At 38.8% G+C, this 58750-nt stretch overlaps 7 protein-coding genes across 7 annotated transcripts in view; all 7 read right to left on the bottom strand.

Moving 5' to 3' along the window:
* LOC107703445 (olfactory receptor 14J1-like) overlaps positions 1 to 1123 on the bottom strand; it is a 3658-nt gene extending 2535 nt beyond the window's left edge. The window contains 1 exon segment of the mRNA XM_016506069.1: positions 441 to 1123. Within this exon segment, the coding sequence (XP_016361555.1) occupies positions 441 to 1123 (683 nt within the window).
* Positions 1124 to 3897: 2774 nt separating this feature from the next.
* Positions 3898 to 7310, bottom strand: or61a1 (odorant receptor, family 61, subfamily A, member 1). The gene is made up of 6 exons (XM_016506070.1): positions 6451 to 7310; positions 6049 to 6101; positions 5196 to 5250; positions 4244 to 4305; positions 4059 to 4166; positions 3898 to 3950 (listed from the first exon to the last, which is right to left on the bottom strand). The coding sequence occupies exons 1-6, from the start codon at positions 7308 to 7310 to the stop codon at positions 3898 to 3900; spliced, it is 1191 nt and encodes a 396-aa protein (XP_016361556.1).
* A 4228-nt stretch (positions 7311 to 11538) lies between these two features.
* LOC107703447 (olfactory receptor 52D1-like) lies at positions 11539 to 12504 on the bottom strand. Its single transcript, XM_016506071.1, has one exon. It carries the CDS (start codon positions 12502 to 12504, stop codon positions 11539 to 11541), a length of 966 nt encoding a protein of 321 aa, XP_016361557.1.
* A 15243-nt stretch (positions 12505 to 27747) lies between these two features.
* Positions 27748 to 28695, bottom strand: LOC107703448 (olfactory receptor 6N2-like). The gene has a single exon (XM_016506072.1). It carries the CDS (start codon positions 28693 to 28695, stop codon positions 27748 to 27750), a length of 948 nt encoding a protein of 315 aa, XP_016361558.1.
* Positions 28696 to 36465: 7770 nt separating this feature from the next.
* On the bottom strand, positions 36466 to 37395 carry LOC107703496 (olfactory receptor 5M3-like). The gene has a single exon (XM_016506120.1). The coding sequence runs from the start codon at positions 37393 to 37395 to the stop codon at positions 36466 to 36468; it is 930 nt and encodes a 309-aa protein (XP_016361606.1).
* An 11547-nt stretch (positions 37396 to 48942) lies between these two features.
* On the bottom strand, positions 48943 to 49869 carry or62b3 (odorant receptor, family 62, subfamily B, member 3). Its single transcript, XM_016506121.1, has one exon. It carries the CDS (start codon positions 49867 to 49869, stop codon positions 48943 to 48945), a length of 927 nt encoding a protein of 308 aa, XP_016361607.1.
* A 6143-nt stretch (positions 49870 to 56012) lies between these two features.
* LOC107703451 (olfactory receptor 52K1-like) lies at positions 56013 to 56948 on the bottom strand. Its single transcript, XM_016506073.1, has one exon. The coding sequence runs from the start codon at positions 56946 to 56948 to the stop codon at positions 56013 to 56015; it is 936 nt and encodes a 311-aa protein (XP_016361559.1).
* Between the last annotated feature and the right edge of the window lie 1802 nt (positions 56949 to 58750).

Consider the following 58750-nt stretch of genomic DNA (forward strand, 5'->3'; position numbering starts at 1 on the left):
AAAAGAATTACATCTGCTTAATATCAATGAAAAATAAAGTGCTTGCGGGATTTCTAAAGAAAACAAAACAATTTTACAACAATAAAACAAAAACAGATGTTAAACATTCTCAGAACCTTTCCACTTGGATTTCACAGGTTTTTCAGTTTGTATTTATGTTCTGCGTGGAATCACAGAGACCGCAGCGCGAGCACCACCCCAACTGCACAAAACGCTGTGCCCCGCGTGAAGGCTCTTCACACGGGACACGGCAAGCGGCAGAACCAAGGCGGCGCCCGCGCCACAGTCCGGCGGTGGACGTTAAAACCCAAATGATGCCACACTTCAGCTTTTTACACCGAAACAGGAACTGTAACAATTCTGTCATCCTCCATTACTAGCAGCGAACTATATTAACGCTAACATTAGTGGCGTGCCCTAATGCTAGTATTTCCTGTCACTGTTTAAGTTGTATGTAACAAGCTAGAATTATTTTTAAACAGGAAATCAGAACAAAAACAAAAAAGACAGCCAGGCTGATATAGATAAATCCATTAAAAATCCCTTGAAAAATATCTTGTTTGCATGCAAGATTCAACAAGGAAAGATGTTCACAAAAAAGTTTGTTTATATCATGTCTGCAAAGAGGGTGTTTCAGAGCCAATGAAACTGCCATTACACATGTGAAAAAAGGAAATATCCAAATAAAAGTCACCAGGCTCAGCAGAGTGAAAGGTGACATAATACTGTGATAATGTAAAGGTTGACAGATCGCTATGTACCTATCAACAGCCATCACACTTAAATTTGTGAATTCACCAACTGCATAGACCACAATGACAAGACCTTGTACAACACATTCCTCAAGTGAAATCCTGTTAGTTTCTGTGAGTAAATATACCAAAGCCCTGGGATAAAACCCTGTAGTTCCACACAGATCATTAACACACAGATTACACAAGAAAATGTACATGGGCTCATGCAGGGCTTTCTCAAAAGCAATAATCATAATCAAGGTGGCATTCAGAACAATAGTCAGAAGGTAACCTGGAAGGGCAAAAGAAAAAAATATGATCCTGCTGGTCCAGCCCCACTCATTCAGAGCCGTGACAGTGAGAAAGTGGGGAGAGGAGATATTATCCATTTCTTCTCTAAATCTAACTTCAGATCAAACAGTCAGGTATTTCTCTTGTGTTCAGTTTTCTGTAGCTTCTTGTACTGTTGGAAGACTTCAAATCATTAAAATAGAGTTACAAGCAGTATGCTGTATTAAAATGGCTTGAAGGGCTGTGAGGTTTGGAGAAGGCCTCTGTCTGAACGCCTCTTTTAGAAATCCATCCTTCATCCTGCTCACAGCTGCATGAGAGAACTTTATATACAGTCAGATATGCAACGTCATAATGATCTAACAGTCCTTTGATAATTCAGAAATAATTATAGAATGCAAATGTGACCTTGAAGTGTTTTAGATGATTTTATCCTTCTGTAATTCTGATAACAAAGGTTCATCAGGAACTCTAACTAAATACACAATTTATTCTGGATGAACTGTTAACTGGACAGAATGTTAATTAGGACCCTTTCCACATGGGCTCTTCTAAATAAGATAATAATAGAGAATAGATAATAATCTCTAACAATAGAGATTTACAAAAAAACACAACCTTTATTATAATTCACCCAAAAATGAAAATGTACTCACCCTCATGTCTTTTCAAACCTGTAATACTTACTTTCTTCTGTCAAAAAAAAATGTTTATGGTATAATGTACCACTACTACTATTAATTTAAATGCCAAGCTCTGTCATTAAACTCTAGATGGCACAGGCTGATGGCTCCTTAATGCAAACTGATGATATTTTAAACTACTTGGCACAAGCTGATTGGTTCATGTTGCATATGCAGCCAATAAGCTTTCTGCTTTACATTTAAATGGCTGCTTCATGTTTACTAGAGCAGTTTGCAGCATGCTTTCAGAGGTCCTCTGAAACCCTCCACCGTCCCCAGCTCCACCAGTATAAATCTGTGATATATGTTATTTGTGCAGCAGCAGTATGTCATAAAGGGGTCATGACACGAGAAACCAAATTTCCCTTGAACGTTTGACATAGAAGATGTCTTTGTATGCTTAATACATCCTGCAAGTTTCATAACTTAAAATGTCCTCATCATCAATAAAAAAAGCATTTATGTAATAACCCTCAGAAAACGGCTAGTTTTGGATCAGAGGGAAAAGGTGACGTCACCTGGGCACAGACCTTTGCATATGACCGCCTCCAGTGCAAGATAACTATGCCTACTTTTGCATCATCGCATCGCAAATTTGATTGTTTGGGCCCTCTATTAGTTATTGTGAACCTTTATGCAGAAATTCCATTAGCCAAATGTTTGCTGAAGCAAACTATCTTTACTGAAACACTTCAGAAATATTCTTAAATTGTCTTGTATTCTTTGCATGCAAGCTACACATTAACTTTGAGGTATATTTTATATCTTCTTGCAGTATAACATTTTCAGATTTGGTTTCATAATTGATAGTGAGACATTAGCAAATAAGAATAATGGATCAACTAGAGCAATATTTAAAACTCTGGATATGCTATATGTATAGTCTGATACATTTTGTTTACTTATGGCTTGCATTAACATATTAATAACAATAAATAAACAATTGGCTGGTTGTGTTTTGGTTGGAGGCAGTGAAATAGAACTAAGGGACATCGGATACCCATTTTCCACAAGTTGGTATGATTCTTTAGGGTCTTCATGAAATGGTTGCAACATACTTTGGTTAAAATTCCTCAATGATCGTGTAAAACAACACCCTTTTACCTTGTCAAAAACAGCTCAGTTCACTCTTTTTGGTGCATGTTTCTTTAAATGATGATGAGCTACTGCTCACCCTACCCCTCTCTTCCATTTTTTGTTTATTCAGTGGCGCGTTACCATCAAAAACAAAACTAATCCACTGCGTCCTCAGTGGCCCTGATGTCAGGAGAAAATGAAGACACTTATGATAACTTTTACATCCAACTACAAAACACCTGCATCAAGGGTGCCAACTTTTGAGTTCAACTTGGACTGAGAATTCCCACAGCGGGTTGGGTGGGGGTAGGGGTGATTATTTGTGGTTGTCTTGTATTAATTATATTGTAGTGGACAGATCATTCCAGCAACCAGTTTATGGCGGGGCCCCTCACAATAGTGGACAAAGGTTTGCTACATTTTGATTGGATCTTTGTGGACTAACATAAGCAAACTGTCCAACGCCATCAGATAAAGATGCTAGGACAACAGCCAGACACCTCTTAGTGGGCAAGAAGAAGACCTCTGGTATCAAGCCCGGGAAGGACAGGACTTCTCATTGGTCAAAATGCAGTTTTTGCACTTCATCCACCCAGAGACTGATTCCTAAGGTTCTGATCTGTGACCGCCATAAAAATTCCTTAGGACCTCCAGATGCAACAGCAGTGGGTGAAACAAAGAGAGATCCATCCAAATCCATTCATAACTATGTTTTCAAACCTTAAACTGATGCAAACTACAACACACACATCTTCTACTTATTCAGAGAAATAAGTATTCTCAGTGACAGTTATGTGTAGTGCAACATCTTACACAAACTCAGCTGTTAATGGACAAATGAATGCATGCAAGCCAGTTCAATCTTTTCCCATCATGTTTGGACTTAATGCATTCGTAACATTGCCAAATGTATTCTGGTTGTGGTTTGGTAAGTGAATAATGCATCGGTAGAACTTTAGTGACACTTTTCTAAATGTGAGATTGGACTATGCAAATTTCCACACCAGGAAAGAAGTCGGAAAGAGATCAACGAACCCTTCCAAAAGACACTCCTTGTTCTGAATCTGAGTCCCGCAAAGGTGAGACAATAGCAGATCAACCTCTGAGTCCTGTTACAGGGAAGGCAGCAACAGGTATTTAATTTTGAGTCTTTCATCCAGAGACACTGTAACAGATACAATCGTTCCGAGTCTGAGTCCTGTTAACGGGAAGGCAGCAACAGATACACTCGTTCTGAGTCTGAGTCCTGAAAGGGTGATACCCTAACAGATACAGACACCATTCTGAGTCTCAGTCCTGTCAAGGAAGGGACTGTAACAGATACGAGTCTCCGGCACGTCCAGTGAGACACTAGCAGATACACTCGTTCTGACTCTCTGTCCTTTAAGGAGAGAGACAGAAACAGATCACCAACATTCTGAGCCTCTGGCCTGTGAGGGAAAAGGCAATAACGGATACCAAGTCCTGAGTCTCCAGCTTTTGAGGAAGCAACAGGTACAACCACGTTCTGAGCCTCCAGCCTGTGAGTAAAGAGATACTCTACGTTCAGACTAGAGGGTGACACAGGAGTGGATTTTCAAACCTCTCCCGTCACACTCCCACAAAAAAAAAAAAATCCTGTCCCGTCCCAATCCCATGAAAAAACTGGGGGAAAATCCCATCCCATCTCAATCCCGGAAGAATGACTCCCATTCCCTCCCACTCCCGTGTTGTGTTTTTTTGGCCGGAATCTGTCAATTACAGACAAAAAAATACAGTACAGGTCACAGGATGCCCACTTTAGTTGAATAAAAATCCAAAATGTAGTTTTTTATGGCTCCATATAACGGCATGTAATTTCGGTCTCTACGTTATGGTCGCGCTCTCTGCATCACGCACAGCGGAGTTCTGCCCGATGCGCACGCGCGCACACACACACACACACACATGAGCCCACTCCCACTCGTATTTGTAACTATTAAGCCGCAAAACGATTCATATTTAAATATGAGTTCTGCGTGTCTCTGTGTTAATGAATGGTGCAGACGCGCGGTTTTGTGTAGTACTCGTACTGAAATGCTTGTGACGCTTCCGGTGATATTAACGTCTGCTGTCTCACTAATGAGGACATAAATACATGAACAACATCTCCAGAACTGATCTGAGAGTCACTTTATGAGCATTCATTTGAGTAAAACTATCCTCATATCATATACACAGAAATGTAAAGGTATTCACGGCAACCCGTCAAAATAAAAACCCGGACTCCGACCTGAAACCTACCTGTCTCTGTGCCATCCTCTTCAGCCCGATCCTAGACGGAACCCGTCATCACGTGAGCTAGATCCCTTCCATTCAATAGACTGTTGCTTTAACCCGTTTTCTCTCCATCTCTTCTCTCAGCCCCTGTTCAATAAAGAACCCTGTTTACTTTACCTCTTCGTCCTTGGTCTCCTTCTGTACTGTGACACCGGCTGCTACTTCTACTATTAAGTTAAAATTAAAACCTTATTTTTAAGGAATAAGCATACAATATTTCTTAAATGTTTTAATTGTATTATTAAATGACCTTTATTGTCCAAAAAATAAAATTGGTTTAATTTTCATTACTTAAAAGATAGATTAAATGAATATTTTATGCCTTAAAAAAAATGTAAATACACAACACAGAATTTCTGAGCAAAAAATCATAAGGCTATTGTAAGAATAAATGAAACTTGTTTTATGCTTTCAAATAATTAGACATGCTAAAACAGAATTTGGTTACAATAAAACAAAAGGTTGGAAAAATAAAACATTTCATAGGGCCCTAAACATGTAATATTTGTCAAACTTTTAATAAATTGATGTTAAATTGTTTAAGTTTCATGATTTTAATTAATTAGACATGCTGATTAATAAAATGTAATTTAACCATTAAAAAGGAGTCCATGCTTTGCTTTCAAATAATTAGACATGCTAAAACAGAATTTGGTTACAATAAAACATAAGATTGGAAAAATAAAACATTTCATAGGGCCCTAAACATGTAATATTTGTTAAACTTACAAAGCTGTAAACCTAGGGGAAACACTGCATTGCAATATTTTTATTGATATTTATTGTATTCATAATATCAATACAATTTGACCACAAACTGATGGCTTTTATTTTGATATTCATCATAACCGTTATAAATCACCAGGGAGCATATAGCCCACACTTGCTATTTCATGGGAGCCATGTTATTTTTCCAGATCTGTTGTGAATATGCAATGCTCAATCAGTATGATTTGATCTTAAGCTTTGGAATACATTTTTTACTTTAGTCCTAATAGGAGTTAGTATAATTCCATATTTATTGCGGAATAATGGGGAAGTCGTGGCCTAATGGTTAGAGAGTCGGACTCGTAATCCAAAGGTTGTGGGTTCGAGTCTCGTACCGGCAGGGATTGTAGGTGGGGGGAGTGAATGTACAGCGCTCTCTCCCACCTTCAATACTAGACTGAGGTGCCCTTGAGCAAGGCACCGAACCCCCAACTGCTCCCCGGGCGCCGCAGCATAAATGGCTGCCCACTGCTCCGGGTGTGTGTTCACGGTGTGTGTGTGTGTTCACTGCTGTGTGTGTGCACTTTGGATGGGTAAATGCAGAGCACTAATTCCGAGTATGGGTCACCATACTTGGCCACATGTCATGTCACTTATATATTATAGGATTAACCAGAGGTGGAATGATCAAAAAAGAAACTGACAAGAAATGTTTAAAACCCTGAGGTAGACTGCCAGTTCCAAACAGCTCATATAGAGTATTAAAAAGAGACCAGACCACATAATTCAAAAAGGCTACCAAATGTGGCAGACATGTGGCTATAAACTTCTTGTTGCTTTGAACAGAGCGCTTACAAGCGATCAGTATTTTTATATAAGACAAAAACACAAACCACACCAGAGCATTAATAGCACATGTTAATATTCCATTAACCACAAACTGAGCAGTGTCCACCCCGCAGGCAAGTCTCTCCAAGACCCAGTTTTCACAGTACAGTTTGTTTATCTGATTCATGCAAATGGAAAACCGGAGCGTCATCAGTATTATCAGTATTGCAGTGCAGCAGGGAAACATCCAAATGAAAGTCAGCAGCCTCCAAACAGTGATGGTTGTCATGACAGTATGGTAGTACAGAGGTCTGCAGATTGCTAAGTATCTATCGAACGCCATTATGCACAGATTAGTAAACTCACCTATTGCATAGGTGAAAATGGCAAAGCTTTGGATGGTACATTCTTTCAGAGAGATTACATTGGTTTCATTTAGTAAATAATACAGCAGGGGTGGATAAAATCCTGTGGCTCCATATGATCCATTTATACATAAATTGCACAAAAAAATATACATAGGCTGGTGGAGAACTTTCTCCAGAACAATTATGCAAATCAAGGCTGCGTTCACAAAAATGGTCACTAAATAGCCTGGGAGGGCAAAAGAGAATGCAGTGATCCTACTGGACCTGCTGGTGTCATTCAGAGCTATGAGAGAGAAAGAGGAGAAGGAGGAGATGTTGTCCATTCCACTTGACAAACTAATGCAGATCAGACACAAATGCAAAAACAAAAGCATCTTAGGAAAAGTACAATCATAATCAATTCTTATATCACACTTTCTCAAATGCATTTTCTTTTTGTATACACACATTGTGGTGAGCGTATTTACAGTCAAACACGCAGCATAGAAAATCCTTTGATGAAAAACTAAAAAAAAAGTTCTCCAAAAGAATTGTGTTTGTAACTGAAAAACTAAAAGAGAATGTTAAAAATGTTGAGGTGTTCCGGAAAGTCCTTCCGTTCTGTGCTCTGAGGGAGATTTCCTAATGCTCAGTTCATCATTAGTAATCATCATCACTAATCATCAGTTTATATAAAATAAGGTCTGAGGATGGGGGTAGGTTTATTAACCCCTTTGATAATTAGGTTTGACAACTAAGGTGATGTCACTTCATTATTATGGTCTTAGCTTTTTGTTTTATTGCTGATGTGCTTTAGCAGAAAAGCACCTGCTAAGTAAATAAATGCAGAATGAATATTTTTAGATATAAATTAAATATCTTTAAAGGTCACATATTTTACACCTTTCTGGAGTTTTATTTTAGGTTTTGATGTCCTTAAGAATATATATTTGTGGTATAAGTACCAAAAAACATCTCAATATATTTTTACAGCTCCTCTCTCAGGAGCTCTGCTGAGAATAGGTCGATTTTGGCCTGTCTAATTAATAATCATGAGCCTCTCTTCTGATTGGCCTGTTGTTTTCTGAGTGACGCACGGCCAGGCCAACCACAGGTAACTAGGGTCAGCCGACATCACAGCGCTAGCTGGAGGCAGCAAAACAAAGGGGAAGCTGGAGGCGGCCCATTCAAACCAGTGCAGATTCAGCTACATAAGGAGCTTAAAATATCATCTTGTTGTGATGTTGGGTGCCAGAATCGACGTAATACAGCCTCAAATTAGAAATTTGATCGCATATCTGCTGCCACTGCCAGACAAAAAAAAACCTTGCATCTCACGAGTCACGACTATGTCCTGCATGAAATAATGTCTTTGTGCATGTGTGTAAAACAACAAACTGACAATTTATATATAATCATTTGTAATTGTATACATTGTTGTGATTAATTGTGATTGGAACAATAATGTAGCTGTAAAAATAGTTGCCTGCTGAAATTGAAATGTATATACATCTTCATCATGACTAGATGGACACGGTGAGTTTGTCTTTACTATACACATTAGATGTGATCCTAGATGAGGTCATAGTAACAATGCTGTCAGATCGTCCATCCTTTGAGTGAGAGTGTAAAGTTACAGGTCGGCCGATCTGGTTTCGTGGTTAAAGTTAACCTTTTCGACATGTTTCCGCGATGTTGTTCTGGGGGTTTGGCAAAAGGAGAGTGGGACGGTGGGCGGTGCTCGGGATGGTGACTGAAGGCAGTGACTGTGTAGTTCTGACGTCAACTTTTTACGGAAGTCACAACGGTTCGTGAAAAATAGCTAGAACTTTAAGCAGGCTGTGTGAATTTTACTGTGGACTGACTGTTTTGAAACTTATATGGTAGTTAAATAGCCCCTAGACCTCAGTTATCCTGAAAAAAGCCAGGAAATTTCAGTTTTGACAAAATGGGACCTTTAATACAGTGTGATGATTTTTTAACACTTACCATATTTCAGTATTTTATTTTATTAGTAGTAGTTTTTATTTTTATTATATTATAGTTTCTGTTGATTATTATAATCTGTTGATTATCTTTATTTTATATAAATGGAAGTCTATGGCAGCCCTATGAGCCATACATAGGAAAATGATCAAATTTGGCACATTTATTGAGGTGGTCTCCAGTAGTAATCTGACCAATTTTGGGGTCTCTAGGACCAACTATATCCACAGTAGTTCCCTTTCATGGGAACTTCGAACTGCGTCCTCTAGGGGTCGCTATGGGGAACGCCTCGTCGTGACCCGGCCAACGAGTTGGTGTTTTTTCAATGTATGCTTCAGACACGGGTCACGACGAGGCGTTCCCCATAGCGACCCCTAGAGGACGCAGTGTCTCGTTCCCTACTCAGGGAACCATGGTTACATAAGTAACCTGAGACGTTTTATTGTAACAGTGGGCACAGGCATTTGTAACTTGAATTTGCGAGGTTTCTGTCATTCACTTATAGTTATTTTTAGCTATATGAAACAGCTTGCTATGCTTCTTAATACTGAAAACTGTTATTTGTTATCATATTATTTTAATGTATTGTAGTAATTTTAAATATTAATTTGTAGTGCAAATAGTTTTACTGTTTACTGCACTTTGTAATTTTTTAAGTTTATTACCTGTAAGCGGCTAGTGAATCAAAAGTCTCACATATTTAGAGGAAATACCTTACTTCTGTATCGTAAAATAAAGTGAATAGTGCCCCCATTATTACTACTACTCCTTCGATTTTTGATATTCATCATTGTTCAAAAGTTATGATATCCATATTGGATGAGAGGCTGTATCTTGGCCATGCACAGTCGTGCTCAAAAAAAAATAAAAAATCAAAGGCCAAGCTCAGGTGTTTTCGTTAAATACATTTATTTCAGTTTGTTTTTCAACAAACCCTATTGTATACCCCCGAATATCTGTATTATATGACAGGTGTTGGATCATTCTGTGATATTTTTGCACATAGATCTTCAACCCTGCTTCTGGGGACCCACTGTGCTGCAGAATTTATCTAATCAAACACACCTGAACCAGCCAATCAGGGTCTTCAGGATCACATGAAAAATCACAAGCCTGGTGTACTGAAGCAGGTCACCAGCAGCAGGGTGAGGACCTAGGTCTTTGTGCCTTTTTTTAAGGATTAATGCTGGTCACTATTCACTGCAAATATATGGACATGCACAAATGGGACTTTATAACAACACCAAGGTTTTTATTATTTTTTTATTTTTATTATTATTATTTTAAGTAATTAAAGAGATACTCCACTCAAAAATGAAAATTCTGTAAGAAAAATGATAAACTATAAACCACTGCTTCTGGCTAACTGTCATATATGTGTTCGCTTGATATAAACAACAGGTCACTGTGACGGTCCTCTGTGCTTCCGCGTTACTACTTGTGCAGACGGTTGGCCGGAAGCAATAGTTTATAGTTTGAAAAGTTTAAAATATTCATATTTTTTCCAAAACACCTATCATATTTTAATTAATCAACGGTTTTTGAGACAAGAGTCCTACAGTGAAATTCATAAGCGCTTTACTTTTGGGTTGCTTGAAGGCAGAGTCTACCCAAAAATAAAAATTCTGTCATCATTTCCACCCCCTCAAGTCATTGCAATTTTATTTTTTATTTATTTTCTTTTCAGTGGTACATAAAAGATGATATTTTGAAGAATGTTGGTAACCAAACAGTTTCGGTTCACATTAACCTTACTGCATGGACAAAAAATACAGTGGACGTCAATAGGAACTGAAGCTATTTGGTTACCAACATTCTTCAAAATATCTTCTTTTGTGTTCTGCAGGGAAAAAACCTCATGTTTGTAATGAAATGAGGTGAGTAAACGATGACAGAATTTTCCCTTTAACAACATTCTCTAAGTCTCTAAACAAGTCTCTTTAAGTCTTTAAACAATTTCAGGGTCTTTCAAGGTCAGTATGAGAACACAAAACCTAATACTTTCAACATTTTTTTCATATGTTTCAGAAACATTGAGTTACAATGACGTCAGAATGCTAAATGTAATTTGAAATGTAATTTGAATTTGAAGTGACTGTCTTTGTTTCAATTCTGTTTTTCCAAGATGATGTTGATGATGACAATAATAAATTTACTGGTTAAAAGATTCATTCATTCAATTACTACAGAATTCTGTGAAGAAATACTATCTGTAGAGACCTCATGTAAAGATGTAGGCTGATACAAAGGCTGTTAGAGTTTTTAGTAAAGAGTTTATTTCTAGTAAAAATACATTTTTATATAAGATAGTAATTCTAAAATACTCTATTAAATGTTATAGTAATTTAGATGTACAGTGTTCCAATATGGCAATCATACAACTTGAAGTACTGGATGAAATACAACATGCTTAGGCTGGGTGTTCACTAGATTCACAACAGATATACTATATATATATATATATATATATATATATATATAAATGTATTTATTTATTTCACAGTTCGTGCATAAATCACACCACACCAGAAATGCTTGTTAAGAACACACTCTTTCTGAATTATTATTTTTTTGCATGTATGAGGCTTAGTACAGAATTAAGTTGTGGATTTTTTGTGAAAAAAATTCTCTTGATGCACATGATACACATAAAGTAAAAACTCTTGTGCGCACTACTGTAATATTTAACCCATAGATTAGAGGATTGAACACAGGCGGAACTATCACCAGTTCTAGAGCCAAAAAATTGCGCAAACTCTCTGGAATGTCATTTGCACCATATCTGCTGTACATGATATCAAAAAGCAAAGCAATAGTGAAATTTATCAGTGATAATATGTGTGGGAGACATGTTTGGCAGAATTTCTTTCTGTTTTCTAAAGATGCTTTACATGCAGAGATCAGTTTAAAGTAGGAAACTATGATAAGAACTATAAAGCTAAAAAATATAACAGAAATTGCATATCCAAAGACATTATTAACAAAAGATGATACACAGGCCAGCTTTACAATTGACCAGTTGTCACAATATAATTTGTCAATGTGATATTTACAAATAGGTCTTAAGTTTGATAACAGGACTGCTGTAATGCAAATGCAGTTGGGAACAATCCATGAGAACAGAATTAATTTCACACAGGTGTTTTTAGTTAATTTGGAATGATAGTCTAAAGGTTTGCATATGGCTACGTATCTATCATAAGCCATCACTGTTAATATTGTGATCTCAGAAAGTAAAGAGCTATAGATAACATAGGTTTGCAGGGAACACATATGAAAGGAAATCACATATGAATCCAATATTAAATCAGACAAAATTTTAGGGTAGAATCCTGAGGCTCCATAAACCCCATTTATACACATATGACACAAGAATATGTACATCGGTTCATGAAGAGCTTTCTCCATGATAATGACCATAACAAGACGAATATTAATTGATAAGATAAGCACATATAATGCAAGAAAACAAATAAAATATACATGCCTATATGATTTAGTTTCTTTTGGCACCATAAGTGTCAGTATCACAGGGTAAGACATGTTATCCATCACGGTATATAGATGATCCCTCAAATCACATGAAACAAATGACAACGCAATGAAAATTGCAAACAATATTAATAAACATTTAAAATAGTTTACAACTCATTAGGCTTCAATATCCATCCACTGCTTGCTGCAGGAATGACAGTGAGAGTATCTTACAAATAAACAGATTCAGAGCTGTTTGTGATATCAACTGAATTTTATGAGGTCTGGTTGGTTTTTATACGTTTTTTATCATTAGGGATGTCTGTAAGAGATGTTCTGAAATCTCTTGGGTTTAATTATTCGCTGATGGAAAAAAAAAATGAAAACACCTTATTCATACTCACACTTTGCTCATTTTTAAAAATGTTTGTGTATGACATTTTCTAGCATGATACTGCATCTTTATGTTAATATGGTACTAAATAGATTAATAAACTACATATTCAAAGTATTTGTGCATCCTCTTAACCCTCTGGGCCTTTTCGTTTGGGAGTCACACTTGGCTCCTTCGCGGTCAAAAGTGACTGATGCCTCAAAAAGTAACTTTTTTCTCAGGAAAATCAATCTAATACATTTTTGTTCAATAAAGTTTGTGCATCCTCTTAACCCTCTGGGCCTTTTCGTTTGGGAGTCACACTTGGCTCCTTCGTGGTCAAAAGTGACTGAAGCCTCAAAAAGTAACTTTTTTTTCAGGAAAATCAATCTAATACATTTTTGTTCAATAATATTTTTAAATTCTTATTTAGAATTTTGAGGGAACTTTATGATACTATGCAATATTTATAAAATTTTAATGAGCTCTTTTTTCCATTAGAATTAATATATATATTTATGTATTTCTTTGTTTCTGTATTATTTTTTAATAAATACAATATTTCACATTAAAATAGAGTGAAGGCATTTAAAATCCATTTTTTGAAGTGAGAATTGGGCCATCTGGAGTGTGTTAAAAAATAAAAACTTGTGTAATGTTGCGTAACCTCCTGTATAGCTACCTATATCGATATATACAGAGGCTCCCGTTGTTTTTCAGACATAATTTCTTCATTTAATCAGGTTTTGCATTTAGATATATATTTAGACATTATAAAAGACTATGTTTTGTCAAGGTTTAGATATTTTTGGTTAGATAAGTATCAGGTTCTGTGTGTATGTGTATATGTGTGTGTGTGTGTGTGTGTGTGTGCGTGTGCGTGTGGGTGTCTATTTTGCACTCTTGATATTTTAGAGTTTCACCCCTTGATTGCTGCACACTTTTTTTCTGCACAGTGGCTGATTTGTAGTTTGTACCACCAAAAGATTAGTTGAGTTTTTTTCCCATTCATTTCCTATGTCGGTAATTTTTGACCGCGAAGGAGCCAAGTGTGACTTTTTTTTTGACCCTTTGACATATCCGAATCATGTCCATGATTTTTGTGTGTGTTCACATAGCTAATGCAACAAAAGTCATCAAGTGTCACCTCATTCCGATGAAGCTATGATTTTTAAAATTTCAAAACATAAAATATTTCAGTCAAAAATTACCGAAGAGGCCCAGAGGGTTAAGCACATTTTTATACTTTATAAGAACATTTTCCTCTTTTATAATTTATTTTATATTTTGAGGGCATTTGTGGTTAAAAAGTATATAAATGTAGTTTTTTTTTAGAAAATGACCAATCGTTGTACTAGATCCCCTGTTCCTCGGCTGGGATTGTGTGGAGCCCTTTGAAGCTGCACTGAAACAGCAATTTGGACCTTCAACCCGTTGGCAACCATTTAAGTCCATTATATGGAGAAAAATACTGGAATGTTTTCCTCAAAAACCTTAATTTCTTTGTGACTGAAATCAGAAAGACATGAACATCTTGGATGACATGGGGGTGAGTAAATTATCAGGAAATTTTTATTATGGAAGTGAACTAATCCTTTAAGTAAATGAGTAAACTTCATTTAATAAATGCAGTTGATAACATAATGCCATTGATATGACAACTGAGTACAATAAAATAAAATTGTAATGCCACAATTTCAACATTCATAGGGATTAATTTGTAAGTCTGTAAAGTTGTTCAATTGTAAATAGTTTACGTTTTAGGTGTCATCAATACGTCAGTATTGTACATTTAGATGCCGTAAATTTATCAGTATTGTACGTTTTAGTGTCTGTACAAACATTAGTAAATGTATGTTTTGTTGAACGTCCCTAGGTTACGTATGTAACCATAGTTCCCTGAGGGAAAGAGACGCTGCGGCGAATGCTTTGGGAAAGCTTCTGCATGACCACGCTCTGAAGCATGTGTGCAATCAGTCGAATGGAATAGTGAGACATCACAGGCGGGATGATGTAGAGACTGGGTAAGTGTAAAAGCATGTGCAGTGGATACAGCGGCAGCTTCTGATTCAAACAGGAAGCGCTCGCAAGGATCCAGGAAGTATGGCAACGAGACACAGCATCTCGTTCCCTCAGGGAAATATGGTTACATACGTAACCTAGGGACATTCCCCTTCGGTAACTCAGGCTGCATCGAACGCTATGGGAATGACAATACCCACTCCGCCATGCTTACAAATCCCTGCCTAGTGTGGAAGAGCACAGCTAGGACGAGAGTACAGAGGAGCCAGGGGTTACTCCCAAGTCAAGATTGTAAAATCTGACAAACGTAAGCAGGGTGGACCAGCCCGCAGCGCTACAGATGCCATGAATCGACACTCCAGAGAGAAAGTGCAATCTAGTCGAGTGTGCTCAGACCCTCAAAGGTGAGGGGAGGTCAGAGGACTCGCTCAGACCCTCAAAGGTGAGGGGAGGTCAGAGGACTCGTAGGACAAAGAAACTGCATCCACAATCCACTGGCTTAAGGTCTGCTGACCATAGCAGACAAAAGTGGTCTGAGTGGACCATAGCAGACAAACAACTGATCGGACCTTCTCCACAGGGCAGCTCTGTGGACATAGGTGTCCAGCAATCTGACCGGACAGATCAGGTTACACTTCTCATGTTCCGAGTCTCGAAAGTGAGGAGGACAAAAAGCCTGCACCACAATGGGCCGTGGAACTACGGTAGGCACCTTAGGCAAATACCCTGGCTTAGGATATAAGAATGCCTTAGCCACACCAGGTGCAAACTCCAGAAAGGAGGGGGCCACAGAGAGGGCCTGAAAGTCACCAACTCTCTTCAAGGAAGAGATGGCCAAAAGAAACACAGTCTTAACTGTGAAGAATCTCTCTGGAACTTCTACCAATGGTTCAAAGGGAGGCCTACTGAGAGCTTCTAGAACTATGGCCAAATCCCAGGACGGGACCTTAGTGCGTGCCGGAGGCCTCAGCCTCAGGGTGCCACGGAGGAAATGCATAACAAGCAGGTCTCTTCCCAACGACTGACCACCCAGAGGGTGTGGAAAGGGATAACCCTGTGGAAAACCATTCCTGCAGAAACTCCAGCACTGAACCAACCAGGCAGTTAACTGGGTCCAGCTGACGGTTGCCGCACCAAGAAGTGAAAAAATCCCACTTCGAGGTGTACGATTTCCACATGAAGGGAGCTCTGGATTGGAGTATGGTCTCAACAACCTCAGTTGAGAGACTGGACACTATGAGCTGTGCCCCTTCAGGGACCACACCCACAGTTTGCACAACTCCAGGCGGGGGTGAAAGATTGAGCCATCGCCTGAGAGAGGAGGTCCCTCCTGACGGGAATCTCCCAGGGAGAGCCAACGAGAAGGGCCACTAGGTGCGAGAACCATACTCGGCCCGGCCAGAACAGGGCTACTAGCAGCAGATGAACCCCATCTTGGTGCACTCTCTCCATAACTACCGGGAGCAGAGCAATTGGTGGAAAAGCATACAAATGCAGCCTCGGCCACGTCTGTACCATAGCATCCAGTCCGATCAAGGAGGAGCTGGATGTGTGAGGGAGAACCAGAGGGGACAATGTGAGGTCTCTCAAGATGCAAACAAGTCCACTTGCGCCTGGCCGAACACCCTCCTGATCTGCCCCACCACCTCGGGGGGGAGCCTCCATTCCCCGGCCCTCGGCCCCTGTCTCGACAGGATGTCTGCTCCCTGATTGAGGTGCCCAGGAATGTAAACTGTTCTCAAGGAGAGGAGTTTTCCCTGAGCCCACAGATGGATCTGGCGCACCAGTCCGTACAGGGGGCGTGAACGCATACCCCTCTGGTGGTTGATATAAGACCATTGATGTGTTGTCTGTGTGAACAAGCACATGATGGCCTCTTAGGTCTTTAAGAAAGTGTTTCAGTGTCTGAAACACGGCCAGCATCTCCAGGCAATTTATGTGCCACATGAGATGGTGGCCTCCCCACAGACTCCGGGCAGAGCGGCCACTCATGACCACTCCCCAGCCCGTGAGGGAGGCATCCAGCATTAGCATTACGTGACAACAAGGAGCCCTCAGCACTGGGACTTGTGAAAGGAACCAAGGCTTTCTCCACATATCTAAGGCATGTAAGCATCGCCGTGTGACCTTGATCATGCGAAGCGGGTTGCCCCTCGGGGAAAACCCCTTGGTCCTGAGCCATTTGTTTGAGTGTCAGCATCTTGAACCTGAGTCTCATGACTGAGCGGTTCTGCTGACAAAGACCTAAAATGGAACGAAAACCCCCTTCCTTCTTTGGAACAAGGAAGTATCGGCTGTAGAACCCAGACTCTCTCGAGAGAGGGGAGGAACATGTTTTATGGCCTCCTTCCTCAAGAGAGTGTCTCCTTCTTGTTCCATTACCAGAGCCTGCTCGGGGCCTACTAATGTGTGGACAACCCCGTTGAACCGAGGCGGACAAGAACCGAATTGGATTCTGTAGCCTTTCTCTATAGTCTGCAGGACCCATTGAGACACACCTGGCAGAAGTCTCCCAGCTGTGAGATAGTCTACTAAGAGAATCAGTCTTGAGCAGTAACTACGGTGCCCTGAAGCGGATGACCGGCCAGGAACAACAGGACTGACTGCTTGAATAACCTCCTTAGAGCAGTGGTTCTCAAACTTTTTACAGCGGCGTACCCCCTGGGGCATTTAACATTCTTCTGCGTACCCCCTCTCTTCTACTTAGAGCGCAGTCACACCGTTTCTATTAAAGGACAATATTTGTCCCCTTAAATTGATTTACAGGTGCATTTTTTTTTACCTTTGTAAAGACAAATATTGTCTATCCTTATTAATTGAATGTCATGTTTTATGTCATATTCTTAACATTCCATTAAGTGTATTATTAATATAATAAATAAAGCAATAAATGATGGCAAATCGAAGTGATACTTGTAGATTTAAAAATAAAACCACCAATAGGTGGCGGCAAGTCGCTGTCTTAATAAGCCAGGCTTCACGACATTCATTCATTCAGTAACGAAGCAAAATGCTGTATTTATGAATGGGTTATTAATCACTGACTCTCCAAATCGTTCAAAGCTGCAGATTCGTTCACTAATGAAACACTGCTGTATGTTGCTTGGAGACGCACCAGATGATACGGATTTCGTTGGAACTATTATTTCGTTGCAAAATAGAACAAACATGACAATATTCTGTTTAAAATGTAGGCTACATTTAAAATGTAAAATGTTCAGCAGGCATCCTATCACATGCACGCTGCTTGTGTGGATACAGTCAGTTTTGACCGCAAAAGATGGGATAAGCTGATTGGATATCATGTATTTGACCATTTACGGCACTCCCATTTTCCTGTTTTTACATTAGAAGCGGCATTTTGCTTGTCAGAAATACATGTTCGGTTTTAATGTTACTTTAAGTTGGGGTAGAATTAAATGAATGCCAAAACTCAGAATTTTGTTCGCGTACCCCCCTCCGTCACCTCACATACCCCCAGGGGTATGCGTACCCCAGTTTGAGAACTACTGCCTAAGAAAATGCGAGCGTCACAGAGCCGCTACGTTTCCAGGTGGACACTGTGAGCTGTGCTCGCTGGAGCACAGCCCCTGTGCCCTGGTGGCAGGGTTGACAGACTGATCTCCTGAGGGCACTGAGGAGAGACGGGCACCGTATGATGAGGTGTACACCGCTCATCCACTCAGAAGTGGGTGGCTGGGGCTGCTCCTGCCCAGCAGCCCCGAGAGCATGAGAGCGGCGAGGGAGGAAGTGGTGGAACGACGCTGCCTGCTTCTTAGCCTGGAACCTGTCAATGACAGTATTAAGTGTGTCACCAAACAGGCCAGAAGGCGCAGCGGGGTGTCCAGCAAAAAGACCCTGTCCTTCTCTTTAATATTGGACAGGTTTAGCCACAGACCACCCGATGGCTCTAGTGGTCTCCTTGGTGGCATAGAGAGACAAGTCTGCGGCCCGACGCAGCTCACTGATGTCATCGGCTTTCACTTCCTTGCCCTCATCAAGCTCCTTAAGCAGATCAGCCTGGTAAGCCTGCAACACCGCCATGGTGTGCAAACAAGCCCTAACCTGACCTGCCGCAGTGTATGCCTTACCCAGCAAAGCCAAGGATGTTCGAAATGACTTGGTGGGTAATGCCGGGGCCTTGAGGGATGATGCAGACCCGGGAGACAGATAGCCTGCAAGCGTCTGTTCTACCCAAGGCATCGCCCCATAGTCATGCTCTCTCAGCCCCACGACATTAGACTAGTAAGACCCAAAAGGGCTGAAGAGACAGGCTGAAAAGGGTTTCCCACACGATCTGGACACCCAGGTGTGCAGATCTGGGAAAAATCTGGGAGAGTGGCCTAGAACGCAGGAAATGTTCGTCCAGCTTACTCTTTTGACGTTTGTCCTGCTTCTCGGCGGCCCAATCTATGTTTAGCTTGGCCACCGCACGAGTCACTACCTCCAGCAGCTCTTCATTTTGGATGGACCTGGGTTGGTGAGTCCACAGTCTTATCCTCTTCAGCACCCTCCACATCTATCTCCTCAGAGGAAGACAGGCGAAGCATTAAGCCCTCTCCCTGGGGGGAAGAAACCTCTGAGCGTGCTTCCGAACCCTGGGAGAGAGCACTAGATCTGGAGGCTGAGGGTGAAGAAAGGGACCTGCCCGTCTCCTACCCCTCCACCAGATCCATTTGCGATCCCCATGGCTGCAGCCGCCATCCTGCCTCGGCAGAAGTGGGACCTGAGCCGCGAGGAATGCTAGTGAGGGGGCCCTCCTCGAAAAGCACCCGCCAGGAGCAGCATGTCCGCAGAGAGATCCTCGAAAGCAGACTGAGCGTGCACCACTCCTAAACAAGCAATGCACAAACTGTGTGTATCCCCACCCGTAATGAAGTGCGGGCAGGGAGGAACACATAGCTTGAAACGTTGCTTGTCAGATTTAACACTGGATTTCGCCATAGAAAACAAGAAACGTTGTACACTGGCACAACACAACGTGAATGTCAAACACACACAGAGAGCTTCCACCACACATGCTTTTATACTTCCGCGGTCTCTACGTCATCCCACCTGTGACGTCTCGCCATTCCATTGGACTGATTGCACATGTGCTTCAGAGCGTGGTCACACAGAAGTGTTCCCAAAGCGTTCCCGAAGGGGAACCACATTTTACATAAAAAAATACATACAAATTCTCATGAGATTACGTTGGAATAAAAGGCCAAAATCACCTTGATTCATGTACAGTAGAATAGTAAAATCTTATTAAGTTAGTAATTCTCTTGGTTATGGATGGATGAAACAAGGATAACTGAACATCATCAGACAAATAATATAAAATTATAGTTTTAATGCATTTATTATAAGGACTTTAAGCAAGTATTGTTATAGTCCTATGTTATTTTATGTAGATAGAAAAGAGTTAAATGCACAGTCAGAATTCCTGTTCTCTACTTAACAACAAACACGTACAACCACAACAGTCATAGCCTAGGCCTATTTGAAGGCAAAATATAACATCTTGCAACTTGCAAAAAACAAAAAAACAAAACAAAAAAAAAACACCATAAAAAAAATACATACAAATTCTCATGAGATTACGTTGGAATAAAAGGCCAAATCACCTTGATTCATGTACAGTAGAATAGTAAAATCTTATTAAGTTAGTAATTCTCTTGGTTATGGATGGATGAAACAAGGATAACTGAACATCATCAGACAAATAATATAAAATTATAGTTTTAATGCATTTATTATAAGGACTTTAAGCAAGTATTGTTATAGTCCTATGTTATTTTATGTAGATAGAAAAGAGTTAAATGCACAGTCAGAATTCCTGTTCTCTACTTAACAACAAACACGTACAACCACAACAGTCATAGCCTAGGCCTATTTGAAGGCAAAATATAACATCTTGCAACTTGCAAAAAACAAAAAAACAAAACAAAAAAAAAACACACAGTTTGAACAAACTTTAGGCTAGATTCAACTTTGAGTCAGAATTCATGAACGTGCTGTGAACTGCTGTTAAAAACATTTAAGATCATTAGGCCTAATGTTTTCTATTTTACTAAACAACTGATTGAACACATACAATCATAACAGTACTTCAGCCCACACAAACCTTGAGAACTACCCTAATAAAAACAACCTGCAGAGGTTAACTCATTACATTTCTGGAAACAAGCAGTCCTTGCATGTCAATGTGGAGGTATTCAAAGACTTTTATTTTGAAGGGTTTTTTTTGTGGAAAAACTGAGACCGGAAGTGATGTGAGTGTGACGGGAGTGAAAACAGCGGGCAGAAGAAAAAATATGAGCTCGAGGTGCGCGCATGCGACGAACGAATGGAGAGTGCCTGAGAAGCAAAGAGTAAAAGAAATAAAGCCCACTTCTGGTGATTCCTTTGCTTTTACGTGACAGCATTTGGCGAGTATCGAGGTGAGCTGACGAGGAGCTGGACCGAGCTTGTGCTGCTGCAAGTTTTATAACTGGAGTGTGACTGCTGTGGAACCGAGCTGTGTGCCTGCGTGATACGAGAGGGGCGTCGCTCATCGCATTTGCCGAGATGGTGTTTGCATGAGTGTTTGTCTCTGTCTGAAGAGAGCTGTGGTACTATGAGTTTTCTTCATATTTGTTCAACTACAGTTGACATCCGGAAGAAATACACGGACAGTATTTTTGTTGTTCTTAAAGGGGTCATATGATGTTGCTAAAAAGAACGTTATTTTGTGTATTTGGTGTAATGAAATGTGTTTATGCGGTTTAAGGTTCAAAAAACACATTATTTTCCACATACTGTACATTCTCCTCTATGCCCCAAAGCCGATCCGGCGATCCACAGTGCAAAGTTGTTGTATTTCCTCAACAACCAGCACGGATCAGCTCTAGGCTGTAGGCATGACGAAGCTGTAATGTCAGATTACTTTTCTTAGGGAATTAATTATTATTAATTAATTCAAGTTTTGAACGGAATCGAATCTGAAAATTCGAAGCCAACTGATTAGAACTGATTTCAAATTTGATAGTTTACACTTTATCAACGGTCGTCCAGCGAGACGTTAACCTCAGTATATTTTAACAATTTGAGTATTTGTATTTTCCCTGGCCACGGGTTAATACGTGCTTTGATAATTTGTAAGCTATGAGCTAAGTAGCAAGATCTTGGCAAGGTTCAACTTTAAAATTACAACACAAGGCAATGATTCTTTATAAATGAAACAAGAATGTATTGGCTATTCTAGGTTACATTAAACTAAGCTAAAACACACATACACACACACACATACACACAAAGGTTCAGGGAAATGATGTTAATGGAGTTCTGAGGAAAGCCCAAAATTTTAGCTAGATATTCGCTACAGTTCTTGTACTTGCAACCTGAGAAAATTCATAAAGCAGAGACTTGGCTTATGTTTACTGCTTAAAATTAGCTCGGCACCAGTTCAGCAGATAGAAGATTTTGTTCGTTTACTTGCGTTTGGGTGACGTTTCCTTGTTTGGCTGCTTGAGGGAATCCCGGCTTTTGATTGGGTACTGGTCGGGCGTCTGGATGACGTGGTGGATGACCGATCGCTTTGATGGTAAGCATGTGAGCACAGGTTGGAGTGCTATTAACACGGCTAAAGGCGAAGAAGCAAGCAAGTCTGTCTTGCATTGGGTTTTTGATCCGCGGCATAAGTCCGTCCCACGGCGCGATCTTCCAATCGACTTCTTGCAAGGCGGAGCTATCTACTAGAGGTTGGTCCTAGCAGTGCGGCGGAGGAGAGTGAGTAGGTGTTGTGTTTAAGAAGGGTAGCTATATGTCTTTCAAGAACAACATAAATTATGTTAGTGTGGTGTAGAGTATGAGATTGTCGGTCTGTGTCAGTTGGTTTGATCTTCCCCCTTTTCCTGTCGGTTGGAGCAAAACACACGTGGATTTAACCACAATTTCACTTGATCAAGATTTCCCAATTCTCCCATAAAAAATAACGTTCGGACACTCTCTGAGCACCGCGTTTTCAAGTTCACTAGTTTTTTAGTGAATTAAATGACAAGACCATTAATTAGCTAGGTTAATGGTCTGAAGCCGGGAGATTTATTTATCATAGACTAATTTGGAGATAGAACACGCACCAACAAATCGAACTATGAAGGCCTTTTTAGAGAAAGTAAACGAGGAAAACGCTCGTTTCTTATACAAATCAAGCTCTGAAGGCCCCTTTTTAAAAGAAAGAAATGAGGAATCCGCTCACTCCTATTCTTAATCTGTTTTAGCAGACACCATCTAAATGTTAATTATTTACTGCAGTTCACTTTAAACAACAACTCAAGTTTCACTTCATTCATTCAACACGCTGGGATACACAACACAAGTATCCAGTACCACAACAACTCTGTCTCTTAATCTATTTTTCCGGATAAAAATAGGAAAGATTCACAATAATATCTTGGTGTCATTAATTTTTTTAAGCTAAATCTTTGCCCGCATTCTGCACCATATGTAATGTCAGATTACTTTTCTTAGGGAATTAATTATTATTAATTAATTCAGGATTTGAGAGGACTCGAATCTGAAAATTCGAAGTCAACCTGATTAGAACTGATTTCAAATTTGATAGTTTACACTTTATCAACGGTCGTCCAGCGAGACGTTAACCGCTTCTTTTAACCCTTTTAAAACGAAGCTGATTTCTGAACGAGTGACTTCTGCTGCTATTGTTTCGAGAAAATTCTTTACATGCCGTTTTTGATGCGTTACTGCCGCTGTGTGGACGCGAACAGTATTATAGACTCTTTGATGCTCTTTTTACAGTACTGATTTTCCTGTTTTGAGTGTTAAACCATTTCTCTGGGACTTAGTATTATTTTTTTCCTTTTCTCTATTTCATAGTTGAACTTATTGGACGTTCTACAGTGTTTTCGTCTCAAGACTTGAAATTATTAGTTTTTTTTGGATGGACACTTGAATAGACATTCTGAACTGGGATCAGAGCTTGCTTTTGAACAAACTGCCTCTGTTTTTTTTTTTGTGTGTGTGTTGAAAGATTTTCCTGTTTACCGGAAGCATTCGCATGGACAGTGATTTTTGCTGATTTTCTCTGAACCGTTCTTTCTTGTTTTTTTTTTTTTCAAAAGGAAAATACTTTATTAACAGGTTTCCATTGGTTGAAACTGATTACCCTGCCATATATGGACGCTCCAACACCAGCCCAGTTCTGCGGTGAGGTAAAAGATTAATATTGGGTTATGACTCTTACTCATAAGGGCCTTTCGCACCGCTTTAGTTCCAGAACTAAACGGACAGTACTAAAGGGTACAGTACTGGGACGATTTGCGGTGCGAAAGGCCCTATACTTACTTATGTTGATTGTCATATAAAAAAATTGTGAAGTGAGATGTAAAAATTTACTACGAACTGTTGGTTTAACTGAATGTCTTCTGAACTTTTTGAGGGAACTGTTTCCTTGATTCTGATTGTTGTGGGGATTACAGCAGGAAACAAAGAGACTCTGAACGCAAGTTTGAGTTAAGTAAAATTTTTATTTTTTTTTTACATTTCAATTCAATTCACAGGTGTTTATTTGTGTTTCTTTAGTCCCTGTTATTCTTGTGCTTTCTTTGTGTTTACCAAACATTGTAAAAATAAACCCAAACTTCTGTTATCTTGGAGTAGGGGCATTCCTCCTGTCTTGTGGGCTGATAGAGGGAAAGAAGGGTTAATATTACTTCTTACTCTGGGAGCTACCGTGTACGTTATTAAATTCCAGAGCCTCAATCCCCATCAGTAGCTGCTACAAAAGACAAAATCATACTTAGCAAGGCAGATAAAAACATACTCAAATAAGTACAGGATTTAAATGTACTAGGGGTTGAAGATCTAGATCTTGTCATTTCCCTAGTCGTCCAAGATACATTGCGGCAGTGGCGGCTCGTCGGGGGAGGCAGTGGAGGCACAGCTTCCCCGTAATTTTGAGGTGAAAATGGGAGGAGGACGATTTAATGCTAATAAAATTCATAATTCATTTCAGTTCATGTCTCAGAATGTGTATTTTTTGTTTGCAATTTCACAGTTGTAATACCATAATGTGAAAGCGCCGCTTTTCTATCGCGAATGTGCCAAATCTACTGATGTAATTACAACCGCTAATGATAGAGAAGGGTAGGGGGAGGCTGGGGGAAAGCTGAGCTCTTGTGCCTCCGTTGGTAAAAAAAAATTTGCCAATCACCATCGAGTGTTCACGTTCAGCGCTGAGGAGTGTTGAGAAAAGAACCCTCGCAAGGGAGGCTAGCCTCCCTTCTGGTATCAACCAATCATCAAAGAGACGTAAATTACGTAATATTAGTTTGAACGTCTGCCACTGCGCTGATAATGTACCAAATACTTATGAGTAGCGATATTGAATATTTGATTGCCAACAGATTTACGCGGAACATAATCTTAACCCCGCGTTGTAGCGAAATTTCCCACTACATCAAGACACCATCATCATCTATAACCCCATCTGCAGTAACAGCATTCTAATATTGCATAACAATCCTAAAACCATGTAAATAACCTTTTTTTTTTTGTCCCACAATCCATGCCCCACCACACATTTTTGACTGACTGAAGTATTGTCCCATATTAGGCTAATCATACTGTCCCACTTTTCGAAACCACATTTCCTAAAGTTGTACGCTAGGAAATTTAATAAAAATATAAAATACATAGTTTATACTTACAAAGTTATACTATTTTTTGATGGACAATCATTTCATAATTCACATTAGGCCAAAAAGTAGCAGGATTGTTTTGTTTAAAATTAATTTATACTCCTTAATATCAAGTTTATCAAAACTCTATGTCACTGAGCTTTGGGTGGCCTTCACACAAGGTGCTTCCTGTCTGATGATTGCTCCACCCTCATATATGACTGGACATTTGAGAGGTTATGTGATTTTGATCACATGACACCACAGCTTTGGTAACCCATAGTTTCACTGGCATTTATGTATTTATGGGGGACCTACAAACACTAGACCAGGTGTGGCCAACATCAGTCCTGGAGAGCCACAGTACTGCAGAGTTTTGCTCCAACCTTGATTAAAACTCGCCTGCCTGTAGCTTTCTAGTAATCTTTAGACCTTGATTAGCTTGTTCAGGTGTGTTTGATTAGGGTTGGAGCTAAATATATAAATGCGTGCGTGCGTGAGTGACTCACTCACTCACTCAAATCACTATGTAAGATAGTGGACAGACCATCACTGGTGCAATCAAATGAAAGCGATACATATGGTCAGATATATTGCATATTGCCCATGGCTTATCACACAAGTTTTTACCTCAGTGGAACATGTAATGTTCATCTACAGTCGTCATATGTTTACTCCAGCAAAAGTTCTTTTCTTTTATTGACATAACTCAAAAACTCTATTTGGTAACACATTCAAGACAAGGTTTAAAAGACAATTAATATTCAGTAATATTATCGTTTTGACTGCACTGACACTTCCGAATGCAGATGCACCTGCAGGATTCAGCCACAGAAAAACAGCTGTTTGTTTACAATTATTTACCTGGGGAAAGTTATAAAGTATGAAGTTTAGACAGAAATTCTCATTTTCACTGAACAGTTTTATTGGTAACTTGTCAGCTCTTTGAATCATTGAAGGTTTGTTAAAACTAACAAACTGACAAAGACCTGCCAGATGGAACAGGTGCTGCTCAACAGCAGGATATATAATGTTGTTACCTTTTGTTTTCAAGTTTGATTTTCCACGTGATTTTAATATGCTTTTCTATATCAACATACACTAGACTTTTTTTTTTTGACTGCATATCAAAGAGGTAAAACAGCATAGACAAACTACATTGTGAGAGAGTGTCATGAATAATTAAATACATTTTCATCAAATTGGGGGGAAACATGACCATGGCAAGGGAAAAGTCACCTACAGTTTTCAGAAAATGATTATTGGCAAATTTGGCATAGACCTATATGATTACTGACTTATGATGTAGAAATTACGTTACAGAATATGAACTGAAATTCTGTCGGTACTTTCTGGCACTTTCCGTACTTTTGCGTTCAGGCAGGGGTGCCACTGATTGGATAAGAACAAAACTTAAACTGAATTGAGCTGGATAATGATATGTATTTGGCACAGTGTTTAACCAGGAGAATTAAAAATGGCACTTCATGACAAAAAAAGGTTACAATGTGATTTTTACACCATACCAACCTATTTGACAGAAGCAGGGCAATGAACATAATGTATGCCACAGACCAGCAGAAGACATGAACATTTTTTATAGTGTTAGTCTAAAGCAGGGGTAGGCAAGTTCGATCCTAGAGAGCCGCAGTCCTGCGATTAGGGTTGGAGCTGAACTCTGCAGGACTGCGGCTTTCTAGGAACGAACTTGCCTACCCCTGGTCTAAAGGGTGACATACGGCCACATATCTATCATGTGACATCACTGTTAAAGCTGTAAATTCAAAGAAAAAAAGCTGTATATAACAAAGTTCTACAGAGCACAATTGTGAGAGCAGATCACATATGAATCTAATATTATATCAGACTGAAATTTAGGGTAAAATCCCGAGGCTCCCTAAACCCCATTTACACACAGATGACCAAGAATAATTAAACATTTTACATTAGTAAAAATATATATATATTTTTATGTAGGTTTGTAACTCTAGAATACTTAATATCCTTAATAAAATGTTAGTAATTTAGATGTATAGTGTTCCGACATAATAGTCGTACAGCTTGAAGGTTTGGATCAAATGCAATTGACAACATGCTTAGGCTGTGTGTTTATTAGATTCACAACAGATTTGTCTTTTTTCCAGTTTGTACATACAGTACATCACACCATAAATATGTTTGTTAAAAGCACACTCTTTCTCACAGTTTGTCACAATTCATTGTTAAAGCCAATAGCATTTTGCATGTATCAGTTTTAGCACATAATTAAGTTTTGATTGTTTGTGAAACATTTACTCTTGATGCAACACATGAAGTGAAAACTCTTTTGCGCACTGCTCTAATAGATAAGCCATAGATTAGAGGATTGAACACAGGCGGAACTATCACCAGTTCTAGAGCCAAAAAATTACGCAAACTCTCTGGAAGGTAATTTGCACCATATCTGCTATACATGATATCAAAAAGATAAGCAGCAGTGAAATTTATAAGTGAAAATATGTGTGGCAGACATGTTTGCCAGAATTTCTTTCTGTTTACTAAAGATGCTTTACATGCAGCGATCAGTTCAAAGTAGGACACTACGATAAAAACTATAAAGCTTAAAAATATGACAGTCATGGCATATCCAAAGACATTGTTAACAAAATTTGATGCACAAGACAGTTTTACAATTGACCAGTTGTCACAATATAATTTGTCAATGTGATATTTACAAAAGGGCCTAAACTTTGATAACAGGACTGATGCAACTGACAAGGAGTTTGGAACAATCCATGAGAGCAGAACTAATTTCACACAGGTGTTTTTAGTTAATTTGGAATGATAGTCTAAAGGTTTGCATATGGCTAAGTATCTATCATAAGCCATCACTGTTAATATTGTGATATCAGAAAGTAAAGAGCTGTAGATAACAAAGGTTTGCAAAGTGCACATGTTAGAGGAGATCACATATGAATCCAATATTAAATCAGACAAAATTTTAGGGTAGAATCCTGAGGCTCCATAAACCCCGTTTACACACAGATAACCGAGGAATATGTACATTGGTTCGTGAAGAGCTTTCTCCATGACAATAACCATGACAAGACGAATATTAATTGACAAGATGAGCACATATAATGCAAGAAAACAAATAAAATATACATGCCTATATGATTTAGTTTCTTTTGGCACCATAAGTGTCAGTATCACAGGGTACGTCATGTTATCCATCATAGTATGGATAGTCCTTCAAATGACATGAAATGAACAAATATTTTGCAGCATTACCAAACATAAAACAATATTAGTCAAAGGTCAGTAAAACACATAACTAAAACAGACATTTCATGAAGCTTCAATTATCATTGTTGCCTAAAGAAATAAAGCAACCACAGTCAGAAAAAATTAAAACACACAGTATCCACAGACGGGTGTGTCGCAACTGAAAGTAGTGAGGACTTGCTTGGTTTTATATTTACTGATTTGTCATTAGGGAAATATGTAATAGATATTCAAAAATTTCTTGGGATTAATTATGCGCTCATGGGCAACACTTTGCAAAAACCGTTGATTTGTTAAAATAAATGTCAAATTTACTAACAATACTTATTAAATACATAGCAAACAGCCCCACACATGCTGTAAACATTTGTGTACACCCATTTTTAAAGGATTTTGTTGTCATTTTACCAAACTAAACCATGTTGCTTACAGCTCACATTAATATCATTATATTTCATTTATTTATTTGATTCAATGTAATGTAGGCTATGGGTGTCACGGGTATTTTCTATTAGTTTCTATTTTCATGGACACTTAGTTTCTTTTCTTTTTAGCATTTTAACCAGAGTAACATGCAAAGTTAATTTAATGGTAACACAGCTTATGGTTAACCTTGATAGCTAAAGAGTCAAATTAAACAGCTTGGTAACTGGTTAGCCTGTAACTTATTAGCACGCTAAGCTTAATAGCATAAGACAAGAAACACAGGTATGGTCACATTCTGAGAGGTATTTCTTGGGAACAGTAGCAAACATCAAAAATCTGTTCAGTCATTTCTGTGCGAATCAGTCCAAAGATCATATGATCAGATTTTGGACAAAATTGGCCAAAATTTGTAGGAGAAGTAGCAGAAAAAGTTTTTAAGTTTAAGTTTTTCATTTACTTAAATATGACATTTATTTGGCACGACCCAAGGAATCCACAGACAACAAGATCATGATTTTCTGACTAATTGTTCAAAAGTTATAAGCAAAAATGTGAATTTTTGGTATCTCACGACCCATAGGTGGCGCTGTGCCCACCTTTGGCATGGACCCTCAGATCATGGTGTTGAAAGTGTACCAAGTTTTGCTTGATTGATCAAAGTTTGGCCGAGATACAGCCTCTGAACCAATTTTTCATGGACACTTAGTTTCTTTTCATTAGTTACTTTTGTCCTATGTCCTAGTTTTCCTGCCAGCCATCTTGGACACTAATCAATCAGCACACCTGTTCACCCATTGTCAGTTGTTATGTGTCTTTGAGCTATACACACTGTTACACCTGTTTCACACTAGTGATGCAAAGTCTGATTCATTTCCGCGAACTGGTACTTTTCGGACAGATTGGCTCATTGAACCGGTTCAAAAAGCCGATTCATCGATCATAACTTTTTTTTTCAGTAGTAGTTAAAAAATTCTGTTCAGTCATTTCTTTTCAGCTCAGTCCAAAGATCATCTGAGCCAATTTTGGGAAGAATTGGATCAATTTTAAAGGAGTAATAGTGAAAAGACAGAATACTGTACTTTTCAAAATGTCCGCTACTGTAATGGGTGGAGTCTTAATGTAAGCTATTGAATGTGATCAGCATGAGGAGAGTAATCAGGTGTTCTAAGTTAAATTTTTCTAGAATTAGGGGTTCAGGAGTTATTACCATTTCAATGTTGAATTTTTGAACTATTGGTGGCACTTAGCACTCTGCAGACTACTACAGGTCTAGCACAAGCAGAGATGTTGCTGGGACGGGAACTGAAATTTCACCTGGATATGTGGCATCCTGATGTTAGGGAGAAAGTGAGAGTCCGGTTCAAAAAGCCGATTCATCGGTTCCTGATGTCATAAAGCAATAACGTCTCAACACATTTCTTTTCTAACAACTCAGTGCCATGTTGTATTAATGAAAAATTCAAATAAGTCATTTGTGTTAACGCATATTGAAACATTCAAAAATAAAGTTATTTGTGTGAAAGCATATTGGCAGACAGCTGCCTTCACAAAACTAAAAAAATCTGCTGTAGTCAGCCAGTGTGTTAGTCCATTTTGACCCAGAGAAAGAGCTGACAGTGTCTTGTGATCAGAAACAGAATCAGAAAGAGCTTTATTGCCAAGTGTGTTTACACACACACAAGGAATTTGTCTTGGTGTCAGGAGCTTCCAGTACAGTCTAAGTTAAATTTTTCTAGAATTAGGGGTTCAGGAGTTATTACCATTTCAATGTTGAATTTTTGAACTATTGGTGGCACTTAGCACTCTGCAGACTACTACAGGTCTAGCACAAGCAGAGATGTTGCTGGGACGGGAACTGAAATTTCACCTGGATATGTGGCATCCTGATGTTAGGGAGAAAGTGAGAGTCCAGCAAGAGAAGCAGAAAGCTTGGCATGACAGGTTTGCGAGAGAACAGAGTTTTTAGGAAGGTGAGACTGTCAGGAATTTTGTCAGAGGTCAGCGTGGGTTACTGGTAGCCATTGTGAAAAAAAAAAAGCAGACATACATATAATTTAAGGTAATAAAAACAATAATAAATATAGCTGCATGCAGCAATTATTGGGGCCAAGCCCTATTTGGACATTTTTGGCCTATTTGAACATTGGACTTTATTTGGATACTTTTAAACATCGCAGAGTTCCCATGGTTAAACACTTGCTACACATTGAATTTGTATAGAATCTTCAAAGCTGTAACCTTTTGATTTACACGGATGCTGAAGCTCCATAATTCAAGTGACACTCAACTCAAAATTAAGATTTTGCATATAAATATGCAGTATTTAATGAGCTTAGATGAGATCATACTTTGAAAAGCACAACATCTGGAAAAGAAGCAACTTCAGCATCATTAAATATGCTGGTCTGGACATGTGTGACACCGGATTCAAACCCATGACCTGAAAGGATCGGGGCCAGTGGCTTAGAAGAGTGCGCCACTCAGTAGATGTACTTTCAACAGGCTGCTTAGGAAAGGTTTAGATGTGCGAATGAGCTCCCCAATAAAGTTTTTTTAGCATTTTAACCAGAGTAACATGCAAAGTTAATTTAATGGTAACACAGCTTATGGTTAACCTTGATAGCTAAAGAGTCAAATTAAACAGCTTGGTAACTGGTTAGCCTGTAACTTATTAGCACGCTAAGCTTAATAGCATAAGACAAGAAACACAGGTATGGTCACATTCTGAGAGGTATTTCTTGGGAACAGTAGCAAACATCAAAAATCTGTTCAGTCATTTCTGTGCGAATCAGTCCAAAGATCATATGATCAGATTTTGGACAAAATTGGCCAAAATTTGTAGGAGAAGTAGCAGAAAAAGTTTTTAAGTTTAAGTTTTTCATTTACTTAAATATGACATTTATTTGGCACGACCCAAGGAATCCACAGACAACAAGATCATGATTTTCTGACTAATTGTTCAAAAGTTATAAGCAAAAATGTGAATTTTTGGTATCTCACGACCCATAGGTGGCGCTGTGCCCACCTTTGGCATGGACCCTCAGATCATGGTGTTGAAAGTGTACCAAGTTTTGCTTGATTGATCAAAGTTTGGCCGAGATACAGCCTCTGAACCAATTTTGGGTCAACCTCGTTAAGTTCACAACATCATAACTTTTTTTTTCAGTAGTAGTTAAAAAATTCTGTTCAGTCATTTCTTTTCAGCTCAGTCCAAAGATCATCTGAGCCAATTTTGGGAAGAATTGGATCAATTTTAAAGGAGTAGTAGTGAAAAGACAGAATACTGTACTTTTCAAAATGTCCGCTACTGTAATGGGTGGAGTCTTAATGTAAGCTATTGAATGTGATCAGCATGAGGAGAGTAATCAGGTGTTCTAAGTTAAATTTTTCTAGAATTAGGGGTTCAGGAGTTATTACCATTTCAATGTTGAATTTTTGAACTATTGGTGGCACTTAGCACTCTGCAGACTACTACAGGTCTAGCACAAGCAGAGATGTTGCTGGGACGGGAACTGAAATTTCACCTGGATATGTGGCATCCTGATGTTAGGGAGAAAGTGAGAGTCCAGCAAGAGAAGCAGAAAGCTTGGCATGACAGGTTTGCGAGAGAACAGAGTTTTTAGGAAGGTGAGACTGTCAGGAATTTTGTCAGAGGTCAGCGTGGGTTACTGGTAGCCATTGTGAAAAAAAAAAGCGGTCCATGCTCTTGTGTGGTGAGACTGTCAGATGGGTGAGATGTCCGTTGTCATCAGGATCATCTGAGGAGCTGTCCAGCTGCAGAGCAGTGGGGTTGTATTGATCAAGCTGGAGGGTCAGAAAACAAGGAGAGTCCTGAGAAAACTGTAGAGACTTTGAGGAGATCAGAACGTCAAAAGAAAGCACCATAAAGGCTTAATTTGTAGATCATAGTGTAAATGACAGTTTTATAGCCTGTAATGGAATGCTGGAGGGAAAATTCTGATGGTAACTTTAAGAAAGGTTCTAGTTTGTGTTATGCTGCCACTTTAAGGGGTGTATGTGCGCTGTGAATTACACGTCCCTGTTCTGTTTTGTGATGCAAGGAAGAATGTGATAGTAAAAGTTTCTCAATTCAGTTAAGCCTTGCCTTGCCTCCATTTATTACATATTGGGTTTAATTATTTGCTCATGGGAAAAAAAAACTTTTAACTTTTTTAATTTTGGTATTAATTTACTTAAATACGGTATATTAATACGGTAGGCTTACTAAATAGATCATAAACCATATTCAAGTATTTGTGAATCGATGTAGGTGATGTAGTGTAAGCTCCGGTGAGAATTGTCACGGTTCGCTACTGTGAGGAGCACGGAGCGAGGAACGAGGAGACGGTAAGGACAAACAGGAACTAAACGGTAACATACAAGTAACATGAATATGCTAGTCTCGCGAGAACCAAGTTTTGTTTACAGCAAAGGAAAACCAGTCTCTTCTTGGCTTATATCAAAATCCTCTGAAATTTTTTATTTACCAATCCTAGTTTTCTACTTTTAATTCATGACCGGTGTTTTGTTTTGCTTTTTCTTCTGTGCTTCTGCAGTCAACACTTCTCACTGGAGCTTACTCTACTCCACCGTCCAACGTCATGCGCTGGAATGCCACTCTCTCGTGAACGCGTGTACGACATTTAGCGGAAGATAGAGATTACCGTTTATAAACTTTATAAGCTTTATAGTTTATTTCTTATACAAATGCATTGTTTAACTTCAGAAGGCCTTTATTAACCTCACAGAGCCATGTGGAGTACTTTTTATGATGGATGTTTACATTTTTTGGCTTCAAAATCTCGACCACTATTCACTGACATTATAAAGCTTGGAAGAGCCAGGACATTTTTTTTATATAACTCCGACTGTATTAGTCTAAAAGAAGACAGTCATATACACCTAGGATAGCTTGAGGGTGAGTAAATCATATGGAAATTTTTATTTTTGGGTGAACTATCCCTTTAAAGGTGCAATAGGTGATTGCCTTTAGAAACATTTTTTGTTATGCTGGATGAAAGTCTCTTCACATCCCGATAGCAATCATTAAGTTAAGTGGTCTAAATGTATTTATATGTATTTATATATGCTGTGGAAGGCGTAGGACCAAGAAATGTTCGTCCAATTAAAACGCTCGTTCCGAGCGTTTTGATTGGCTTTCCTACCTGCCTGTCAACATATGTATTTCCATACCTCTGCACACCTGGTTCGCGGAGACAGGATATGTCATCAGCGCGTTCATGTACAGTGCAGGCAAACATGAACAATCCGATCTTCCTTCCTGGTATTGTAGTACTTTTACTAACTGTGCTATAAAGTTTTCTCACCAGTGAATGACACATGATGTATTGTTGTAATGTTGTCTCTGGTATTCTGGTCTGTGAGCGTATATGCGTTCAGGGGGCATGACTTTGGATGGCGATTTGCAGGGAGGGTGGGACGATTGCTTTCAGTGCTATCAGGCTAAAGTTAGCATTTTCCAAGATCTCCTACTGCACCTTTGAGTACTCACGTGCTCTCTAAGAGGGGTTTACTGAACGCACACACCCAAAGCGCGCACACACAAAGCCGTCTTTCAGACAGTTTACTTATATCTTAAGTAAACGTAAACAACTGAGAAAGACAGTAGATCCGTGCATTTGGTCTTAAAGAGACAGCAGCCTAAATAAACCTGCTGCGGTCTATGGCCCTGTCCCAGATAGCACACTTCACTTGCACTTGCGGTCTTACAATGGCCACTGTGTGTGCATGTCCGTTAAGTCCACAAGACCGTAGGTTGTCCCATTCATCATTTTAGCTTTCAAAATGCTATGTGGCCTCGATGCACACTAATGCCAAACCCACACTGAGGCGAGCTCCACAGCAGACTTCTTCTACCTGACAGAAAGTGTGGACTCAGAGAAAGACTGCAAGGGTTTAGGGTGCCATTTGGGAAAGGGCCTGTGTCATTAATGTTAATCAAACAAAGAATACAGAAAAAATACTCACTGTTCTTGAGTGAATAACTTTTGTAACTTAAATTAAAATGAATCATCTGTATTTCTTTGTACAGTGAAAATCATCCAGTGTTATTTTACATTTAATTAATTCATTACATTTCTGTCGTATTTCTGTACTTGAATGCTACTGTTAGACCTAAGTCCAGTTTAATTTTCCTAATAATCATTCCTATATTTCATCACTTTGGAATTATAAGGTTCTATCTGCATTCTGAGCAGTTTCGAGATATTGAGCTTCAAAGTTTTTGCATTTCATATAGTGATATGGGGAACAAATCTCTTTCATATAACAGTTGCAAAATGTACACAAAAATTGTAATGTAAATAAGTTGTCACAGAATAAGAATATGTGAATAACTCAATTTTGACAAAAAATGGCAGATAGAACCTTATAATTCCAAGGTGACGATTTGATACTGACATAAAGGAGAGGGTGCATGTCTCTAGAATCTCCAGCACCCAGAATGATTTGGATCAGCATTTTAGTGTTTATAGGGCTCTCTCACGTCATATTTGGCATACACATGTGCACTCCTCGGAAAGCCTGAAACCACAGAGTATAAATGAGACACCGGTCACAGTACCCCTCATGGTAAAATTCGTTGGGCCACTATTTTAGATAGTATGATTTTAAAATGTAAATTTATAATTTTATAACATTATCTACCATGAGATATATGTTAATGTGTGCTACATATTCTTAAAAAGATAAAGTATTTAGGATGTCTAAGGCTCTGCAAAGAACTCTGGGATGAAAATAAAGCATGCCTTTGTATCAAATCCTACAGTTACAGCTAGTTTAATAAAAAATAAAAAAAAACCTGATAAAGGCACTTAAATACAAGGTATTTTATATTTTTTAAGATTATATAATTAAAAAAAAAACCTGGTAGGAGAATAACAAGATGCAATAACTTCTCTTAGAGCCTGAGGTAATTAACCTGAGGTCACTGAATAAAATACTTTAATACAATATGCACAGTAATATACATCATGATGGATAATAATCTAAACTGCATTTCCTCATTCACTTTTTTATGAATGACATGACACATGAGTGAGAGGCTTTTCTTTCTTCGCATTATTATCAACTGATTGATGATGCTTGACTGAGAAAACATTTCACTAAAAATAAACTGAACTGAGCATATTTCATAGTAATAGAAATTGTAAATATGAACATTTTGGGATATGTTTTTCGGCATGAAATGACATGAGCATTTCTTCATTTATGCTTTAGCGGTTTACAATAAGGATTAAGTATTGTATATCAGACACATGCAACAGAAGTTTATCATGATTTTTTCAAGATATTTATACATGATTTCAAAACTCTTTTGCGAACTTCTTTCAAGTTTAAGCCATAGATTAAAGGATTTAAAAGAGGTGGCACAATAATTATTTCTAAAGCCAAAAAATTACGCAGGTCATCTGGGAAATCGCTTGAGCCGTATCTGTTGTACATTGTATCAAAAAGCATTGCAACACTGAAATTAACTAATGAAATTACATGAGGCACACATGTCTGCCAAAATTTTCTTCTGCACTCTAATGATGCTTTACATGCAATAGCAAGCTTTACATAGGATACAATAATTACAGCGAAAATGCAAAAATTAAATGAAATGCTTATTAGTCCATAAATGTTATTGGTGACAGTTGATTCACATGACAGCTTTACCATTGACCAGTTGTCACAATACAGTTTATCAATGTGATTTTTACACAATACTAACCTATTTGATAGGAGCAGAGCAATGAGTGTTGAAATGAATGGTACAGTCCAACAAATGAAAAGTAGCATGACACAAGAATATGTGTTCATCTTTGAGTGATAGTCTAAAGGTTGACATATGGCCACATGTCTGTCATATGCCATCGCTGCTAATGTAGAATATTCACATTTAATTGAACTGTAGATAACAAAAGATTGAAAAGCACACATGTAAGAAGGAATCACATATGAATCCAGTATTAAATCATGTAGGAATTTAGGATAAAATCCAGTGGATCCATACATTCCATTTAAACACAGATTGCACAGAAAAATGTACATTGGTTGATGAAGGGCTCTCTCCAAAACAATGACCACACAAAGGCAACTGTTCATAAACAATATTAGACTATAAATAAAGAAAAAGCATACGAAATATATATGTCTGTATGATTTAGAGCCTTGTGGTTCCATCAGGGTGTAGGTTGCAAAATAAGTAATATTATCCATTATCTCTGTATGTTACCACAAAATACAAAATTAATTGATATTTGATTATTTACAGTCACCAAATGTTATAAATTTGGTGACTAACACCAAATTATTTGGTGAATAACAATTAAATCTCAAGTAACTGATAAGCATTGATGTCTTTTATCAAGCTTAAAAATATAACAATAACAACGATATACAACAATTACCATGCCAGAGTCCTCATCTTGCATGTTCACAACCACAAAGAGGCTCTGAAGACAACTGGCGTGCTTACAAATGCCTTTTATCCTCACAGCAAATTCTCAGAGAGACTCAAGCATGTACACCTCAGGGATTAATTTACAAACTTTGTTTATCACAAAATGTGATTTTCAGTATAAATTAGCATTTATTTAATTTCTTAGTATATTTTGTAACAAATGTAAAAGAAATGTAAAAGTAAACGGATCTAAAAGTCTAAAAATATACACTGAAGACAAACATTCAACATATTGCTACATAAAAATGCATGTAGCTTTTATTCAATTAATTTCCACTTGTAGTTAATAAACTGAAAAAGAAACATCAGTGAATCTTTTCATTTAGTAATTATTATTATTATTATTATTATTGTTATTAATTTTCTGATGAATGTTTATTTTTATAACTATTCTTATTTTAAATTAACAGATTTTTTTTGATTGGTTTAGTATATATACATATATATATATATTTAAAAACAACAATAAGAACTCTTAAAGGGATAGCACCCCAAAAGGTCATCATTTAGGGTGGGGCATTTACACGTCACCATTTAACTGAAAACTTTTTATGCGTTTTGGCCGTTCATTAACATAACAATGTGTGTAGGAGGCCTGAAAACGCAAACTTTAAAAACTGGTTGCAAGGTGCAAGTTTTTGAAAATAATAGGCTACCGTTATCGTCACTGTGTAAACTATGAAACTACAAATTTATGAAAATGGTGACATCATGTGCATGCATATTACATGTTTGCATAGGTTTTTTTTTTTTATTTTTTTTTTACAATGTGACATCGCCAACTATTGGTCTGGCATGCATAATACAGTGTTTTAAGTTGTTTTTGCGGATCCCTGTAGTCTCTACACGAAAAATGCAAAGTACATCGTTGCCATGTCAATGTACTTACTCACCCTCATGTCATTCCAGACTGATAAAGCCCAAAGTATACTTCAGTTTTGACATGAGCCCTTAGCATATGTTTACAGCTGAGCATGTAACTTTTCAACGCATATTCCATTTAATAGTTTGTGCTAGGGCTAAAATTGTTGACAAATATTTTTGTTGTCAAATAGTCGTATGATCTTATATGACCTAACGTAAGGCCCTGCAATAATGTGGTTTTACTGGTGCTGTAGCACAAGACTGTAATTCAGCCCTCCTGCATGCAATTCAATAGAATAAGACATGGCGCTTATGTTTGAAACAGTTGAGTGTGGGAAAGTTTTACAAAACTACAAACAAAAAATGCGGTCATGTTTAAAGGCGAAGCTCCTTTGCTTTCTTCACTTAGGGGTAAAAATAAGTTATATATGCAACATTTACGCAAGCAGCGGTTTACTGTCAGTGAGCATACCAATGCTTCTGAGAGCAGAGTTTAGATGAATATGTAAATATGTGATGCTTGCTTTCCTCTAAATAACAAAATAAACACACAATAAACATGACAGCGGTGATAAAAACAGCAGTTAAGAAAACATCTGATCATAGCCATATAGATATGTTTCCACCAGCTCCATTCCAGTCACATCACGTTTGTCTCTATAGCGCTTTATACAATAGATTGATTTAAAACAAGAGCTTTACATTAAACATGAAAAACAGTGTCAGTGTTGCTTTCAGTTAGGATTACAGTTTGATTTTCTGCTATAAAGCAGCTCTCCAGTGTGGAGCTAGCTAATGTTAAAATCTTTTTATTAGTATAAAAACATAAATGATAGCTTGGTTTGCACTGATTAAAGCTTGACCTAACTCAAGACTGTTTTGATTATCACAGTACTATAAAGTATTTTTGAGAGATAATGTAGTGAAAAAATGGTTTATCGAAAAATGTCTTATCACCATTTTTAGATGTTCGGCAGAATGATGCATCAGTCAGTCAGTTACTTTTTCATACAGTTAATTAAATGGTGAATGAGAAAGTGTCTCTGTCTGTCATCTCATTTTATGTCAAATATATTAATTTGTATTGTAAAAAATAATTGTATAATAACTGTAATTGTATAACAGTAATGTTTTCATGAAGCATTTTCATAGACTGAAGTCCTTGTGACCTTGAAGACCTTGTTTTATTTATTAGTTAGAATATGTATAACTCAATATTTTAACAAATTGCAAAAGCTGAATAATCAATCAGAGTCTACTGATTAATCACTGAAATAATTGTTCTAATATATAAAAAATAAAATATAAATTTTCTGCAAACCTAGTGTGCGCAAACACAGCCATTTGACACACATAGCATACACCTGAAATTTCATCCTTCAGCGTCTGCGCTATTTCTCTCCAGAGGTTATGACCATCTCTTGTAGATATCTTATCCTGCTTGCACAAGCACTCGTTGACACGTCTGATGTAGTGAGAAGGGTCTGGCTGCAGACTTGCACTTGCACTCTCAGACTTGCATTCTCAGACTTGAGACTTGCACTCTCAGACACTTGCGCTTCAGCAATTGACATCACTTGCAGTCTTTTTTTTATTTTATTTTGTTCTATTTATTGATTACTTTTTGTTTGAATCTCTCAACATTTTACAACAGTAGCCAGGTGGTGAAGACAAGAAAAAAGAAACTAAATTACAATGTCACTTGCAATCGCCACTTGCACTCTCCGCTACCTGCGACATCACTTGCAATCGACACAAATCGTGCGTGTTGCCAATGGAGACAAGAAGCTGTGGTGGTGATTAAACGATTAAAACTAATTTTATACTATAACAATGACTAAGACAATGATATAAAAGAGCTGTAGACAGTTTATTCTATATGGAAAAACGCTTAACACGTTACCGGCCTCGCCCCGTTCCCATGGCTCTCGGCCCTGCCCCACTCTCTGGAGGGAGCCGATCACGGCGGCCGTGGCGTACCTGGGGGTAAGGACAGACGAGGCGAGAGAAAAGGAGACAGAACGATGAGGAGAGACAGAGACGAGAGAGGGGAGAGATGCCGTGCACAAACAGAACCAAAACAACACAAATAGTCCAGGCCTGGTCCTCTCTCGTCCTTCACTGTCGTTACTGCTCCTTTTATCCTTCCGGAGCTCCTCTGTGGGACTCGAGAACGGTGAGTGACGCAGGTGACGCTCATTATCATTAACTCCACCGGCTTCGCTCCGTTCCCACGGCTCTCGGTCCCACCCCACTCGTCACACAAATATTTTATTTTAAACCAGTGGTTTAGAGCATGAATCAAACTGGTCAAGTAACAAGATTTCAGCAAAAGAGGATCCTAGAACAGTATTCCTCATGCTCTGGTGGCAAATAAAGTCATAATGTATTGCCTGACCCAGTTGTAGAATCAAGCTATATTTGACATTATTTTGTGTGTTAGGAAGTAACCTGTATTCTACACAGTAAAGCAATTGCTAGATTCAGGGTTTTCCCTATTCACTTTTATGCACAAACACAAGGAGCCACATGAAAAGCTATTCTTTATTTTCTCTGGTTGCTGGTACTTGGCAGTGAAAAAAAAAACATGTCACTTGAAATTGACATTGGGTCTGCAGCATGAAATTTCTCAAGTATTTTTTTCATTTATGTTCACAATAAGTTTAGTTGTTTACAATAAGTTCAGTATTGTATGTTTACATAAAGGGACTCTACATGTCTGTATGATTTACAGCCTTTTTGTTCCATCAGGGTGAAGGTTGCAAAATAGGTCCTATTATCAATTATGTTTGGTATGCTACTCAAACATTTATTAAAGTTGATTTGACATTTTAAAAATAACAATTGCATCACAAATACCTGATAAGCTGATCAGGTTTTCCATAAATCTTGGGGAAAAAAACATAAAAAATGACATTTAAAACAACAACTGATCAACTATTACCATTTTAACGTGGGGAGGCATGACAACACAGTAGTGGATTGAAGTGCAGGCTTTATTCAAAAGAGTGGTCAAAACAGGCAGGGTCAAACACCAGCAAACACTATAATCCAAGGCAGAGGCAAAAGAGTAATCCACAGAACAGGCAAAGGTCAGGTCAGGGAGCAAACAATCATAAAAAACATCTCAGGTTACGTATGTAACCATGGTTCCCTGAGAAGGGAACGAGACACTGCGTCCTCTAGGGGTCGCTATGGGGAACGCCTTCGGTGTGACCGGTGTCTGAAGCATACATCTAAACACGACAATGATATTGGCCGGCGACAGCCTATGATGTGACTACCGGCGCGACCACAGTATAAAAGGGCGCCGGTAGAACACGTCATCCGCTTCTTCGTCTGAAGCTTACGTCCAAAGCATGGCGAGGAGACTAGAAGACGCAGTGTCTCGTTCCCTTCTCAGGGAACCATGGTTACATATGTTACCTGAGACATTCCCTTCCTAGGGAACTTCGAACTGCGTCCTCTAGGGGTCGCTATGGGGAACGGTATACCCACGCTACCATGCTGAGGGGAGTGCATGCCAATACCACGGCGAGCACTAAGTACCAACTCTACAAGTCAAAGGAGCTGCCCCTAGGACGTTTGACGGCTGTCAGTGACATAACCCCCTACGGCCAAAGGCCTGAGCTGTGCACCAAACTTACCTGTAAGGGCTGGCTTGTATAAAGCCCGAGCCCAGGGCAAAGCTCAAGCCTGGAATCAAAAAATAACCAAGGATTCCTTTAAGGGGATAAGGCCGAGTATCAGGGCTGCTTACAATCCCATATTCTGGTCTGTCAAACAGAGACTACCTCCTGCTCTAAGAACGAGCTACCTGGTCTGTCAAACAGAGACTACCTCCTGCTCTAAGAACGAGCTACCGAGGATCTCAAGATACCCAGGGAAACTTAGTAGTAATACCCTGTCTAGAATGTGAATATGCGGAGAGTGGGGCCCAAGGTAACCGGGGCCAGAGCCAACTCCGAGAAAGGGGACGATGCAACAACACGTCACCCTTATCATAAAGGCTTTTAACCTGTTAACCTGCACCCCCCATTTTGGGACTCACAGCTGAAAATGACCTACCTAACTTAAAATGGTAACAGTTCCTGACAACAGTGTGCTACACTGTTACGTTATGATGTTTTTTTCATTGTGTTTTCATAATACTTGTTCTTTTGGATGTTTTCTTTTTAAGTTTCAGATCGCCGCTGATTTGCTAAGAGTGTTGCCACCTATCAGCGGTAATTGGGTGATCAGCGGGCAGTCCTTTTAAAACGCCTCTTCCGTTCTTCAGAAGTGAGCGGTGTGACTTCGGGCCGGTCGCACTGATCCAGACTCCCTGTCAGCCGCCAGACCAAAATGTACTGTTAGTGTTTTTGAGTGTTTCTTTTGATTGTTTGTTTTCTTTGGAATGTGGTAGTAATGTAAGAGAGACCTGCCTTTTTGTTTAAATCTCATTTCTACAATGGTTTTTTGGTTAAGCGTAGTTAGGTTAGGTTGATGTATTTATTTTTATTTTCTTTGTGACAGGTTGGTTTTGTTTGTTATTTTGGGCCTTGGGTCTCTCTGACGAAAAATACCACTTTATTATTTTTATCTCTTTATATTTCTTTATATTCGTCTCTTAGACTAATTATTTTGCTTTATTTTTGTTTCTTTGCTTGGACCGTGGGTCCCTTAATGAATGCTATTAATTGGTGGTTGTGTTATTCTCGGTAATGACCTTGCAGGTGGAAAGGTATTGCCGTTCCCTGAAGTAGTTGAGGATCTGCTTTCTGAACCACGAAATGTTGTAGACTTAGTTTCGATAGTGACGTGGTTGAACTTTCAGACAGCTTTCTGGTTTCCCCTGACAGCGCTGACGTTTGCCAGGAGCTTCCTGTAGAGATAGAACATAAGCACTCCGAGTCGCTGTCCACTGTACCTGGTGCTGAAATTGATCTGTCTTTGACTATTGATAGGCTCACCTTAGCGAACGCGCAAAAACATGATAATTCACTGGCTCGCTGCAGAGCTGCCGTTGTGAAAAAGGAAGATGTGTTTGAAAGACCTATTGCTTATTTTTGGGATAACTGGTTGCTGATGCGAAAAAGAATGCCATCGGTTTCTGAATGTGAAGCTGATGCAGTTTATCAGATAGTCGTGCCCACACAATTTTGCTTTCATGTGTTGATGTTAGCTCACGATCACAGCCTTTCAGGTCATTTGGGCATTACAAAAACATACCACCGCATCTTACGACATTTTTACTCACTTACAATTTTGGTGTCTTTGGAAAGAAGACCCTTTGGGCTTTACTATCCATCATCCAGAGTTGATAATGCTCAAAAAGATAAAAAGTTATAGACACCAAAGTGCCTTGAAAAAATTGTACCACACTAAAAAATATTTTCTTTCATATAAAAATACATGAAATGAGTCCTGGAGCAATCCAGAAAAGTAATGGGTTGAAAGTCACATGTCTCATGAGTTTCTATTTCAAATCTGAAGAAGATACCATGAAAAATGAGATCCCTGCCACCATTTGTCTGAGACTATGTCTAGTCCCCCCCCCCACACGCTGATGTGTGCTCATACAGATGGTAATCACACACAGCCACATTCTCCACAAAACACACACACATACTGTATATGAAAAATGTTGAAGAAAAAAAAAAGAATTATTTGTGCAAAAAGCTGATCGCTAAGATACTCCCCCATCACATGACAGGTGCATCACAGCGTGCGTCATGAGCCGACACGAGAGAGCGCCAGAATTCAAATAAACAATATTCCGCATATCTTTGGCTTTTTTTTTTTTTGTGGATGGTCTCATTCTGTTTGTGACACTGTATGCTACAAAACCATGTTGCTTTTTACTACCAAGATGCAGTTTTTGAGTGCAAGTTATTCCATAACGGATACAAACAATAACTCTCCCCGAAAAAATGAGACGTAAACAAAGTAATTACCATTCATATTACAACGTTATTGCTTCGTTGGACTAAAAGTGCTCTATGGGATGTTGTTCAGTGGACCCTTACCTTTCTAACTAAACCGGGATTTACAGCTGTGGATGACACTCCCGTCATGTCATTGTTTTCATGTTGGAGCGTGATGTACAGATCCCGGCCCTCAACTGGTGGAGGATGAGAGGGCTGGATCACCTGTCATTTGAGGGGTTCGTCAAATTCCTAGCCCGTTAGGCGAATCCTCCGGCCGAAGAGGCTGTAGCGCCCCCAGAAACGGCCGAAGCACCTCCAGAGACTGCCGAAGAAGCTGCAGCGCCCCCAGTGACAGCCGAAGAGTCTCGTAAACGGAGGAGAGGTAGGAGGAAGAATGGGTCCGCCTCACCACCCCTAGAGGTGGCTGAAGAGGCTGTAGCGCCCCTAGAGGCGGCCGATGAGGCTGCAGCACCCTCAGCGGTTCCTGATGAGGTTGAAGTGCCCGCAGTGGTGGCGGAAGAGAATCCTCCGGCCGAAGAGGCTGTAGCGCCCCCAGAAACGGCCGAAGCACCTCCAGAGACTGCCGAAGAAGCTGCAGCGCCCCCAGTGACAGCCGAAGAGTCTCGTAAACGGAGGAGAGGTAGGAGGAAGAATGGGTCCGCCTCACCACCCCTAGAGGTGGCTGAAGAGGCTGTAGCGCCCCTAGAGGCGGCCGATGAGGCTGCAGCACCCCCAGAGGCGGCCGATGATGCTGCAGCGCCCCCAGAGGTGGCTGACGACGTTACAGTGCCCCGGTCTTGGAAACGGAGGAGGAAAAAGGTTTCCTCCATCCCACATGGCCTGGAGGCCATCCAGGAGCCCGCTGTTGGCCTGGAGGCCGTCCCAGACCCTCCCAAGCTCCTTGCCCTGCCGGCGCCGCCCAAGCTCCTTGCCGTGCCGGCGCCGCCCAAGCTCCTTCCATGGCCTACTGGCTCCGCCCAAGCTCCTTGCCCTGCCGGCGCCGCCCAAGCACCTTGCCCTGATGCCGGCTCCCTCCTTGATACGGGCTCCACCCTTCCTGCCTGCCAAGCTCCCAGCTCCGCCTTGGCCCCCTGTCAGGACTCCAGAAGCAGAAGAGTCTGCTTGGTGTGCCAGGTGGCGTCCCTTTTGAGGAGGGGTAGTGTCAGGGTTCTGTCACTTCGGTCTAGTGTAATTCATGGTTTTGTGACAGAGCCCTGACACTCCCGTCGTGTCATTGTTTTCATGTGAGCGCGTTGCTTCGAGAGTGCTCGAGCCGTGCGCTCTCGTCTGCGTGTCCTGTTTCATGTTGGAGCGTGTGTGCTGAACACAAACCGCGTGCTTTTCTTGTTGTCTTGTGTTGTTGCACGCTGCGTGCTTTCGTGTCTTGTGCTGTGTAGCATGCAGCTTGGTTTTCACTGGCTGTGTGCTGTCTTGTCTTGTGTGAACACGCGGCTTATGAGTTTTCTCATTAGCTGCGTGTTCGTGTCTTGTTTTGTTCAAGCACATGGCTTGTGATTGTTTTGCTGGCCATGTGCTTGTGTTTGTTTTGTGTGAGCACATGGCTTTTGTCTTTGTTTCCTGTGTGCCATGTGCTCTCATGTCAATTGTCTTGACCCCACCCATCTTGTTACCTGATTATTGGTTAATTTGCCCCACATGTGTTCCCTCGTTACCCTCCTCATTTGCTCCCTATTTATTGTCCTTGTCTTTGAAGTCCTAGGCCAGTTCGTCATCGTATCACCATCGAATGTATCCTGTCGTGTCGTGTCCTGTCCTGATCCTGCCTTGCCAGCCTGTTTTTCCCCCACAGGGTAGTTTTTGTTGTTTGTTTTGTTTTATTTTTCTATTAAAAGCCCATTACTCTGCACTACTGAGCCCTCGCCTCATCCCTTTATCCCCAACCTTGACAGTGGATGCATTTATGACTCGTTATTACGATAAATCTGGTACATACTGCGTTTTGATTATGCATGTTTTGATGTGTACTGCTTACACAAATTTAGCAAATACATTCTTTATAAGCTTTCCATTGAAAAACAGCGATCTATCATCGATGCTTGAGGCTTAGACCTTTAGAATGACATATAGTTTGTCAAGATTAATTATGTCCCTTTTCATTTAATCTATTCGTAAACATTGACACGTGCAAACAAAGAGCGTTCAGTACGCCGGCATCCAGGTGCGGGTTAACAGGTTAGGAAGGTGCACAAAGGCTGGTGTGCACACCTGCCATGAATATGGACTTTAGAAAGTGCAAAGAGAACTAGCGTGAGCACTTACCATAGATATGGAATTAGAAATACTGTAATGAACCAACGGTTGAGTGGTGCCCAAGGTGAAAACCGGGGCCTAACCAACTCATAGAAAGGGAACGAGGCTACAGTGCGTAACCCTTACCATACAAGTACGCAAAATTCCTAGCGTACACACTTACCACAGTGTGGATTTTAAAAAGTGCACAGAAGCTGAGCGTGTCGACCTATGAGAACAAAAGGAAATTACTGATAGGGAGAAATTTCCCGTCAGGTCCTTTCCCTGTTCTACCCATCAACCACAAATCATGGCAATGGGCAGCCAATTCTCACTGCAACCGCAACGCGCAGCACGCCTTCAGCTCCCGCAGGAGCTAAACACACTCCGCCCAAGCACTAGATTACCTCGGAAATCAAGCGAGAACGACAACCGCTGCTGCGAATGCGTCGCTATTCCCGCGAGAGGCGAACGCACTCATGCAAACACTATCTACAAACTCGGGTAAATGGTGACGTACTCACCTCCCCCTCAGTAGTCTTGTGAATGCATCACGATGAGCACAAGCTGTCTCCTCGTGAGCAACCGCAACGCGCAGCACGCCTTCAGCCCCCGCAGGAGCTAAACACACTCCGCCCAAGCACTAGATTACCTTGGAAATCAAGCGAGAACGACAACCGCTGCTGCGAATGCGTCGCTATTCCCGCGAGAGGCGAACGCACTCATGCAAACACTATCTACAAACTCGGGTAAATGGTGACGTACTCACCTCCCCCTCAGTAGTCTTGTGAATGCATCACGATGAGCACAAGCTGTCTCCTCGTGAGACGAGCGCGTTCAATTCATGCTTATCCCTCACAAGAAACAAGCAATGAATGCAGAGCGCATCCAACTCCCTCGAGAGCTGAACGCGCTTGCTCTTCACCACACACACACAGAACGCGAGTCGTGTGAAACTGCGGGTATGAGAGCAAAGCCTCTGTCGAGAAAACATGCATTCCTAGTCGTGCTTAACATAAACAAACGGTCAGTGAAGATGAAGAAGAGGATGACGGGCTCTACCGGCGCCCTTTTATACTGTGGTCGCGCCGGTAGTGACGTCATAGGCTATCGCCAGCCAATGTCATTGTCGTGTTTAGATGTATGCTTCAGACACCGGTCACGCCGAAGGCGTTCCCCATAGCGACCCCTAGAGGACGCAGTTCAAAGTTCCCTCAGAAGGGAACCAGGTAAGCAGTCCAGAGTCAAAGAACACTAAAGCAAAGCAAGGCAAGGCAATGCATGAAAACAAGGAATCTAGGAAACACTGGCAGGAACACAGAAACACAGGACCAAGGGAACGCTACAGGCTAGCAATACTCGGCAGTCTGAGTTTGTGTATGTGCATCTTTTATAGTCCTTCTGATTGGGAACAGATGTGAGTGTGATAATGAGTTCCTAGGCCAGGGTAGAGTGGCAAGAGTCCCTCTTGTGGAGTTTATGGGCACTCCAGCCGGAGATCGTGACAACCATACCAGAGTTGTCATCTTATGTGTTGACAATCACAAAGAGGCCCTGAAGACATCTGACATGCTTATACTTTTTTCCTCACAGCAATTTCTCTGTGAGTCTTTGATGCATAAACCTCTGGGGTTATTTTATAAACTGTGTTTGTCACGATCATTTGCTTTTCAATGTAAATAAGCATTTTCTCCCCCATCTCCCCCATCTTGTATAGAACAAGATAGTTAAAAAAGTTTCAAGACTTTGAAAGGACTATGAACTGTTCGAGAAAATAAATCCTTCCAACTTATCTTTTCGTTTAGTGAATATTGCCTTGGTTGTAATCTGAATTTATATACAATACGGAAAAAGTGATTTGGTTACAGCAGATGGAATTTATGTGGAAAAGTGACTATAGTATTTTTTTATTTTTTTTAAATATATAAATATAAATGTAAGAAATAGTCACAATACAGATTTCCGTATTGCTTACTAGCATCTTCACATTCACATTGCCCTTTGGTGCTGGAATATATCAATAAAATGGGCAAATAAATAAATAAATAAATAATAGTATAATTAAACACTTAAATATGTCACAGAAAGACACAGCTGTACATTGAGAACACAATTCAAATGCAAGCATATGAAGGCGTTCTGAATATTATTAAAAACGTGTAGTTTTTCCTAAAACATGGCTGTTTCTCAGCATTGTAAACAATGTAAACAAATCCTTTGCTTTAATATTTTACAGTACATTCAAGAAAAATAGAACAATAATGAGTGAGTGTATTTTTTTTATTGTTTTCTGATGTTAACAAAAGATTTAAAGATTCTTTTGCGTACTTCATGGAGTTTTAACCCATAGATTACTGGATTGGCAAGAGGTGGCACAATAAGCATCTCTAGTGCCAAAAAATTTTGCAGGCTCTCTGAGACATTGTTTGAGCCATATCTGCTGTACATGGCATCAAAAAACACAGCAATAACATAATTAATCACTGTAAACATATGGGGCACACATGTCTGCCAAAATTTCCTTCTGCACTCTAATGATGCTTTGCATGCAATGATAAGTTTTATATAGGACAAAATAATAAAAACAGACAGACAAAAATAAAATGAAATAACAAAATATCCATAAATATTATTGATTACAGTTGATTCACATGAAAGTTTTACCATAGACCAATTGTCACAGTACAATTTATTAATGTGATATTTACACAATTTCAGCCTATTTGACAATACAAGAACAATGATCATAAAAACAAAGGGCAGGATCCAACAGAAGCAAAGTAATACACTGCATGAAAATTTGTTCAGTTTTGTATGATAGTCTAAAGGTCGACATATGGCCACATGTCTGTCATATGCCATCACAGTTATTGTAGTACAATCACACATGACTGAAGCATAGATCACAAAAGCTTGAAATGCACACATGTAAGAAGGAATCACATATGAATCCAGCATTAAATCATGTAGGAATTTAGGATAAAATCCTGTAGCCCCATAAATATCATTTACACACATATTGCACAGAAAAATGTACATTGGTTCATGAAGGGCTTTTTCCAAGACAATAACAACACTGACCCAAGTGTTAACTAAAAGTATCATAATATAGAGCACCAAGAAGCATGTGAAATAAATATGTCTGTATGATTTAGAGTCTCTTGGTTCCATCAGGGTGTAGGTAGGAAAATATGTTATATTATCCATGTTCATCAAATATTAGCCATGAAAATCAACCACATAAAAGACAAAAAATCCAAAAAGACAGATTTCTAAAACCATTCGACTATTACCTTACACCAGTCATCAAATCTTACAGTATATGGTCATACAGGTAATGACCACTAACCTGCTTATAAATAACACTTTTGCTCATGACAACTGGTCTGTGAGGATCTAGCAACTAAACCCTAGGGGTTATTCTAAGAGCTTGTTTGGTCTTTCACATGTGGTTCAATGCAATACAGCATTATCGTCACTCAAATCACCAGATGATTTGAAAAGTATTAAAAACTGCTTAACCTGTTAACTGTCACGGGCCCACTTGCCATTACATGTTTTAAACAGTAATATCTTAGTCTGAACCTAAAGTAATCTTGACAAACTATATATCGTTTGAAAGCTTAAAGACTATAGTTTTAATATTTGGTGACTAATTTTTTAAATATTTTACAGAGCAACTGTAATTTATTAATATGCAAGAAGAGTACTCATCAGAGTCAGAGAGTGCGTTCTGACCTTTACTTTGAAATAGTGATGCACATATGAAATCATGAAAAATCAGTAAAAATCTTTATTCATTTTCATGGAGAGTGTTCAAAAGATAACATCCATTCTATGTTTTTGAGAAAAAAAGGTCTAAAAGTGTTTTGAACATATAGAAAAAACAATAGATTCTCCATTTTTGATGCATCATGAACTATAATGCAAGTCCAGGGTTCTCGTAGCATGTCTTTTATGTTTTTTTTTTTTAGGTTGAATTGAAATCAAATACTGCCATACTGCCCTTAATACTTCTGATTGTGATGTCTATTTCATAAATATTGAGAAAAGTATGGAAAAACATGTTTCAGATCACTCAAACCATATATAGAAATGAAGGCGCTCTTAAATGGTTACTAATGGCGTTTGATGTTCATCTAGTGGAAAAACTTGGTACTACGCCCAAACAAAATCTCACTGAAAGCTCCTTTTTTGAGATATCAACCTCAAATTTGGAACATAACTTGTTCAGAATTTAGCTTTTGATTTTCTAGCAGTTTTAGAGTAAAACATGCTTTGTAAAATATATATTTTATATCAAATATAAATATTTAAATTATTATATTTTATATTTTCATAAACTTAAGCTTCCATAACTTTTTTTGTTTTATAATCTTTATAACCTTTTTCACTTCTATAATAATCTGCCTTAAAAAGAGACCAACCATAAGTCTGTGGTCCAAAGCATTCAAAATTTATAACAGTTTAAGTTGGAAATGTCATTTTCAGGTCTTCAGAGTCCTGACATCATATTTAGAAGAAGGTCTTATTATGTTACATATCATATTTCAACAAATAGAGAAGAAAGTCAGGATCCCTGACATACCAAGAGCTTTGACCTATTTTCCTTTCTCAAGATCTTTCCTTCAAATAATTTTTTGAGAAGGTAAAGCTTTGTAAATGTTTATCATTAAGAAGGCTGGGCCATCACTTGAATTCAAAGGGCTCATTGTAAAATGCTTATGTCTACTGCATATCATGACCCCTGTGCCCAATCACATTAAGGGCCAGATTTACTAAACAGGACAAATTAGTGTAAGAATGCAATCCCATAAAAGCACAGATGGAAGTGGAAAGTTCTGTGGGTGATCTACTGACATTGCTCAAATTAGAGAACACAGATCCAAGCATATTTCCATAATCATCATAATCCACCCAGAGCAGGGCAATTTATAGTCAGGTCACTAACAATGAATGAATGGATGCATTTATATAGCGCTTTATTCTGCATTGCTGTACACCCAAAGCGCTTTAAAATCATGTGGGGGGGATCTCTCCTCAATCACCACCAGTGTGCAGCATCCACCTGGATGATGCGACAGCAGCCACAGGACAATAGCGCCAGTGCACTCACCACACACCAGCTACAGGTGGAGAGAGAGTCATAGAGCCAATCAAGTGGATGGGGATTATTAGGAGGCCATTGTTGACAAGGGCCAGTGGCGGCAATTTGGCCAGGACACTAAACTACTCTTTACAAGAAGTGCCATGGGATTTTTTGTGACCACAGAGAGTCAGGACCTCGGTTTAACATCTCATCCACAGGACAGTGCTTTTTGACAGTATAGTATCCCCATCACTATACTGGGGCGTTAGGACCCACACAGACCATAGGGTGAGCACCCCCTGCTGGCCTCAATAACACCTCTTCCAACAGCAACCTAGTTTTCCCAGGAGGTCTCCCATCCAGGTACTGACCAGGCTCAACCCTGCTTAGCTTTAGTGGGCAACCAGTCTTGGACTGCAGGGTGATATGGCTGTGGCTATACACAGCAGAACAAGCAGAACTGATGTCATAATCAGGTACGCATAATCTACTAACAACTTTTTTGGGCTGTTAAATAATGGTGTAAATACCACTAAATTGACTAACACATACCTTAGTAAATCACCTTGCATGGTTCATTCAAATATTCTCCTCTCATCAATTTAGCATCTGAAAGGGAAAATCCTAAAAATGCATATATAAAGTCAGCCACAAATATAACTCCTTTGATCGCTAATTTTTCACTGCGTGTCTTTAGTAAATCCTAAAATGTAGTTTTTTTAATGCCAAAAGAGGGTTTGCACTGGTACAATCTGTTAGTAAATCTGGTCCTAATTCCCTTAACTTAAGCTGGTGGCTTTAACTAAAGTTTTAAAAAGTGATTTTTTAAAAAAATATTTATAATATGAAAATACAATGAGGGTTTACTCACAAGGAAACTGCAAAATAATAATTCAAATGATTTCTGTAAATAAATCAAAAGAATAAATAATTGTAAAACATCTTTGCCAATGTAAGGGGTCTTTGATCTCCTCGTGAAGCCAAAAATCAGGAAGTCTCGCAACACACGTCGTACAACAAAACAATAAACTTTCTAATCTGACAGGAAGATCTGGGAGACCATTTGCTCATCTGTCCCTTCACCTATCCTTAGGCCCCCTCCTTCCTTCCTGGGCAGATGGCCCAGGCCATAAAAATTGACTTAGGGGTGTCAAGAACTCAAGCTACTATACTTACATCATGCATTTACTATATCTTCAGAATTCATAAGCATAACACTTTCATGTTTGGTATCAATTTTACAGTCCCGGTGCGATTGGAAATATGATCTCAGTCTCATATTAGTAGAACAGACCAAAAATAAAGATCTCAAATCTGAGGAAAATTCTGTTCTTCTGGTGTGGGTTGTGCCCCTGATAAGGTCCTTTCCAAGTTGTTGTTTTTTTTCTCAGGTCACTTCATGTCCCAGCAAAAGTTCTGTGAAGTTTTTATTATCTTAAATTTATGGTTGTTTTTTTCTGATTTGGGTATTTAAAGAGAATTGGCAAAACATTCAAGGAAGCATCTGTAAACAGAACTTCCCGCACGATTGCCGTGTGTCTCTCTATTTGACAGGTATGCTGACTCTTTAAAATTATTTTAGTATTCTAGGTTTGTGATTCATGCTGATCAGTTGTGTAAACAAATTTTAATGCATTTCCTGTAAACTGATGTATTCTCATTTTGGATTGATTGAATTTCTTCTTTATTGTTTTTTTTTGTTGTTGTTTGATTACGCCTGGCAAAAATAAATGTTAATTTTGATTTAATCTGGGTTTTCTAGAAATTATTTTTAAAGTAGATTAATGTGTAGTGGTATTTCCGCAAATCTGCGTTCAGGACAGATCATACTGAAGCACCAATGGATGAACCATGGGGAACACCATTAGGGTCTTCTGATTTCTGACTGTCACTGGCTTAACATGGTGTAGCTCTCGTGGTTATAGGAAAAATAAATGTTTTGTTATGAGCATGCAGGGTGCAGCTCACTTAAAGGTATTATAGCCACTCTGCATCGTCTGAGCAAGTTCAGAACTGACGAGTTTGTGTCCGTGGGTTCACTAATCGGACGAGTGCAATTCCTGTGCGATACCTGGTCCCTAATGAACGAAGAATTGAATGTATGGGATTTCCAGAATACTCAAATCTTAAATTATTACACAACCGATAGCTGGGATCAGTTTTTAATTAAAAACACAAATTAAAAATTAAAGAATCATCTAAAATTTAAGTCAGATTAAATTATTTATGGAGTCAGAATTTTGATTGGAAACCAAATTTGAATGATTTAAGATCATTTCTTGCAGAAGCGCCACATAAGACATACACGCAGAAAACCTTCGACCAGGCCGCTGGATTCCGCTTTTTGGGCCAGCGGGTGGATCCTTACACCAACGAATATCGAAGGGGTAAGCAGTTCAGAGGAAATTACACAGCTGTGGCAAAAACATTATTATGAGCTGTTCAACTGTGTTAAAAGTAACCCCTTTGCAGTGGGCAATATTGATAATAATGAAGGTGTGACTGTTTCTCCACCAGAAGTCTGTGATGCAGTTATAATGCTAAGTAAGGGATCATGTACATCCAGCCGGTTGTTATCGCAGAATAACCCCCGGCAGGGTGATCAGGACCCCGACACGAAAGATCCCACTCATTACACGCCTACTTGCCACATAAGTAAATAATTACACACAAAGTATTGATTTGAGTTAATTGAAATATTTGAACACAAAGCTTCCATGAAGACAGCAGTTGCAAGTAAGTGGCAAGTTCAAACTAGATGGACATTTAAGGGATACGGTGCAGTCATACCACTTATTACACAACATTTCACCACATAAATAAGGTGATATTTATAAGATATTTAAGACAAAACTGTTTTAAAATCTTACCAGTTTGTTAGTTGTCTTATAATCCATTACAGTGTACACAACAATCGTCGCAAAATGGCAGCAGCTATGTTTGTATGAAACGAGAGAGTGAGTCCACGATACCAGGATAACAATAAAATAATTGTACACAATATTGAATTGATATCATATTTTATTACCTAACCAAACGCAAAGCTTCCACGAAAAAAAACTGTTCCTAGCAAGAGAACGGAAAACTGTTCAAGCGTATAACGCCGACTTCATTTACCCGGATGAGCCTGTGTTATCAGCTTTTACAGGTTGTTATCGAGGGATAACATACCTCGGAATGATGCGACTGACCAATCAGAATCAAGTATTCCACAGAGCCGTGTAATAAAAGATAATAAGGCATGTGGTATGGATAAGATATCTCCTGAACATTTTCAATTTTCGAGTAGAAAACTCTGTCCTGCTTGCTATTTGTTTTACCGGGTTCTTACAGTAGCTCATGGTGTTTTACCTGATTCTATTTTATCTGTTATGCTAGTGTCTATTATTAAAGATAAAGCTGGCAAAATAAATAGCATGGATACTTACCGGCCTATAGCTTTGGCCAGTATTTTATCCAAAGTCTTTGAGGAGACCTTACTATATAACTTGGAACAGTTTGTCCTGACCTCTGACAACCAGTTTGGTTTTAAATCTAAACATGGCACAGATATGTGTATTTTTGCTTTAAAGGAGATTTTAGATTTGTATATCAGGCACAATTCCACAATTTTTTTGTGTTTTATTGATGCCTCTAAAGCCTTTGATCGTGTAAATCATGAAAAATTATTTTGCAAGTTACACAACAGAGGAGTTCCTAAATCTCTAGTGAGAATTCTGGCTTACTGATTATACAACATATATGTATATACTGTATAAATTAATATTTTAATATTGCTGCAGTGTGCATCTTGCTGATTCTATGCTGGACTTTTTTTATGAATAAGTGGAAGCTTATCAATAAGCAAGAGCATTTAAAAAATAATGTAAACGTAAAGAATATTTCTTACATATGCATTTGTTTATTTGAAAATTGTAAATGTAAAATTGTAAATGTGGGAAAATGTAAAGAAAGTTAGTTATTCAGACAGTCATTATTACAATCAATCAATCGATTAATCAATTAATCAATCAATAAAAAAGCACCTTCAGGTTGATACAAGTCCATATCATCTTGTCAAGGTGTATTTTGGGACTGTAAAATCTCAGTGTACATTATTCCGTTAGCAAAGTTTTAAATGGCTTTCCAGCATAATGAAAAGATAAAAACATGATTGTCGCTTGATTGATATCTTCCTTGACTTGTATCTTTACACAAAGCCCAGGTAACAGTTCACTTTTTTTCCCTGACAGAATACACTACAGCATATACACAACATACTTCAGTCTTTGTCATCTTTGGTACAATTCATGCATAATTTTAGGACTCTTTTGCGAACTTCTGATAGTTTTATGCCATAGATTACAGGATTGAAAAGAGGTGGCACTATAATCATCTCTAAAGCTAAAAACATACGAAAATTAACAGGGAAATCACTTGATCCATATCTGTTATAGATGTTATCAAAAAGTATCGCTACAGTGATATTTATCAATGAAATTACATGAGGCACACATGTCTGCCAAAATTTCCTTCTGCATTCCAATGATGCTTTACATGCAATGATAAGTTTTATATAGGACATCATAATTACAATCACAAGGCCAAAATACAGTGAAATAAAAATAAATCCATAAATGTTATTGATCACAGTTGACTCACATGAAAGTTTTACTATTGACCAGTTGTCACAAAACAATTTTTCAATATGATTTCTACATGGTACCAACCTGTTTGATAAGAAAACTGCAATGAACATATTAAGAAATGGTATAACCCAACATAAGCCAAGTAATATGCTGCATGAAAATTTGTTCATTTTTGTATGATAGTCTAAAGGTCGGCATATGGCCACATGTCTGTCATAAGCCATCACTGCTAATGTAGAATATTCACACATAACATAAGTATAAACAACAAAAGCCTGGAATGCACACATATAAGATGGAATTACATATGAATTCAATATTAAATCATGTAAGAATTTAGGATAAAATGCTATTGTTCCATAAATATCATTTACACACAGATTACACAGAAAAATGTACATTGGTTCATGAAGGGCTTTTTCTAAAACAATGACTACACTGAGCCAAATGTTCAAAAACAGTATCATACCATAGAGGAACAAAAAGCATGTGAAATAAATATACCTGTATGATTTAGCATTGTGTGGTTCCATCAGAGTGTAGGTTGTAAAATGTGTCATATTATCCATCATGTATTCAACAACAAGAAGTACCTGATGAGCACTGACATCATCTTCAACTTGAAAATATGGTATACATGCTTTTAAAATACAATGAGCATTAACACCAATCAAACATTACCATTGCATTACCTTGAATTGTGATCTAAAACTTACATTCATGAAATGAAGGCACTATGGACAACTGACCCGCTTATAAATAGCTGTTTTGCTCAGTTTAAGTTCTCCGCTCTACTAAATAAACTCAAGGGAAAATTCAGAGAGCACTGAAGCCTTTTTTTTTTCTTTCAAGGAATAGTTCACCCAAAAAGAAAATCCCGACAAACAGAGTAAACTGATGAAAGAAGTCATTAAAAATGTTTGTATTAACCATAGATCAAGCTTAGATGACAAACACAATCAAAACTTATTTAAGTTATGATTAATGTTCCAGTGGTTATGGAATAAAGCTACATTTAGAATTTAGAACAATGGCAAAAGAACAAACTTCAGTCATTTATGCTAATGACATTAAAAGAGTTATGGTGATGAATGGGGTAAACTTTTAATTGTTTGTCTACGGTTTTACTTCAACTATCCTATTTAAATCTGGAAATTAATGAGTCTTAGTTTTAGGCACAAATCATAAGAGTACTAAACTGTAGCTCATGTAAATAAATAAAAAAAATACTCATAATTGCAGTAAAATTTTGATCTGAGAGGACAACAGGGGATGGACTTTTTCACTGGAGGAAGAGTTAGTATGGATTATGAACTTTTATGGATTATGATATTTTGGCAAGAAGCAATGGTGTGAAGTTAAAAACGTGTTAATGATGGATTTGTTTCTTAAAAACATGAGGCTTCTCACTTCACAAGACATTAATTGATCCACTGGTATCATGTGGATTACATGTGGATTAATGGGCTGTTTTTTGTTTTTTGTTTTTCTTCAGCTGTTTGGACCCTCAATCTGATGGCACCCATTTACTGCAGTGGATCCATTTGCGAGCAAGTGATGCTAAATTTTTGCAAATCTGTTCTGATGAAGAAACGAAATCATCCACATCTTGAATGGCCTGAGGGTGATTAAGCCTTCAGCAAATTTGTAATTTTGGGTGAACTATTCCTTTAAGTGCATTTCCAAATAAAATGAGAGAGGCGAAATACCAGGCAACCAGCCTAAAGGTCTCTGTGTGCACTGGAAGGGCTTGAAGGACTGACATAATTAAAACTAAAAACACACAACTCAACCAAGTGGTTTAATCGTTTAATTTATGATCAGAATAATGGATTAAAGGTTTGCTTCGTAAGATTCTATTATGTCCATTGTTTTGTCTTTTATTGGCAATAATTGCATTATTGGTGTTAACGTAAAATAGCAGTATAATTTCCATTAGTAAAATATTAATATGTAAAATAATTTTTTTAAATATAAATTTTGATATATATTAATTTCGATGTGCAAAATTGTACCTTGCAAGAAAACCTAAAAGAAAAAACAAACAAAACAAAAAAAAAAGCCATAAAAACAACGGACCATAATTCAGCTCATGTCATAATAAACTATACATGTACCAGCAAATTCCCATGTTTTTTTTTTTTAATACAAAAATCCATTAGTGGATCTGGGAGCAGTGAAACAATAACAAAAAATAAATAAATAAATAAATATATATATATATATATATATATTACATAAGTAACCTGAGATGTTCTCCACACACGGTTCGGCATGCTCTAGGACCGCGGTTCAACTTAAATCTGGCAACGCACCTGTAATATGGTTTGCTATAAATAACACGTAAAACAAACAGGGTTCGGCTAATATA

The sequence above is a fragment of the Sinocyclocheilus anshuiensis genome, unplaced genomic scaffold (genome assembly GCF_001515605.1).
Source record: "Sinocyclocheilus anshuiensis isolate Anshui unplaced genomic scaffold, SAMN03320099.WGS_v1.1 scaffold330, whole genome shotgun sequence".
NCBI lineage: Eukaryota > Metazoa > Chordata > Actinopteri > Cypriniformes > Cyprinidae > Sinocyclocheilus > Sinocyclocheilus anshuiensis.

Excerpts from the sequence above, each read along its gene's own strand:
- LOC107703447 (XM_016506071.1), bottom strand. The coding sequence starts at position 12,504 with ATGGATAACATGTCTTACCCTGTGATACTGACACTTATGGTGCCAAAA.
- or61a1 (XM_016506070.1), bottom strand. The coding sequence starts at position 7,310 with ATGGACAACATCTCCTCCTTCTCCTCTTTCTCTCTCATAGCTCTGAAT. Across the intron at positions 6,102-6,450 it reads CCTCTGGTTAATCCTATAAT|ATATGGAATTATACTAACTC; the intron begins ATATAAGTGACA and ends ATTCCGCAATAA. Across the intron at positions 4,167-4,243 it reads AGCTGGAGACTCAGGACTTG|GACAGAGAGTCAGAACGAGT; the intron begins GTATCCGTTATT and ends CTCTCCTTAAAG.
- or62b3 (XM_016506121.1), bottom strand. The coding sequence starts at position 49,869 with ATGGATAATATAACATATTTTCCTACCTACACCCTGATGGAACCAAGA.
- LOC107703448 (XM_016506072.1), bottom strand. The coding sequence starts at position 28,695 with ATGGATAACATGACGTACCCTGTGATACTGACACTTATGGTGCCAAAA.
- LOC107703496 (XM_016506120.1), bottom strand. The coding sequence starts at position 37,395 with ATGGATAATATTACTTATTTTGCAACCTACACCCTGATGGAACCACAA.
- LOC107703451 (XM_016506073.1), bottom strand. The coding sequence starts at position 56,948 with ATGGATAATATGACACATTTTACAACCTACACTCTGATGGAACCACAC.